The sequence below is a fragment of the Drosophila gunungcola genome, unplaced genomic scaffold (assembly GCF_025200985.1).
Source record: "Drosophila gunungcola strain Sukarami unplaced genomic scaffold, Dgunungcola_SK_2 000045F, whole genome shotgun sequence".
In the NCBI taxonomy this organism is placed as follows: domain Eukaryota; kingdom Metazoa; phylum Arthropoda; class Insecta; order Diptera; family Drosophilidae; genus Drosophila; species Drosophila gunungcola.
The window spans coordinates 31,038-103,126 of record NW_026453213.1 but is presented as its reverse complement, the minus strand read 5'-3'; the positions used below and the strand labels follow the sequence as shown (position 1 = coordinate 103,126).

Below are 72,089 nucleotides of genomic sequence, written 5' to 3'. Positions count from 1 at the left end.
CCTATTAGGCCAAAGAATTTAACAATTTCTGCTTCGGTAATGGAGATGTGCAGGGTACAGTATACCGCGGCTAGGTTTATATAACCGTTTTGAGTATCGATATGTATTGACGTTGCTTGTATATAAGCTGTAGCAAACAATGGCAATTGTCAATTTTACAGCGTGTTAGGTAGTTATTGCAACATTCAGAATTATTTTTAATGTAGTCTGAATCTTCTAATGCATTTTAGGCAAAATTAAACTGTGTGTTTTTATTTATTATATATGTAAGCTGACGAGTAAACCACGGATGGGTATGTAGAGATGATTCACTCTATATTGTTTGACAAACGTTTGACATATGGTCGTTTTAGCTTTCCGTAGTGCATCTCGTTTGGTGTTTCAGGTGAGTTTCTCCATATAATTTTGTAGTATAATTTGATTTATAATAATAATTTGATTTATATAATTTTGTTATAGCTAAATCGATCAAGTCAGACTTCTTCTTAGAACATAAGGGTCAGAAGGTATGATTTTAATTTGGTGAATTAGCTTTTCAACATGAATGCCGTTACAATACATCGCATTATTCAGCAACGTGACGTATGCAAGGCGCAAATCGCGCACGCGCATAACGGTGCATTAAAGTTTGGAACATATCTACTTTTTACCACTAAATGGACCTTACGGAAGATTTTGTAGTAGTATATAATGAAGACAAGGAATATGAGGATCCTAATCAATATATTGCTGATAACGAAGCAAAGTTCTACAACGAAACATAAATCTTGTATTGCTCGATCGTTTGTTTAAAAGCTTCTTTCGTTGCCAGTATCTACTCGTGCACTAAATTGAAGGCCCTAGACGTACTGGATCGTCGGTCGTTTGCAAAGGATTGCAACTTATGCTTCAATTGCCTCAGTTCATCTCATCATTGAAGTTTGTCGAATACTTGTCGCTGGGAAGAAATCTGCCGTTTGGTTTGGTTTTTTATCAAAACTTATTATATTTTTCTAAAATAGTTTTTATATTTTTGTAAAGGTAAATGGAACAAATATAAAAAACATAATTCGTAAAAAAAAAATTCTAAAATAGTTTTATATTTTTGAAAAGGTTTGTTTTTATTTGTTTTATAACTATTATACAGCTATGTTCCTAAATCTGCTGAACAGCCGTCCAGCCCACAACGAGTGCCCTGCAGTGTACGCAAGCCGTATGGTGACGTCATTGACCACAAAATGGCGCAATATGAACGCCGAGGAAATAGCTGTATTCACGGTACTTGCGCATATGTCCAATTTTGGCAACCGTTTGCAGCGTATGGTGTTTTCGTCAAATGTACAAACTAGAAGTCAACTCCAGATGGAATTGAAAGCATTTGCTGGAAGTACTGATGGTAATAGCGGCGACTACAAGCAAGCCAAAATCGTGTGCCACTTATGCAAGAAACCAGGACATAAAATGGCGGATTGCAAATTAAAGCGGCCTGAATCGGAGAAAAACAGCATAGCGATTTGCAGAATGTGACCTGTTACCGGTGTGGACAACTTGGGCATCTTGCGAATCGAAATATGGAACAGTTACTGAGAAAAAATGTAATCAATGTTTTGTGGCTGAGCCAAAATGAGTTTTGGCATACCAGGGTGAGATCATTCCTATTTGTTTTGACTCTGGAGCAGAATGCTCGCTTATTCGAAGTAGTGTACCTGATAAATTTGATGGCAAACTTATTAAAAATATTGTCATAATACGAGGTATTGGCAACGCTGGCATTTCCAGTCAATAAGGAGAAGGAGATATTTCCGACCCTATACGGTATATATATTCTTAATTAACATCATTAGGATGTCCGTCTGTCCGTCCGTTTTAAAGCTAGTCTCTCAGTTTTAAAGCTATATTCTATTAGAGGTAGTATATAAGTCGGAAATAGTCGGATCGGACGACTATAGCATATAGCTTCCATAGGAACAATCGGAAAAATAAATAAAAAAATTTATAACTTTTCTGTTTTTAATTTTTTTTTAATTCTTTGACGTATAGTAATAGTTTAATATTTCAGAATTACGCTGTAAGTTTCATCAAATCGGAAGACTATATCATATAGCTCCCATAGGAACAATCGGAAAAATATACAAAAAAAAAATTATAACTTACTGTTTTTTAATTTTTTGTTTTGTTCTTCGACATATAGTAATGGTTAAATATTTCAGATTTACGATTTAAATTTCATCAAAATCGGACGACTATAACATAAAGCACCCATGGGAACAATACAAATATAAAAACAAATTTTTTTTAAATGTAACTTTTATATTATGTAATTTTTTTAAAAAATCCTTTTTGACTTATTAATAATTTGACAGTTCAGAATTACGTTCTTATTTTTATTTCAATCGGATAACGATATCATATAGCTGCCAAGGAACTATCGAATAATTGAGCTGCAAATCATCATACATAGTTTCAATGTTTTTAAACAGATACGCAAGTAAATCAAAATTTTAATGTTTTCAAGAATATTTAGTTCCTTAAAAAGCTTGCCGAAGTTTGCTTCCTTTCTTGTTTAAAGTTCTTTTCGACTTATTAATAATTTGACAGTTCAAACTACGCTTTTAATTTTATTGAAATCGGAATACGATATCATTTAGCTAGGAAAGTTCGAATAATTGAGCTGCAAATCATCACAGCTTCAATGATTTAAACATATACGCAAGTATATGTGAGTTGAGAAGATTAATCTCAACTTGCTTTTTATTATTATAATATAAAGTAAGTATGGAAAGATACAAAATATTTGACTGTCGGCTTTTTCGGCTTTTTTCCTACTGCGTCACTTTTTCTCTCTCTGCTTTAGCCTCTGCTTCTTCCTCTAGAAATCTCCATTCCTCGATCATCCAAAAAAATCCATAACGCGTTCTATACATTTCTGCTGCTGCTTTACTGCTCTACTGCTTTCTGCTTTTCGGCTGATCCTGATGCTTCTCTGCTGATATACTGCTTATCCTGCTACTTCTCTGCTTATGTTAACTTCACAATCTTACATATATGATAATTTTAATGTTTTCAAGAATGTTTAATTTTTGCAAAAGCTGCAAGGGTATATGAGCTTTGGCTTGCCGAAGTTTGCTTCCTTATTTGTTTTAATTGGTTTGTTGTCATATTATATGTTTGGACCCGAAATTGTATGCTTGTTTGCACTGACCGCATATGCTATAATTCACTGTTGCGCCAGCGATTGAAGCGGATAAGCTGATTGTTCGACTTTACATCGAAAAATTTTAAAATGTGTTGCAAAATTTGCATATATTAGTTAAATGTAATCGATTCCATAAAAAATATATGAAAAGAACTTATTTTAATTTATTTTATTATTTATTTATTTATTTATTTATTTATTTATTCATTTATTTATTTATTTATTTATTTATTTATTTATTTATTTATTTATTTATTTTTTTATTTATTGATTTATTGATTTATTGATTTATTGATTTATTGATTTATTGATTTATTGATTTATTGATTTATTGATTTATTGATTTATTGATTTATTGATTTATTGATTTATTGATTTATTGATTTATTGATTTATTTATTTATTTATTTATTTATTATTTTTTTATTTATGTATTTATTTATTTATTTATCTACTTACTTATTTATTTATTAATCAATTTATTTATTTATTTATTTATTAATTAATTAAAAAATTTATTTATATATCCTAGCGTGACAAGTTAGTACTTATATTTAGAGCGCTGGTCACAATGAATGGCATACAAAAATATAACATTTAACTTATAACTACTTATGTTAACTGTTAACCTCCAACATTTTTTAGGATTATTAAACATTATTAATATTATTAGTTTATAAATTTTTGTTATTTTGTTTTTATTTTATTTTTTAATTTTAATATTTTATTTCTATATATTTATACCCTTGTTGAGGGTATTATAATTTCAGCCAGAAGTTTGCAACGCACTTAAGGAGACATCTTCGACCCTATAAAGCATATATATTTTTGATCAGCATCACTAGGAGAGTCGACTTAGCCATGTCCGTCTGTCCGTCCGTTTCTACGCAAACTAGTTCCTCAGTTTTAAAGCTATCTGCATGAAACTCTCCCAAAAGTTGTCTTTATATTATAGGTAGTATATAAGTCGGAACGAGCCGGATCGGACGACTATAGCATATAGCTCCCATAGAAACAATCGGAAAAATAAATGATGGTTAAATATTTCAGAATTACGGTTTAAATTTCATCAAAATCGGACGACTATAGCATAAAGCTCCCATAGGAACAATCGAAAAAATAAATGACAACAAATTATAACTTTGCTGTTTTTTATTTTTTTTTTTAGTTCTTCGACATTTTTTAATGGTAAAATATTTCAGAATTACGATTTAAATTTCATCAAAATCGGACGACTATATCATAAAGCTCCTATGTGAACAATAAAAACATTAAACATTTTTTTTTTAATTTAAATTACGGAAAACGATATCAAATAGCTGCCATAGGAACTATAAAATAATTGAGCTGCAAATCATCAAGCTTCAATGTTTCAAGAATATTTAATTTTTGCAATAGCTGCAAGGGTATATGTACTTCGGTTTGCCGAAGTTTGCTTCCTTTCTTGTTTGTTTTTAATTTTTGTAGTGTGTCATTAAAGCATGTTTAAATTGTCGAACACTCTTAATTGTTTTGAGGCGATGTTCATTCCAAAAAAGCACAGCGTAAGCAAAGAACTGATTTTCAGAGACTACGACATATTACATTATTAGTCCTTCGGGAAGAATAAGAATCAATTCTTCATACAATTAGTTAGGCTCCTTGGTATTTATAATTTTATGAAGAAGCGATAATGCCCTAAGTTTAATCCAGTCGGACAGGTAGAGATCAAATATTTTTTGGGAGAAACGCGAGATGGAATGCCCTCTTTTTACATTAAACACACATGTAGCAACACTATTAAATACAACATTTAGTTTTTGTTTACATCACTTGTTACCAAATATTTCAACACCATAAAACAAAGTCGGAGTGACTATGGCCTTTGCAATAAAATGCTGGCATTTCTCTGGTATGAATGACTAGGTATAACTAAGAGCCCTAAGGCATTTATATATTTTTTTTCCTTGAGTGATATGGTCATTCCGTTTCCAACTTTTATTTAAAGTTACACCTTAAGTTTTTACCTTTTTCTCAAACTCAATGGCTTCATTCCCTATTTTAAGTGGTGCCAAAAAGTGTCTATGTAGGCTTTTTGGATTACAGCGCGTTTAGTTTTCCTGGGGTTAATCTGGAGACCATTTTTCGGAGACCAATTATTTAACACGGACGACATACATACATCTGAACATCGAAGATATAACATTAAGAATTTCATTAACATACAAGGTAAACAATTAATGACCTAACACTGACCCCTGTGGGATTCCCCTTGTCAACACCATAAAACGAAATCGGGGTGACTATGGCCTTTGCAATTAAAAGGCGGAATTTCTTTGGTATGAAGGACTGGGTACAAATAAGAGCCCTAAGGCATCCAGCCTAAGTGGTATGGTTATTCCGTTTTAAACCTTTTCCACAAACTTAATGGTTTTATTCCCTATTTTAAGGGTGCCATTTTGTTTTCCTAAGTGTAACGAACAACGTTGAGCTGATGGTATTGCAAACTGCACGCGTTTAAATCCGGCTCTAACTCGTCAGCGAATGTCGTGGTGTTCTCGAGAGGCTGCAGCTTACGGGTGCTCTTGAATATCTTTAACAATTAATATGTATCGCGTGCAAACAGGCAACGAGCCAATATCGGCCGGAAAAGAGATAGCATAACAAACTTCATTTACATTTAGATATTTTTGTACACAGGTATTGATTAATCCTTAATAAAACTGTAAATTTTCATAACTTCATATATCGTGCGATCTCAATTACAGTAACAAAAGGCTGATAAAATATATTTAAATTTAATATTACAGAAAATTTGTAAACCAATACAAGCCAAAGAAGTTCGGCAATTATAACTTTATCGGCTCATACGTCTGCACATCTTTAACGTGACCGAAATTTGCATACACATCTCTTGAATTTTACATGTCCCTACACTTTGCCTATATTCGCATCTTTTTACTCTATTTATAACCAAGGATAAAAACTTTCGAACTTCTTGTTCTCTCCTTATGTTCGACTAATTCTCATTTTTATTATATTCACATTTCGTTTAACATTTTAGCTTATTTGTATTTTTATTGATTTTTATTAGTAGAACTTAGCCTTATCTTATACGATTTTTATGTCTTCATTAGGTTTTATGTGTTTACTTGGCGATTTCAAATTTAGTACATTTTATTTGCGTAATCACCTGGGATTGCTTTTACTTTTGTGTTTACATTTAGGTTTGCGTTTACTTTTACATGCATTCAGCATTGCGCTCACTTTTACCCGTGTATTTTTTTGTTTACTTTTACTTGCGTTTACTTTTATATACGCATTTTGCTTTGCGTTTACTTAACTACTACTTTTGGACACTATTCTGACTATGGGAATTACTGGGATTGATCTACTGTAGGCCATAGCTGTTGGTTAGCAGAGCACAGACGAATTTATAAACACTTTTTGGTCTGAATTTGAATTACTTCGACAGACGTATGATACCAAAAAAAAAATGCACTGTACACTATTGCGGCATGCTGCTGGCGCTGGTTATGTTGAGCTCCTGATGGGGTTTCCCTATCCTCGTTGGACCGGGGTTTAGTTGAAGACGTTGGCGAACTGAACTGCCTTTTTGGGGCAGAAATGACTGATGATACGATCGCCGGAGGTACTCGGCTACGAAAGAGCATGTAAGAATGCCGTCCCCGTGAGGGTGTGGTAATTAACCGTTTTGGCCAGAATCTTGCCAAGAATTGGTTCACTGCCACTGTAGCACCTTATGCCGTGCAAAATTTGTGTTAGTGGTGAGCTGCGAAAGTCTCGATCGGCCACAACCTCTTTACTTTTAGTTGTATTATCGCTGTTCTTATGCGACCTATACAACCGCTCAGGTCGAGACTCAGATTAAAAAGAAATCATGAGGTATTCGAGGGCGGATATTACAAGATGGGTTACAACCGGGATTAGAGCTGGGTTTTCGCTAAAAACGTTAACACTAATGCAGTCCTACCTATTGACGATTAATATTCCACTCTTAAGGTTCCCATTTACCGCCTATACCGCCCGCTAGGTGGCGCAACTAAACATATGATATGTTAAGGTTAAGCTGGAAACCATTTTTCAGAGAACAATTATTTAACACAGCTAGCTCTTTATTGATAGCATATAGCTCCCATAGGAACAATCGGAAAAATAAATAAAAAAAATTTATAACTTTTCTGTTTTTTTAATTTTTTTTTTAATTCTTTAACGTATAGTAGAAGTTTAATATTTCAGAATTACGCTTTAAGTTTTATCAAAATCGGAAGACTATATCATATAGCTCCCATAGGAACAATCGGAAAAATAAACAACAAAAAATTATAACTTACTGTTTTTTATTTTTTTTTTAGTTCTTCGACATATAGTAATGGTTAAATATTTCAGAATTACGGTTTAAATTTCATCAAATCGAACGACTATAACATAAACCTCCCATGGGAACAATACAAACATAAAAACAAAATTTTTTTAAATGTAACTTTTTTATTTTGTAATTTTTTTAAAAAATCCTTTTTGACTTATTAATAATTTGACAGTTAAGAATTACGTTTTTATTTTTATTTCAATCGGATAACAATATCATATAGCTGCCAAAGGAACTATCGAATAATTGAGCTGCAAATCATCATACATAGTTGCAATGTTTTTAAACAGATACGCAAGTAAATCAAAATTTTAATGTTTTCAAGAATATTTAGTTCCTTAATAGCTTGCCGAAACTTGCTTCCTTTCTTGTTTAAAGTTATTTTCGACTTATTAATAATTTGACAGTTCAGAACTACGCAAGTATATGATAATTTTAATGTTTTCAAGAATGTTTATTTTTTGCAAAAGCTGCAAGGGTATATGAGCTTTGGCTTGCCGAAGTTTGTGTCCTTATTTGTTTTAATTGGTTTTTTGTCATAATATATGTATGGACCCAACATTGTATGCTTGTTTGCACTGACCGCATATGCTATAATTCACTGTTGCGGCAGCGATAGAAGCGGATAAGCTGATTGTTCGACTTTACATCGAAATATTTTAAAATGTGTTGAAAAATTGGCATGTATTAGTTAAATTTAATCGATTCCATAAAAATATGTGAAAAGAACTTTTTTAATTTAATTAAATTTTATTTTATTTATTTATTTATTTATTAATCAATTGATTAATTTATTTATTTATTAATTAATTAAATAATTTATTATTTATTTATAAGTTAGTTCTTATATTTAGAGCGCTGGTCACAATGAATGGCATACAAAAATATAACATTTAACTTATAACTACTTGTGTTAACTGTTAACCTCCAACATTGTTTAGGATTATTAAACATTATTAATATAATTATTATATAAATTTTTGTTATTTTTATTTTATTTTTTAATTTTAATATTTTTATTTCTATATATTTATACCCTTGTTGCGGGTATTATAATTTCAGTCAGAAGTTTGCAACGCAGTTAAGGAGACATCTCCGACCCTATAAAGCATGTATATTTTTGATCAGCATCACTAGGAGAGTCGACCAATCCTTGTCCGTCTGTCCGTCCGTTTCTACGCACGGAATGTGTTGAAAAATTGGCATGTATTAGTTAAATTTAATCGATTCCATAAAAATATGTGAAAAGAACTTTTTTAATTTAATTAAATTTTATTTTATTTTAGTTATTTATTTATTAATCAATTGATTAATTTATTTATTTATTAATTAATTAAATAATTTATTATTTATTTATAAGTTAGTTCTTATATTTAGAGCGCTGGTCACAATGAATGGCATACAAAAATATAACATTTAACTTATAACTACTTGTGTTAACTGTTAACCTCCAACATTGTTTAGGATTATTAAACATTATTAATATAATTATTATATAAATTTTTGTTATTTTTATTTTATTTTTTAATTTTAATATTTTTATTTCTATATATTTATACCCTTGTTGCGGGTATTATAATTTCAGTCAGAAGTTTGCAACGCAGTTAAGGAGACATCTCCGACCCTATAAAGCATGTATATTTTTGATCAGCATCACTAGGAGAGTCGACCAATCCTTGTCCGTCTGTCCGTCCGTTTCTACGCAAACTAGTTCCTCAGTTTTAAAGCTATCTGCATGAAAGTCTCCCAAAAGTTGTCTATATATTATAGGTAGTATATAAGTCGGAACGAGCCGGATGGACGACTATAGCATATAGCTCCCATAGAAACAATCGGAAAAATAAATGATGGTTAAATATTTCAGAATTACGGTTTAAATTTCATCAAAATCGGACGACTATAGCATAAAGCTTCCATAGGAACAATCGAAAAAATAAATGACAACAAATTATAACTTTGCTGTTTTTTATTTTTTTTTTTTAGATCTTCGACATTTTGTAATGGTAAAATATTTCAGAATTACGATTTAAATTTCATCAAAATCGGACGACTATATCAAAAAGCTCCTATGTAAACAATAAAAACATTAAAATTTTTTTTTTTTAATTTAAATTACTGAAAACGATATCAAATAGCTGCCATAGGAACTATAAAATAATTGAGCTGCAAATCATCATAGCTTCAATGTTTCAAGAATATTTAATTTTTGCAATAGCTGCAAGGGTATATGTACTTCGGTTTGCCGAAGTTTGCTTCCTTTCTTGTTTGTTTTTAATTTTTGTAGTGTGTCATTAAAGCATGTTTAAATTGTCGAACACTCTTAATTGTTTTGAGGCGATGTTCATTCCAAAAAAGCACAGCGTAAGCAAAGAACTGATTTTCAGAGACTACGACATATTACATTATTAGTCCTTCGGGAAGAATAAGAATCAATTCTTCATACAATTAGTTAGGCTCCTTGGTATTTATAATTTTATGAAGAAGCGATAATGCCCTAAGTTTAATCCAGTCGGACAGGTAGAGATCAAATATTTTTTGGGAGAAACGCGAGATGGAATGCCCTCTTTTTACATTAAACACACATGTAGCAACACTATTAAATACAACATTTAGTTTTTGTTTACATCACTTGTTACCAAATATTTCAACACCATAAAACAAAGTCGGAGTGACTATGGCCTTTGCAATAAAATGCCGGCATTTCTCTGGTATGAATGACTAGGTATAACTAAGAGCCCTAAGGCATTTATATATTTTTTTTCCTTGAGTGATATGGTCATTCCATTTCCAACTTTTATTTAAAGTTACACCTTAAGTTTTTACCTTTTTCTCAAACTCAATGGCTTCATTCCCTATTTTAAGTGGTGCCAAAAAGTGTCTATGTAGGCTTTTTGGATAACAGCGCGTTTAGTTTTCCTGGGGTAAATCTGGAGACCATTTTTCGGAGACCAATTATTTAACACGGACGACATACATACATCTGAACATCGAAGATATAACATTAAGAATTTCATTAACATACAAGGTAAACAATTAATGACCTAACACTGACCCCTGTGGGATTCCCCTTGTCAACACCATAAAACGAAATCGGGGTGACTATGGCCTTTGCAATTAAAAGGCGGAATTTCTTTGGTATGAAGGACTGGGTACAAATAAGAGCCCTAAGGCATCCAGCCTAAGTGGTATGGTTATTCCGTTTTAAACCTTTTCCACAAACTCAATGGTTTTATTCCCTATTTTAAGGGTGCCATTTTGTTTTCCTAAGTGTAACGAACAACGTTGAGCTGATGGTATTGCAAACTGCACGCGTTTAAATCCGGCTCTAACTCGTCAGCGAATGTCGTGGTGTTCTCGAGAGGCTGCAGCTTACGGGTGCTCTGGAATATCTTTAACAATTAATATGTATCGCGTGCAAACAGGCAACGAGCCAATATCGGCCGGAAAAGAGATAGCATAACAAACTTCATTTGCATTTAGATATTTTTGTACACAGGTATTGATTAATCCTTAATAAAACTGTAAATTTTCATAACTTCATATATCGTGCGATCTCAATTACAGTAACAAAAGGCTGATAAAATATATTTAAATTTAATATTACAGATTTACTCTTTTTTGTTTCATAAGAAATATTATAGTTAGCATTTAGACATTTTATTTAGTATTTATTTACTTTACATTTTATTTAGTATTAATTTACACTCGATCACTTAATTGCGTAATAAAATTTCGGATAACTCTCAAGACTTTTAAATTTGCCGCAGGATATAAAATTGTCAAACTTGGCTCACCTGAGATATCCCACTGATGAAAGCGCTTCCATATGTTGGTGGTGTTGCTGAAAATTTGTAAACCAATACAAGCCAAAGAAGTTCGGCAATTATAACTTTATCGGCTCATACGTCTGCACATCTCTAACGTGACCGAAATTTGCATACACATCTCTTGAATTTTACATGTCCCTACTCTTTGCCTATATTCGCATCTTTTTACTCTATTTATAACTAAGGATAAAAACTTTCGAACTTCTTGTTCTCTCCTTATGTTCGACTAATTCTCATTTTTATTATATTCACATTTCGTTTAACATTTTAGCTTATTTGTATTTTTATTGATTTTTATTAGTAGAACTTAGCCTTATCTTATACGATTTTTATGTCTTCATTAGGTTTTATGTGTTTACTTGGCGATTTCAAATTTAGTACATTTTATTTGCGTAATCACCTGGGATTGCTTTTACTTTTGTGTTTACATTTAGGTTTGCGTTTACTTTTACATGCATTCAGCATTGCGCTCACTTTTACCCGTGTATTTTTTTGTTTACTTTTACTTGCGTTTACTTTTATATACGCATTTTGCTTTGCGTTTACTTAACTACTACTTTTGGACACTATTCTGACTATGGGAATTACTGGGATTGATCTACTGTAGGCCATAGCTGTTGGTTAGCAAAGCACAGACGAATTTATAAACACTTTTTGGTACGAATTTGAATTACTTCGACAGACGTATGATACCAAAAAAAAATGCACTGTACACTATTGCGGCATGCTGCTGGCGCTGGTTATGTTGAGCTCCTGATGGGGTTTCGCTATCCTCGTTGGACCGGGGTTTAGTTGAAGACGTTGGCGAACTGAACTGCCTTTTTGGGGCAGAAATGACTGATGATACGATCGCCGGAGGTACTCGGCTACGAAAGAGCATGTAAGAATGCCGCCCCCGTGAGGGTGTGGTAATTAACCGTTTTGGCCAGAATCTTGCCAAGAATTGGTTCACTGCCACTGTAGCACCTTATGCCGTGAGCTGCGAAAGTCTTGATCGGCCACAACCTCTTTACTTTTAGTTGTATTATTGCTGTTCTTATGCGACCTATACAACCGCTCAGGTCGAGACTCAGATTAAAAAGAAATCATGAGGTATTCGAGGGCGGACATTACAAGATGGGTTACAACCGGGATTAGAGCTGGGTTTTCGCTAAAAACGTTAACACTAATGCAGTCCTACCTATTGACGATTAATATTCCACTCTTAAGGTTCCCATTTACCGCCTATACCGCCCGCTAGGTGGTGCACTAACATATGATATGTTAAGGTTAAGCTGGAAACCATTTTTCAGAGAACAATTATTTAACACAGCTAGCTCTTTATTGATAGCATATAGCTCCCATAGGAACAATCGGAAAAATAAATAAAAAAAATTTATAACTTTTCGGTTTTTAAAATTTTTTTTTTTAATTCTTTAACGTATAATAGAAGTTTAATATTTCAGAATTACGCTTTAAGTTTTATCAAAATCGGAAGACTATATCATATAGCTCCCATAGGAACCATCGGAAAAATAAATATTTTAAAATGTGTTGAAAAATTGGCATGTATTAGTTAAATTTAATCGATTCCATAAAAATATGTGAAAAGAACTTATTTAATTTAATTAAATTTTATTTTATTTATTTATTTATTTATTAATCAATTTATTAATTAATTTATTTATTAATTAATTAAATAATTTATTATTTATTTATATTTCCTAGCGTGATAAGTTAGTACTTATATTTAGAGCGCTGGTCACAATGAATGGCATACAAAAATATAACATTTAACTTATAACTACTTGTGTTAACTGTTAACCTCCAACATTGTTTAGGATTATTAAACATTATTAATATAATTATTATATAAATTTTTGTTATTTTTATTTTATTTTTTAATTTTAATATTTTTATTTCTATATATTTATACCCTTGTTGCGGGTATTATAATTTCAGTCAGAAGTTTGCAACGCAGTTAAGGAGACATCTCCGACCCTATAAAGCATGTATATTTTTGATCAGCATCACTAGGAGAGTCGACCAATCCTTGTCCGTCTGTCCGTCCGTTTCTACGCAAACTAGTTCCTCAGTTTTAAAGCTATCTGCATGAAAGTCTCCCAAAAGTTGTCTTTATATTGCAGGTAGTATATAAGTCGGAACGAGACGGATCGGCCGACTATAGCATATAGCTCCCATAGAAACAATCGGAAAAATAAATGATGGTTAAATATTTCAGAATTACGGTTTAAATTTCATCATTTTTTTTAGTTTTTCGAATTTTAGTAATGGTAAAATATTTCAGAATTACGATTTAAATTTCATCAAAATCGGACGACTATTACATAAAGCTTCTATGTAAACAAATAAAACATTAAAAAAAAATTTTTTTTAAATTTATCTTTTATATTTTGTAATTTTTGTAGAAATTTTTGTTGGTTAATTAATAATTTGACAGTTCAGAATTACGCTTTTAATTTTATTAAAATCGGAAAACGATATCAAATAGCTGCCATAGGAACTATAAAATAATTGAGCTGCAAATCATCATAGCTTCAATGTTTCAGGAATATTTAATTTTTGCAATAGCTGCAAGGGTATATAGACTTCGGTTTGTCGAAGTTTGCTTCCTTTCTTGTTTGTTTTTAATTTTTGTAGTGTGTCATTAAGCATGTTTATATTGCCGAACACTCTTAATTGTTTTGAGGCGATGTCCATTCCAAAAAAAGCACAGCGTAGACAAAGATTTGATTTTCAGAGACTGCGACATTAGTCCTTATTATTATTATTATTATTAGTCCTTCGGGAAGAAGTAAGAATCAATTCTTCATACAATTAGTTAGGCTCCTTGGTATTTATAATTTAATGAAGAAGCGATAATGCCCTAAGTTTAATCCAGTCGGACAGGTAGAGATCAAATATTTTTTGGGAGAAATGCGAGATGGAATTCCCCCTTTTTACATTAAACACACATGTAGCAACACTATTAAATACAACATTTACCTTTTTTTACATCACTGTTACCAAATATTTCAACACCATAAAACAAAGTCGGGGTGACTATGGCCTTTGCAATAAAATGCCGGCATTTCTCTGGTATGAAGGACTAGATATAACTAAGAGCCCTAAGGCATTTATCCATTTTTTTTCCTTGAGTGATATGGTCATACCATTTCCAACTTTTATTAAAAGTTATACCTTAAGTTTTTACCTTTTTCACAAACTCAATGGCTTCATTCCCTATTTTAAGTGGTGCCAAAAAGTGTCTATTTAGGTTTTATAGATTACAACGCGTTTAGTGTTCCTGGGGTTAGGTTGGAGACCATTTTTCATAGACCAATTATTTAACACATACATCTGAACATCGAAGAAATAACATTAGGAATTTCATTAACATACAAGGTAAACAACAAATGACCTTACTCTGACTCCTGTGGTATACCCCTTGTCGGCACCATAAAACGAAATCGGGTGACTATGGCCTTTGCAATTAAAAGGCGGAATTTCTTTGGTATGAAGGACTGGGTACAAATAAGAGCCCTAAGGCATTCATCCAGCCTAAGTGGTATGGTAATTCCATTTTAAACTTTTATTAAAAGTTGTATTCCCCATTTTAAGTGGTGCCAAAAGGATAGTGTCTATTTCGGTATTATGGATTACAACTCATTTAGTTTTCCTAAGGTTAAGCTGGAAACCATTTTTCAGAGAACAATTATTTAAGACAGCTAGCTCTTTATTGACTACAGAAACACATTCATAAACTTTACACAACGGACGAGATAAATACATCTGAACATCGTCTGCATAAATATGGACGTAACACGAAGATATAACATTAGGAATTACATTAATTTTATTAATTATATTAATTATATTATATTAATTATATTTATTATATTAATTATATTAATTATATTAATCATATTAATTATATTAATTATATCAATTATAATAATTATATTAATTATATTAACTATATTACCTATATTAATTATATTTATTATATTATTCATTAACATACATGGTAAACAACAAAGAAACTAACACGGACCTCTGTGGGGCACCCCTTGTCAGCAAACGGATGGATGAGATTTCAGTTGGTGTTACCACTGCCTGCCTTCTACGAGTCAAATAGGAACGAAGCAAGTTTTGTACCGTGTTAGAAAAGCTTTGGTATAATCCAGCAGTGTCATTAGTGTAACGTTACCCACGTCTAGTTTTTTGTCGAATGTCTTCTACAATTTTAGATAAAGCTGTACCACAGCTCCTCTATTTCCTTAAACCCGACTGAACCTTATTTAAACAAGAAAGGAAGCAAACTTCGGCGTGCCGAAGTTCATATACCCTTGCAGCTATTTCGAAAACTAAATACTCTTGAAAACGTTAAAACTATGATTTACTTGCGTGTATGTTTAAAAACACTGAAGCAATAGTTCCTATGCCAGCTATACGATTGTTCCTATGGGAGCTAAATGCTATAGTCGTCCGATTTTGATGAAATTTAAACCGTAATTCTGAAATATTTAACCATTACTATATCTCGAAGCACTAAAAAAAAAAAAACACCAAAGTTGTAATTTTTTTTATTTATTTTTATGATTGTTCCCATGGGAGCTATATGCTATAGTCGTCCGATTTTAATGAAATTTAAATCGTAATTCTGAAATATTTAACCATTACTATATCTCGAAGCATTAAAAAAAAATTAAAAAACACCAAAGTTATAATTTTTTTTATTTATTCTTATGATTGTTCCTATGGGAGCTATATGCTATAGTCGTCCCATTTTGATGAAATTTAAATCGTAATTCTGAAAAAATTAACCATTACTATGTGTCGAAGAACTAAAAAAAAAATTAAAAAATAGAAAAGTTATAATTTTTTTTTATTTATTTTTCCGATTGTTCCTATGGGAGCTATATGCTATAGTCGTCCGATCCGGCTTGATCCGACTTATATACTACCTGCAATAGAAAGACAACTTTTGGGAAAGTTTCATGCAGATAGCTTTAAAACTGAGAGACTAGTTTGCATATAAACGGACGGACAGACGGACAGACTGACAGACGGACAGACGGACGGACAGACGGACATGGCTAGATCGACTCTCCTAGTGATGCTGATCAAGAATATATATTATAGGGTCGGAGATGTCTCCTTCACTGCGTTGCAAACTTCTGACTGAAATTATAATACCCTCTGCAAGGGTATAAAAATCCTGTACACCAATTAGCCAAGGGAAATGTGACATTAGTGAACATGGTGTTTATTATGAACGTTACGTGGGGTTAAATTTTCGGTACAATAATTTTTATTTATTTTGGGTCTATTCCATCGAGTCCGACAGCATTCGATTGAATTTTTAAACAGGACATCACATTCATAAACACAAGGAAAATTAAATCTACTATCACAGAATATATTATAGTAATCATAATTTTCAGTATGTTCAGACAAGTCAGTTAGGAAAACCTCAGGTACTTCACATTGCACGAATTTCTTGTTTAGCTCATTAACGTTACGAACACGTAAACACAAAGTCTAGGCCAACTGAAATACGATCACCCAAACGCGCCTCAGAGCCAGACATAAGGAAAGAGCAAGTGTCAGCATATGCCCACGGCCTGACAGCATAAGCAGCCGATGTATGCATGTACAACTTCTCTCGCGCTCTCGCTGTTACCAGCCTTATGTGTGAGCATTAACATTCCTAAGAATAAGTCCGCTGCTAGCCGCTAGCCCTCAAGCGACACTCTTTAATATACGCGCAATAAAAAATAAACATTATCTGACCTGCTGGTCAATGACTAAAACCTCTTGTAATTATTTTTGATGGAATTTATCAACTTTGGAGAAGCTATCGATGGGTATCTTTGGTGTTCTCCATACAGCGGAGCTGATTCCATGATCAAATAGCATGAAAGTTAGTGATTAAAATCTTATAAAGCTAGATTGTTTGCATTGCAGTTTTTCGAACAGATACGAAGATTCTTTTTCGTAAATAATGTTTTGTAGAAAAATTAATATTTGCATCATTATCTATTCTTTTAGTGCGACATCGAATGTTTTCTGAGAAAGATAGAATACATGATTTCTATGTGGTAGTTTGAATATATATCTGGCTATGCAATTAAAAATTACTTTAATTTGTTTGTTTGCTGATCGTGTCACAATTTTAAAAACTTCTGTTCCATAAAATAGCGCGGTCACAATGCAGGTTTTAGCTTTAAGTAAACGTATGTGAATGGGCAGGCAGTTTTTATTAACAAAAAATGTCCTTATTATGCCATATGTTTTCCCTACAGACTTTGTCACTCCAGGTAAGAGTTCTCTTAAATGTGAAACCTAAGATTACACCAGTTGCCGGGCCACTAACTTACTCGTGCAAGTTCTCTGTTAAATACATCTATACCCTCACTTATTCTGTTTAAGGGACGACTCGCATACATTTGGACATCATCAGCATACAAGTGAAAATTATTTGGACTATGGTCAGTAAAAACAAGTTGCCTTTACGACACCAAGCAGTGCGCTTTATGCACGAGCACCAAGATCGCGAGAGGTGAAAAAAGGGACAACAAAGGAACGGACGGAATAATTCAAAATATATCCGAAACAAAACACTACATACTAATTTCGTGCTAACTAAGATAAGATTAACGCTTTCAAAATCGGTCATGATTCGGTAGTAGAACTGATATGAGAGAGTTTATTATAGTAATTACATAATACTCTTAAATGATCATACATATTATATGTTAATCGGCAATTGTTTAATATAAGAGTAATATAGTTCTGCACTTCTCCGTGCATAAGTTTACGAAAAAAATAAATAACAAGCATTGTTCTACTGATAGCTAAAGCTGGAAAATTAATTACAATAAGTATACTAGGGTAAGATGGTAAGATTAGGCTTGCATCAATTAAGGCCCCGTAGAGCATATAGCAAAAAGTTTTTTTTTGCACAGACTCTATCCGGTCTATATGAACACTGTGTTGGGGACTCCAAACTGGAGAGCAATACTCCAGGATTGGTCGAACTAATGAAATGAACAAAGTCTTTATGACATAAGGATCATTAAATTCCTTAGACCATCCTTTTATAAATCCAAGCACTTCCCTGACCTTATTTACCATGGAAGTAATATGGTCAGAAAACTTAAGTTTTGAGTATACACGGCAAATTGTGGGTTGACCCGATAAAATGTCATTACTTTGCATTTAGTGCTATTTAGGTCTAATAGATTAGCAGAACACCATGTTTGAAAAGCATTAAGGTCCGTTTGTGTATCTGAACAGAGAGTCATGTCGCAACATCGCGATAAGGCATAACTTAACGTAATCTGCGTACATAAGAACACGCGACTTTGTCAAAACTAGAGGGAGATCGTAAGTAAATAAGGTAAACAGAAGTGGGCCAAGTTGGCTCCATTGTCGGACGGCTGAAGTAACTTGTATAGAGACAGAGCTTTCAAAAAGGATTCGTTGGGTCCTACCACTCAGATAACTCAAATTCCATGTTAGAAGATAATTTGAAAACCCTAATAAGTCTAACTTCCGTACAAAAAGGGAGTGATTTACAGAATCAAACGCTTTACTAAAATCAGTATAAACAGCGTCAGTCTGAAGGTTATTTCTGAAGCCTTGTATAACGAAAGACGTTAGTTCTAACAGGTTTGTCGTCGTAGACCTGCGTCTTATAAGCCCGTGCTGGCACGGGATATAATCAACCTACAGAGATGTTGCAATAATGATTTTAAAAAAGCTTGGGGATAGCGGAAAACTTGGAAATACCTCTATAATTGATTGTATTGGATTTATTTCACTCTGTATGAAATAGGTAAGAAGTTATAGGTTTCCAGGGGTAGGGTAATCAATTTATGTAGTGGTCTGCACAGGGTCTTTGCGCAGTATCTAAGCACACAGCCTGGAACACCGCAGTCAGGAACCTGAGTTATCATAACTGTTTGCAGATCAACGATAACGAAGTTTTTACATAAATTTGGACAAAAGGTTAAGTTAGACTTTGACATGGCATATGAATAAAACTGATGTGTCCTGGACGAAGCTGAATATGTCATTTGGAAAAACTGCGCAAAAAGATCGGCAATTGCCTGATCAGAGATGCTGGGTAAGAGGCGGATTTACCCTTAATGCTAACAAAATTATATAATTGTTGTGGATCTTGTGAAAACTTGTTAAATAGCTATTATAACACTGGGCGTTAAGCACGGTAAAACTAGACCGAGCACTTAAGTATCTGGAAAAGGCGGCTTGCAAACCACATGTTTTATATTTATTATAAAGTCTGAACTTAACATTTTTTAGATGTGACAACTCTTTATTAAACCATGGAGGTTAAATGGAGTTAGACGGAGAGTGTAATGGATAAAGATATTAATGGCCCTAGCCGTGTCATTGCATGAATAAAGTTGGGACCAGTGAAAGCCAGATATACAAGTATTTAAGCGACCAGTTTTAACAGTCTTTTCAATATGTTCCCTTAACTCTGATCCTGTACCAATAGTCAGCTCTAAGGCTGTGTGATAGGGATCTTCAGGTTGCGTAAGTGGCAAAGTTCTCAAAACACAAACGCCTTCAGAATTTGACACAAAACACAAATCCAGAAAACGTCCTAAAGAATTCTGTTTTACTTGAGATAGCGCAGTGTCAAGTAAGCCGTCAATAAAGTCATGCTGTGCTAATTTAAAATTCTTTTAACATATGCAGCTTGGCTCAAACCAATTTTATCTTCATACATTTCTATTATAATACCAATAAAATGCCTTATTACTTTAAGGTCGGTCATCCTAAATTTTAACTTTAAAAATTATTCATTGCTATCATGTTCCCCGTAGCTATTACCACATCATCAACGTATAATAACATTAATATTTTCCTTGATATCACCTTAATCGTGAATATAAATACAGCAATCTACTGAAGAGTTCACAAATTCACAATCTTTTAATGCTTGTTCAAAAACTTCAAACCAGCATCTAGCGGCTTGTTTGAATCCGTAAATTGCCTTATCCATTTAATGAACCTTCAAGTTATATTGAACTGCTAACGATAACATTAATCGAAAACTAGAAATTCTACCTGCAGAAGCAAAAGTCTCTTCATAATCGACTTGGTATTTTTGAGTTAACCCTCGTGCATTTTCTAGTTCGTTGTATTTAACGGAATATACCAAATTGCTATCTACAATGTTATTATGTTTATGCCTTTCTGTTATTGTCCATGTATTATTTAATGTATGAGCACTTAATTCTGTTTTTATAGTTTCCTCCCAAAACAATTTATCATTCCTATACCGAATTTCATAAAATAAATTTGGAACATTGTTAAAAACAGTGTGAGCATTTAATAAGAATTTGTTGAAACTATTATCATCTTCATTATATGATATATATGGCTTTGTTTTTAATCTCTCACTACTTCTACTCGTTATTTCAATGTCATCAGTATTTAATTGATTTCCAATTTCCTCTAAATGTTATGATGTTTCATTTTTCTCACTCTCACTCGAGTTGTTCGATTTCCTATCATTCAGAAAATCATCTCGCTTTCTTTTCCTACTCTCATTCAAAAATTGTTCATCAATTTCCTCACTATCAATTAACAATTTTGTTTTGTTGCTTTCCTTACTTTCATTCGGGAATTTTGTTTCATAAACTTTCTTACTATCATTCGGGAATTTAGTTTCTTTAATTTTCCTACTATCATTTATGAACACTGCTTCAAAGCTAACAGCTCTATAATCATCGAAAACCACATTTCTTGCAACGAGAAATTTTTCATTAACAGCATCCCACAATTTAAAACCATTTGGTTCGTAGCTCACAAAAATAGCTTTGAAATGATTTTTCATCAAACTTTCCTTTTTTTGGTTTTATTGTGCACATAAAGAGTTGAGTTAAGAGTTACTCTTAAGTGTTTTAAATTGGGCTTTTTATTATGCCACATCTCATACAAGTTTTGCACCACTTACCGTGTCACGAGCATTTTCTGTAATGGTTCTAATCAATATCCTAATACAAAACTGACGCATTTCATTTGAGAGGTATTCTATACCATTGTCTATGTACAAATTAACAATTTTCAAATTAAAATTAGCTTCACTTTTCGCTACAAAGTATTCAAACATTTTAAATAAAGCAGATTTGTGTTTTAGTAAGAAAGTTAAACAGTAGTGTGTAAACTGATCAACAAAAATACTATTGGCGTATAGCGACTCATCATTTAATAGATGATCGCTTGCACCGGAATCGAGGATAAATACACAAAAATCTATCCCCGGTTTGTCTTTCACTTCTTTTACCATGAATGCAATGCCTTGAGATGTATTAGCTTGCTTATCATTGTTTTTATTATTTCTTTAATTCCTGATTTTTTTATTTTGGTAGCAATCTTTTTTAATGTGGCCCTCTTTGTCACAGTAGTGACACCTAACCTTTTTTTTAGAATTTCCCTTAAATGTTTTCTTATGCTTCGATAAGCGATTTTTAAATGAATTGTTTTTAAAGCTGTAATTTTATGTTGAACCGTCGTATTTAAAGTTATCCGGCTTGTGTCATTATGGTAATTTTTAATTTTAATTTCCTGATATAGCAACCTATTTTTAAGAAACGTTAAAATCAAATTTTCTTCTGATAACGTCTCTATTGCCGTGATGACACCGTCGTAAGACGAGGGAAATGTGATCAGTAAATGAGACACCTTATCCATCTCTTCCATTTTTGCACCTGCTTCATTCACTTATTAAATCATGAAAAATTTTAAAATGGGACAAAAGCGACATCTCACTCGATAGCTTAAGAGAAAGCAAATTTTTGCGAACTCCCAACTGTGTCGGCAGCCTATTTTGTTCATATAACGCGTCTAAATTCTTTAGAATTTAAAGATCCCTTATGTCGCTTCTAGCAAAGTTAAGAAATAAATCGCAAAGGTACTCTATGAGCGTACTTTTTGCACAACATTCTGCCTTTTTCCATTTTTCAGTCACAGTCAATAGCAACAGCGAAGGAGGCGAGAATGCCGGAGAAGTCAAGGACAACAAGGACAAACGTTGAACAACGGACCTTGTTCCCGGGCAAAGCGGAGACACCGTGAATTAACGGTACCACGCTGGACATTGGACCCTCACACTGCAAGGGCAACAAGGTCGAACGGTGAATTGGCGGAAATCAGACTTTCACAAAGAGGACGCACCGTGAACTAACGGTGGGGCAGTGGACCTTAGACCCGACCACGCGAGCTGGAGGAGAGGAATAACGGGACCATTACAGGCTATATAAGGGCGGCGCAAGCGCAGCTCACCCCGAAGTAACAGTGCTAGAATCAAAGCGAGTGCGTGTACGCGAGACCATTAGCAAGTTAATCAAGTGCCGAGTACAAGGATCAAGATCGCAAAGTCGAGACGCCGATCGACTGTAAGTCTACAAGGCTGAGACTACAATGCTGAGACTACAACGCTGAGATCCAACGGGTGCTAGGTCGTGGTTAAATCGAGCTCAGGGAGTCCTTGCGTGGAGTCTGCAATAAAGGTGGCTGGGCGAAGAGGTCGAACCTAGTTCTACCTGCTAGGCGATACACCTTGCCGACACAATTCAGACCAAGCTTGGGGAGCCTGCGATAAAGGTGGCTGGGTGAAAAGGCAGAACCTAGTTCTACCAGAGTCATGGAGGAGCCGCCACGAGTCAGACACCAAAAAGCAGTCGACGACGAGGAGCGACGCCGCAGAAGACAGCGACGAGGAGCGACGCCGCAGAGGACAACGACGAGGAGCAGCGGTAGCGGAAGAGCCGCGAGTCTATATCTAAGGAGACGAATAAAAACCTTTACGATCCCAACACAACCCTTGCGTTATTTTTGGTCAAAGGCCATCACCCAAAATAAATTTGGTGGAACGATCCCACAACCTCTCTGATTTAGCCGCCCGTTTACGTAGCGAGCGAGGTATTTAAGAAATCAGGTCGGTACAACGTTAAGTACATCCAGTTCAGTTATTAAAGCCCTAATTCTCAATTTCCAAATCGTTTGGCTTTTTCCATATTTTTTTTATATATGTATATAAAAACTGCTTTTCAAATATAACTCGATGCAATTTCACAAGAACTTCAAATTGAAACCTCCTTTTTTTTCACTAGAAATTTAATCGGATCTTTTTCAAAGGGAATTGAAAAATCATAAAACTGTTTCGCAAATTAAATACTTATGCATGGACTGGGCCCATAACCTGTTGTAGTTTATATTCTGTTTATAGATTAAAAACACAGGATCGGATTTAAGTTTTTAGATTTATATATTATACCGCAAGACCAGCACACGTAGTTTACTCGCAGAAAGTTGTGAAGGAAAAGGAAAGAGCCAACCAGTGTGGCCATAGGATATGTTTCTTATTAATACCTTAAAATGTTAACATATATACCGTATTTGGAAAATAGCAATAAATACTAGAAAAGACATTTTTGTATAGGGATTGTATAAGGATAATTTGTCTTGGCGGTATCAGTAAGTTGGGTCACTTTTGCCTCAATGACTTTAACTCCGCGAATGCTTGGGGTGTCCTGTACCTTTTCCACTTATTTTGCGCCCGGGCATTCTGTTAAATTGGGTCTTTAACGTTTTTATGAAATCAGAAGAATAATTAACTTTACAACGGATACGTACAAGACAGTTGTATAAATAACAAATGTTATGTTGTTAAAGGTTTACTTGTTACTCAACTTTGGAAAGGGAATATATGTTTTTCCAATTGCTCGAATTAAAGGCTGAGTCCAAAAGGTCTTGGTTGATATTTCTAAAGTCCATAAACACATTTGTGTGTTCAAGGTATTGTAGTGTATTTGTATCAAGTGCATAAGCTAAGAATATGAGGTCATGTCTTGAAAAGGATGGGACAATAAGATGGTCATATATAGCAACTCTGTCTGTATCAGACACAAAAAATAAATCAAAAAGCGAGTTTCGGGTTTTGATAAAATGTAAAGCGAACAATTAATTTCATTACCAGCGATTTTAAGTCATCTGCGAGGTGGGACCCCCTTAAAATATCTCTACTAAAATCTGCTGTTATAATGATATCTGAATAACTTAATGACACGTCAGGGAGAATATTTAAAAATTGGTCATTATTAATCCTACAATTAGGCCGGTATATGCCAATAAGCAGTTTATCTTAATTTCTTTGGAATTTTATTTCTACAAATAAGAATTGTACCGCTCTACTACTATGCTGAATATTTACATACAAACGTCGAACGTAAATTTTTACTAACTTGACTGTCACGATCAGAGCGATGCTAATTATAACTTTCACATTCAACTTAAACATCACATAAATTTGGGGCAAAACAGGCTTCAGACACTCATATAATATCGACGCTTGAATTGATAAAAAGGTATCTAAATTCTCGAATTTTCGGTGTGAGGCTTTGGGCATTTATATGGCACACGTTAAGGGGGGTAAGGTTTTAGGCGATAGAAAAGCATATTTTGTGATTTTTTTGCGGAAATATTCTTCTCAAAACCTATTCGTACAAAATCGAAAATAATCGCTAAACAGTCGACGAATGAGAGAGTTTTTGAAAACAACCAAACTGATTGGGGCCATTCGTAAAAGGAATAAAAGGCCGTATGCGGAAGTAAATCTTCTTGAAAAATTAAGATAAGGGTTATTAGGCACTGGTGCTGCTATGAAGCTATCAGAAGATTGTAGGTAAATTTAGTACCAAAATAGAATATAAGGGAATTAGCTGAACCGGCGCACCAGGTGGTAGCTGAACCGGAGCACCACATTCTCAGTTACAAAGTGGCGAATTAAACAAAGTAATCATTTCATTTCCATCGTACCCTGCCTTGGGATTGGGAATAACTGACGTATTGTCGCACATCATCGACACATTTTCCGGTTTCCCCGCCCGTGGAAAAGCTGCTGTACGCAGAAGTCGATAGAATGCTTGAACTGGGGGTTATAGAAGAGTCGGAAAGTTGCTGGGCATCGTCAGTCGTACGTGTCCAGAAGCCAGGAAAAGTGAGACTGTGCCTGGATAGTCGCAATGTAAACGCTGTCACAGAAATGACGCTTATCCACTACCGCAGATAGACGCATTCTTAGCCAGTTGGCTAAGCAGTGTTTATAAACAGCTTGGATGTCAAGAATATCTTCTGGCAGATTCCTTTGAATCCAGCCTCAAGATGCAATATAGCCTTTACAGTCCCAGGGCGATCCGCCACAAACAATGTCAGGGCTCATGGATAAAGTAATTTCAGCGTCTCTCAGAAACGAGGTATTTGTATACCACTGGGGGTTATAGAAGAGTCGGAAAGTTTCGGGCATCGCCATTCGTACTAGTCCAGAAGCCAGGAAAGGTGAGACTGCGCCTGGATAGCATCGATGATTTATTGGTAATTTCGAGTAGCTTTGAAAACCATATAACTGTCCAACGAACGGTTGCAGACCACATTTTGAAAGCTGGATTGACAGTTAACATAGCGAAAAGCCATTTCTGGAAGCGTTCGGATAAGTATCTGGGTCATATTATAGGAGAAGGAGGATTTTGAACTGACCCCGAAAAAATCTCGGCAATACCTAGTTTACCCTTGTCGACAACCTTAAAATCGTTAATAAGTTTTTTGGGCTTAGCAGGATGGTATTGGAAGTATATTGATAACTTTGCTGCCGAGTCATCACCATTGACCGACCTGTTAAAACCAAAACAAAAATTTGTAATGATTGCATAGGGAAAAAAGTCTTTCGAAGATTTGAAAACAAAAATGCCCATTGCTTTTGTTTCTAAAAAGTTAAATCGCTCACAACAGCCCTACACGGTGACTGAACAAGAATGTATGGCTGCTTTAGTTTGTATAAAAAGGTTTAGGTCTTATGTCGAGGGACTAGATTTTACAGTGATCACAGATCATGCTTCTCTCAAGTGGCTTATGTCTAGACTAGCCAGGTGGGCGTTAAAACTTTAGGTTCCATATTGAGCACCGGAAAGGCAAGCCTGATGCGCTATCGCGAGCTTCAGAACATTACGTAGCAGCAGTGGATTTGCAGAATGGATTGTTAGTCGGCCTAGAGTCACCTCATTTTTAATTCCAGAAATATAAGGACTTGAAAGAGCATGTGGCGGCCAATATCGATAAGCTTCCTGATTTAAAAATTGTGGACGAATTTCTCTATCGGCGATCCGAGCACACCAATGGCGAACTCGTGCACGACATGTTTGCATGGCAATTTTGGGTCTCTAAAGAATTAATACAGGACGTTCTTCGCAAAGGACACGATGACCCATTAGCCTCACAAAGGCGCAATGCATAAAACGTTGGAGCGGGTCAGAAAAGTTTTTTACTGGCCAGGACTAGTTGTAGTCAATGCAAAGTGAACAAAGCTCCGAACGTCACGTTAAGTCCACTCATAGGGAAATCAGAGGAGATTTTCCAACGCCTTTATGTTGATTTTTTGGGTCCCTATTCGCTATCCTTACTAGACCATTACTTGAAATTTGTTTTTCTCTAAGCAGTAAGAAAATTAACGGCAGACGTCGTTATTAAGTATTTGCGAGATAATGTATTTCACTTTTGGAATGTCGGAAACGATTTTCTCAGATAACGGGTCATAGGTTCGAGCTTATAGTTTCCAGAATCTGCTACGGTGCAATTAAATTACCCATAGCTTTACCGCGGTGCATGTTCCGCAAGTTAATGCGTCGCTCGGTTATAGCTGCTATTCGTTCTTATATACGGCCAGATCAGAAGGACTGGGATAAAACCCTGAGCCCTAAGCAAAATTTGTTGCGCGTTAAGGTCTTCTGTGCATTCTGGCCTGGGTTCAACAGCCTACTATTTGGTATTTGGGCAACAGATGGTAACGTCAGGTGGTACTTATCCATTGTTTAGATCGCTAGGATTATTAGAGGATCGAACATTAATTTTCAATCGGGAGGATTAATTGGTATTTGGGCAGGAGATGGTAACGTCAGGTGGTACTTATCTATTGTTTAGATCGCTAGGATCGACCATTCATTTTCAATCGGGAGGATTCCTTGGAACTGGTCGGCATTATAACTTGCGAGCCACAGAAGTTCATTATAAAGTTGGCCAAGAAGTGTTGTAACGAACTGATTTGGTTGGTTATCTGCTCGCTACGAATATCGTGTTCGTCCCACCAAATTTATATAATCGTGACCACCCTTTTGATCAGTGAAAACGCACAGAAAGATTAGTAGTATTCAAGGATCTTCTTCAGTGTAGAAATATGCTCAGCTGTCGGTTCCTTCCCACATTGAACGGCTTGATTGGTTATGACTCCTCCTGAATGATGTCTCCGTCGCCTGCTATGCTCGTAGTGCCTTCTGCTGCCTTTGGCTCGGCTGGCTAACAGTGCTTAGGGATGCGTCACTGTTCCCAGACTTGGGTGAACAGGCACTGTGCTCTCAAGCGGTACGCCTTTCACAGCCGCAGCCTCCTGTTCCTGTTCCCGGGCGGTCGCACCGGACGACGGCTCAGTTTCTACCTGACGGTTCAAGCGTACGCCGGAAGCCGCCAACACAGTCTCTAGGTCGAACGCCAGGTTCTAGACGAACGCTTTCACCATCTCTGCCGCAGACTTTAGAATTCGACGTATCTGCTGCTCGCACGGCGCTTGTCGTTCATCTTCCTTGGTATCCTCTTTTTCTTAGCTCTGCCTCCGGATATGTTGACTGGCTCCGCTTCTTGCTAACGTAGCGCTTGCGATTCTGTAAGCTGCCGTTCTCTCAACGCATACGACTTTCATAACACTACACACTGGTCCCAAAGTCCAAAATTTGTGCAAGAATCCAATTTTTTTTTTTAAGAGTTGGGCAAAAACAATATTTTATTGCGATAGAGTAATATTCAGGGCAATTGAAAATAATAGAATTTCAATTGAAATTGCATCCCTGCGATCGCTGGCATCCCTGGAAATCAGCTGATCGTTTACCGCAAACTTTGGCATTGCTTTCTCGTGAAATTAATGCAAAGTTTGAAAACAAATTGTGTAAAATCTAATATCTCGATTGCAATAATTCAAAATGGATGATAATTGTGCAGGTATGTGAAATATTATGTAATATTGCGATATTTGTTATATGTGTAATTTCTTTATTAATATGTGTTTTTGTGATGTTATGTGTTTTAGCAATTCTAACCTAACTTTTGTCGTGTTCCGTGGAATAAAGGTATATAGTATTTAATCGTATTTAAGAAACTATTGATACAGATGTTATCTTTAACATATATATTTTTTGATTACACTAATTTTTTTTGCCCGTTTTTGCCCGATTCCATGAAATATTGTTTTTTGACAGACAACATCGATTTGAGCTATGCTGAAATGGTAGAGGTTTGGCTGGCAAATGGTCGTGAAAATAAAAGTATTTATGATTTTGTGCCGCAGCATATTATTAAAACATTAAAGGAACATATAAAGAACTCAATAGACAAGAAAATAGCAAACTTTGTTGCTGCATTAAAAACACGGTTAAACAATTGTAACCGGGATGTTTCAAGACTTAAGAAGAAGCATGAAAATTGGCTCGCATTACGTTTCAAAATCAAATTATTACCATCTGATTTTATGGAAGAGGCCCCCAAAAATGCAGGACGCCCACGACTAAACTATGATACAGGAAGTTGCCGATTAAAGCAAAGATTAGCTGCCGATCTTTCATCTAAAAATAATAACGACGTTAATCTTCTTGCTCATGCAGCAAACTTGGCTGCAAAAAAGGCGCGATTGACCGTTGAGGAAGTATCTTCCAAAGCAGAGCCTGTACCTTTCACTCCAGAAGAAGCCTTAGACTTTTTAATTGAAAACGGCTTTACAAAAAAACAGTATATGAGCATAAGGCTGCAAAGTAAATGCAGGAATTGCGACATTTATCCGAGCTACAAAAAAATTATCGCTGCAAAAGATAAGTGCAGGCCTAAAGGAATAAATAAATAAAACGTTCGCATGCAAGGCAAAATAGTCGACTGAATACCATGACAGATGTTTTTTGTAGAGCACTCGATTCGTCGGATCCATTTGTTTCCAGCATTTACATCAACGATAGACTACTTGCCAACAAAAAATACAACAGTTATCCAATAGCGGTTATTCACCTGTTAAGACAACCAAATGTCAATTTCTTAAATAATAATATTAATACAGATGATGCACATGATGATGGAGATGACTTGGACACAACTGAATTTACTAATGACTAGTCTTTTGATTTAGATGTAGAAAATGATTAATTTAATAAATATATGTGATAAAAAAAATAAATAAAATTAGCCGAAAACTATCCTCATTTTCTATTTTAGTTATTTTTTCATTTAAAATATTTATTTTCTGATAAGAAACTAAAATCTAAGCCATGTAAAACTGAAAGCAATATCAATTGACAAACGGACGTATGAGTAATTTTGTTGTTTATAAGGGGAGGTAAGGAAGGCGTGGCCCGATCGCAAACAATTTTTGCACAGGCTTTTAATATCCAACAACCATTAACTGTACCAAGTTTCAAGCGTATATCTCCATTTTTCTAATTACTGCACAAATTTTGGACTTTGGGACCAGTGTGCACTAGCTGAACAAAGACGCCTCCTTGCGGGCTAGTCGCACCAGGACCGGTTCAATTCTTACAGTTGCAATTGCTCCTTGCTGACATTGATTCACTCGCGTTTGTACTCGTATTAACTTTCACTGATGATAACTGCTCGATGATTGACTGATGACTGATCTTGCTTCCAGCTTCCGGCCTGCATATATAGGCCTCTGTTTACCGTTAAATATCGGTGTCTCCTTGCCTCCTGATTCAAAGTCCACGGTTTTCCGTTCGGCCTTTTGCCCTCTGTGCACGGCAGCAATATCATGGTCCGAAGTCCGGTGCTGTCCCGTTATTTCCTTTTGCACGAGGCCCTTAGCTTCTGCCTTATATTGCTGTCTCTCTCTGACTCTCCCTTTGCTTGCCTGGTGCTCAGGACAACACTCTCTCCCGCCGCACTACCTTCACTACGGGTACTACTACGCGTAACTGGTAACTGGTAGGCCACTGCTTGCATGCATTTATGCTACTTGCTTTTTAATTTGCCTCGCAGTATATAGGCGTAAATATAAACAAAGTAATTTTCAGACTGGCTATAATGCTATATAAGGCCCGATGTTTATTAAGGCCAGAGTAAGATCGAAGATAGGAAATTCTTTTTGTGTTAGAGTTCTGTAAAATCATAAACCCCAAGCCTGATTTTAGCAGGGAGGAATTAAAAATGTAACTAGTAGTTGCAGTTTGAAAGCCTTTGGCAAATCAAAAATTTACGTAGGCTTAGGCGTGTAGATACTTTTTAGCAATTTTACCTCCAAAAATGTTAACAGGATGGTAGGAGCTAAAAGAATGCTCAGAGGCAGAAGTGGGAATTAGGCAAGACGGAGAAGTTTACAGGGAAAATTGTCAACGACATGCAAAAAAAGAATCGGAAAACTTAAGGTCTAATAGCTGTCTGCCGCCGCTTAACCCTTAGAAGGATAGGCAATGGCAGAATAGGGAGACAGTGCAGTGAGCGAAAAGGCTTTAGAAAAGTGAATTGTGTCTCAGTGGTAGGCCCTAACCCCAGATCTGCACTGGTCATCGAGGCATCCAAGATGAGTTGGTAGACACCGCAGCATCCCATCCCCTATCTTCCAAAGCAATAAGCTGCCTACGCACCTCCACCTTTATATCGTGCGCGCCAATATTTGGATCGTTTTGGATCGCGTGCGCAGCGAAAAGAGATAGCGGACAATAAGAGAAGCAAAGACTTCATCCCGTGAGAGTGATTGCACATTTTTCGTTTAACGAGAAAATATGTAAGTGTAAAAGTTTGTCTCTCTTCTATATTATTTTTTGGCGATATTAATAGTATTCTGAGAACCCATTTTAACAGCTCCGTAAAACACAGCTTAGCTGTTAACGTTTTGATTACCTTTTTATTTTAGCTAAAACTGTTATTTAACAGAGACGTATTTAATTGGTACAAAAGGTAACTTTTTTTGAAAACAAACTCAAGATCCACTGATATGGAATTATGTTATAATTTTTGTTATTTAGTTTTAATGAACCTGAACATGAAGTATTTTAGTATTAATATAATTTAATACCGGCGAAAACAGTAAACCTAATTTGGATCCTAATAGAAACCCACTTTTTATCTATCATGGGATCCACAACCTCGAAGGCATCCGACAATACGGCGACGAGGTAAACAACAAGGAGGACATCACTAAATCACAATGTTTTGTGCCTCATTAGTGGACTCTTGATGTACAAGCGATCTGTGCAGATTCGTCGGGACCACTGAATGACTGGTGAAAATCCTAGCTGTCACTCTTCTCTTAAAGCGAATACCTTTTTTTTCTGTTTGTGATGAATGACCAACATTGCCCAATTCCAAGAAATGTCATATAGCATAATTTTTTTATATAAAGTAATTAAAAAATGTATCAATAGTGTGAATTTTCACTGATATTTGTTTCAGCATATGTGTATAATTAATTTTCCGAACCCAGAATTCCACAATGAGAGCTCTAGTCGATGGGAATAAAAAGGGGTAGGTGCGTTGCGTTCGACTTACTGCGTTCGACTTACTGTCAAGCGCCCTTTTATAAAATATATATGTGGGATTTAAGTTTATTATTGTTTATTGATTATTTATTAAGTATTAGAAATGGAAATACACTTAAGCAAAATTTAAATTGAATAAGATCTCTCGTCTCTTGGAACTACTCTCGTCAAAGGCTCGAACTCAACCCTCCGTCTTCTCGTCGTCTGCCTCAAGCCAACTCTCGCTTTTTGCTCATCCTCGTCGTTCGTCTTTAATCTTCATTTGAAGTCTTCTCGTCTTTCGTCTTTACTTTTTGGATCTCACATCATTCGTAGTTCTCGTTCAGCTTAATGGTTGTTGTCAAGGGTAAACGTATGGCATGCTGGCTCCTTAAAACAGATACAATTTAAACATTTATATATATAAAATCATGTAGTATGCATTTTATTATTTTTATAAATTAACTCCAAATATTATTCTTAAATTGATGTTCATGTGGGAGTGAGATTGCATTATTCCCCGAATCCCTCCCATAAAACCCCAGCATTCGTATGGCATGACGCCCTAGACAACGACATAAGCAGCTAAAACTAAGAAGACGAGTAGATGGTCAAAAGACGTATTCCAAAGGAAGACGAGCCGATGGAAAAGAAGACGACGATCACTACAAGATGTGACGACGAGAAGACGAGCAGAGCAACATATCGAGAGGACGAACGTTAGTTGCTGACGGGATCGAGTTGAGTAAAGACGTGCTCAAGCGAAAGACGTGTGACGATGAGACGACGGTTAAATCAAACACAAAAATTCAGATTTCTTACTATGTTAATTAATATTAATAATCAAACTTTTAAATAATAACCTTCTAAATGAATAAAAACCCCACATTTGTGAGCTCGTAGGGACGTATCCGAGGAAAGCTGAAGGTGAAAGTGAAAAGTGCAAAAGACGACTGTGAAAATAACATTTTTTTTTTAAACTATGGCTTGCCTAAACGATCTGATTTCCAATACGCTGAAAAGTGCATCGAAAGAAAGCATTTGTGCACTTCACAAATTCATATTCGACGGAGAAGGGGACAGAAACAATCGCAAACGCTTACGTGAATTTGCTGGCTTTCAGTATGACGAAAATGACGCAATTTATAAATCCAAAAGTGTATACATACACGCGAAATTGAAAGACAAAGATTTGATATCAATATGCGTAGTTTTGGGAATTAACTTCTCTTTTTCAACGAAGTGGACGATTCAGAGAACGAGGAAACCGACGAAGAGAAGGAAAATGACGAAGACAGCCAAAATCATGATGAAATTAGAAGTGTAATTTCAACAGGAGTAGAAATACCATCTACAGGCGAACGGAAGAGAAAGTCGAATTCGCAAGGAATCAAGGAAGTTGATATGCCACGTTTCGCGGGCATAGAAGAGTCATAGAAGAGTCATTTAAACATTTTGATGGGAGGGATGAAATTCTAGTTGAGGTATGGATAAGCGACTTTGAAGATCAAGCCTTACTTATGGGTTGGAAAACGCTACAATAGCTTATCTTGGCCAAAAAGTCACTTAAAGGTGTCGCTAAGATGTTTATATTGAGCGAAAAGGGATTAAATACGTGGAATGTATTAAAGGAGTCTTTGCTAAATGAGTTCAAGTCGAGAGTAAGCAGCAAACAAATACGAAAAACAAACGAAAATGTGCAAGAATACTTTTATCGCATGAAAGATATTGCATCCCGAGGAAATGTTGAGGAAGAAGCTCTTATTCAATATGTGATCGACGGTATCGACGAACTTTCTTTAAATAAATCAATTCTGTACGGTGCTAAAAACATGACCGAATTCAAGTGCAAATTGAAGGACTACCAAACAATAAGTGCAAAATCGAAATAAAATAAGTTATTTGCTACAACTGTGGTGAAAAGGGACATATTTCTGGTGGCTGCAGCAACAAAGAAAAAGGAAGAAAGTGTTTCAAGTGCAACAAATTTGGACACATTTCCAAGAATTGTCCACAAAGCGAAAAGACAGTCGCAGAAAGCAAGCCCCACGCGCGAGTTTTAAGTGAGCATAGTGACACACACACTTTGCGCGAAGACTTAAACAAGCAGTTAGCTTTGCCAAGGTTGAAAGAGTGCAGTGTATAAGATCAAGCCGATTGGACAGTGTAAGCAAGCAGTATCGATTGACAACAATGTTTATGACTTGAACTTCTTCATAGTTCCGTGTGATTGTATGGACACTCGTTTGATTATAGGGGAAGAACTGTGCTTGCAAGCAGAAGTTTCGTTCAGTCCAAGTGGTTTGCGTGTGCGAAAGTTGAACAATCTTGACGAAGATGAATTGGAATCCAATTTAATGCAAATCGAAGCAGTGATTGACAACGAAGAACTCGATATTTATCAATCAGCCAGTGAGTATGCAAAGAAAGAGGTGCGTGAACTAATAACGAAGTACATTCCTAAACCAACGGAGTCAACAAACATTGAAATGAAAATCATTTTAAACGACGAAACCCCAATCTTTTCGCGTCCGCGTAGATTTGCATTCGCTGAAACGAAAGTAATTGACGATCAGATCGAGCAGTGGCTCTCAAACGGCGTAATCGAAGAGTCCGACTCTGAATTTACAAGCACGGTACTGCTAGCTAAGAAAAACGACGGTTCCCAACGACTTTGCGTGGATTATAGGCGTATCAACAAGGTAATAATAAAAGACCACTTTCCGTTGCCCCTGATTAACGACCAGTTTGATCGCTTACAAGAAGCTTTGATGTTCAGAACGATTGACTTGAGGAATGGCTTTTTTCATGTGCCAGTAGCCGATTCCAGCAAGAAGTACACCTCATTCGTGACCCAAAGCGGGCAGTACCAGTTCCTTAAGGTGCCTTTTGGTTTTTCAAACTCACCTGGAGTGTTTCAGAGACATATTAATGCGATTTTCCGAACGCTGAATCGCAGAGGAATCGCTCGCTGATATCATAATACCAGTAAAGGACGAAAAGGAGGCTGTATCGAACCTCAAAAAAGTTATTGGAACTTGCAGCAACTATGGCCTAGAACTCAACCTAATGAAATGTCATTTCCTGCAGACCCGTATTCAGTTTTTAGGTCACATCATCGAGAATAAAACAATTTCCCCGACGCCTTAGAAGATCGATGCCGTTTCGAAATTCAAGACTCCACAGAATCTCAATCAGCTAGAGAGTTTTCTGGGTCTTACCGGATATTTTAGAAAGTTTATCTACAACTATGCTCTTATTTCGAAACCCTTGACTGATCTGACTAAAAATAAAGCAAATTTCGTAATTGGTTCAGAAGAAGAGAATGCGATTGAATCCTTAAAAAGTACTTGACTTCCACCCCTGTTTTGGCAATTTACAACCGCGAAGTATGACACCGAGGTACATACTGATGCATCAATCGATGGTTTTGGCGCCGTACTTTTGCAAAAATCACCAGATGACGGCCAATTTCACCCTGTCTACTTCATGAGTAGGAAAACAACGGATGCTCAGCGAAAATATTCAAGCTACGAATTAGAGGTATTAGCGATTATCGATGCCATAACAAAGTTCAGAGTGTATCTCCTTGGCATTCCATTTAAGATAATCACAGATTGTAATGCATTCGCGAAGACGCTAGACAAGCAAAGCTCCAGGAGTACGACTACAAAGATGAACACCGTTCAGGTTCACGTATGAAGCACGTTGATGCCCTTTCTAGGTACCCGAGAATGACGATCGTTGACGACTCCATTGACATTGGTTTCAAGCAAGCGCAAGAAAAATATGAACACCTGAAAGCTATTATTAAAATCCTAGAAGACTCCAACTCACCATATGAAGACTATTTTCTGAAGGCCGGTGTCCCGTACAAACTTTTCAAGGACTTAGAACTAATTGTATTTCCGAAGGACATGCAGAAGCAGAGCATGGGTAGAGCACATGACCGAGGACACTTTGCTATTAAAAAAACGAAGGCGCTGATTTGCAACGAGTACTTTATCGAAAACATTGACGAAAAAATACAGAAGTACATCGACTTCTGCATTCCGTGCATTTTGACCAACCGCAAGCGTGGAAAACAGGAGGGTTTCCCGCTGCATACCTATCACATTGATTTCTTAGGTCCACTAGACTCCACAAGCAAAAATTATAAGCACATACTCGCCGTAATCGACTCCTTTAGGAAATTCTGTTGGCTTTACCCTACCAAGTCAACCACTGCCAGCGAAGTCATAGCCAAAATACGAGGCCAAAGTTATATATTTGGTAACCCAGCTTGCATTATATCGGACCGAGGCTCAGCTTTTACCGCGCAAGACTATCTTCAGTATTGCGAAGACGAAGGCATAAAGGTGGTGAAAACAACGATAGGCCTACCACGTGTTAACGGACAAGTGGAAAGACTGAATGCCATCATTATTTCAGTTCTATCCAAACTGAGTGTGGATGATCCCACAAGGTGGTACAGACACGTCGATCGAGTTCAACAAGCCATCAACTCCACTTTTTCGAGAAGCATCCTTTTGAGGTTCTAGTCGGAGTCTAAATGAAAAACAAAGATGACCAGAAGCTTCAAGAACTTATCAACAACGAATCCATAGCCTTGTTTCGGAACACGCATAACGACCTTCGACTCAAGGCAAGAAGTCAAAATTTTAAAATATCAAACCGAAAACAAGAAGACCTACAACTTACGACGTAAACCGGCAAAGACTTATAAGATTGATGAACTAGTAGCCATTAAACGAACGCAGTTTGGCGGCGGTCTCAAACTAAAACCGAAGTATTTGGGTCCTTACGAAATAACCAAAGTGAAGCACAATAATGCCTATGATGTCCAAGAAGTCGGCAACTCAGATGGACCAAAAAAGAAAGACGAAACATTCGAGGCGAATGTTTAATCAGAATGGCCTAATGTGGGAGTGAGATTGCATTATTCCCCGAATCCCTCCCATAAAACCCCAGCATTCGTATGGCATGACGCCCTAGACAACGACATAAGCAGCTAAAACTAAGAAGACGAGTAGATGGTCAAAAGACGTATTCCAAAGGAAGACGAGCCGATGGAAAAGAAGACGACGATCACTACAAGATGTGACGACGAGGAGACGAGCAGAGCAACATATCGAGAGGACGAGCGTTAGTTGCTGACGAGATCGAGTTGAGTAAAGAAGTGCTCAAGCGAACGACGTGTGACGACGAAACGACGGTTAAATCAAACACAAAGATTTCTTACTATGTTAATTAATATTAATAATCAAACTTTTAAATTATAACCTACTTAATAAATAAAAACCCCACATTTGGGGGCTCGTCCGGGAAGTATTCGAGGAAAGCTGAAGGTGAAAGTGAAAAGTGACTAAAGACGACTGTGAAAATAACATTTTTTTTCTAAACTATGGCTTGCCTAAACGATCTGATTTCCAATACCCTGAGAAGTGCATCGAAAGAAAGCATTTGTGCACTTCACAAATTCATATTTGAAGGAGAAGGAGACAGAAACAATCGCAAACGTTTACGTGAATTTGCTCGCTTTCAGTATGACGAAAATGACGCAGTTTATAAATCCAAATGTGTATACATACACGCAAAATTGAAAGACAAAGACTTGATATCAATATGCGCAGTTTGGGAATTAACTACGACGTAGAAAATTAGCAGCTGCACATTTTTCGCAATCTGCAGCTTGGCAAACTTCTCTTTTTCAACGAAGTGGACGATTCAGAGATCGAGGAAACCGACGAATAGAAGGAAAATGAGGAAGACAGCCAAAATGATGATGAAATTAGAAGTGTTTTTTCAACAGGAGTAGAAATACCTTCTACAGGCGAAAGGAAGAGAAAGTCGAATTCGCAACGAATCAAGGAAGTTGATATGCCGCGTTTTGCTCTAAGTTTTCTAGACATAGAAGAGTCAATTAAACATTTTGATGGGAGTGATGAAATTCCAGTTGAGGTATGGATAAGCGACTTTGAAGATCAAGCCTTACTTATGGGTTGGAATGCGCTACAAAAGCTTATCTTCGCCAAAAAGTCACTTAAAGGTGTCGCTAAAATGTTTATATTGAGCGAAAAGGGATTAAATTCGTGGAATGCATTAAATGAGTCTTTGCTAAATGAGTTCAAGTCGAGAGTAAGCAGCAAACAAATACATACGCAACTCGGAGAGAGCAAACGACGTGCAAACGAAAATGTGCAAGAATACTTTTATCGCATGAAAGATATTGCATCCCGAGGATTTGTTGAGGAAGAAGCTCTTATTCAATACGTGATCGACGGTATCGACGAACTTTCTTTCAATAAATCAATTCTGTACGGTGCTAAAAACATGAACGAATTCAAATACAAATTGAAGGACTACCAAACAATAAGTGCAAAATCGAAAGTTCTGGAAGGAAGTGTGAAAGACAAAAGCGCTTTTGCAGCAAAAAGTGGTTCAAAAGGTGGCAAAAAAGAAGTCGTTTGCTACAACTGTGGTGAAAAGGGACATATTTCTGGTGGCTGCAGCAACAAAGAAAAAGGAAGAAAATGTTTCATGTGCAACAAATTTGGACACATTTCCAAGAATTGTTCACAAAGATAAAAGGCAGTTGAAGAAAGCAAGCCTAACGCGCGAGTTTTAAGTGAGCACAGTGACATGACGAGCAAAGCAGTTTAAATCCAAAATCAGAATTGCAAGTTCAACAAGTTCAACATTTTGCGCGAAGACTTATACAAGCAGTTAGCTTTGCCAAGGTTGAAAGAGTGCAGTGTATATCTAATTGGATTTGGAAAAGATCGCAATGCCAATAAGATCAAGCCGATTGGACAGTGTAAGCAAGCAGTATCGATTGACAACAGTGTTTATGACTTGAACTTCTTCATAGTTCCGTGTGATTGTATGGACACTCGTTTAATAATAGGGGAAGAACTGTGCTTGCAAGCAGAAGTTTCGTTCAGTCCAAGTGGTTTGCGTGTGCGAAAGTTGAACAATCTTGACGAAGATGAATTGGAATCCAATTTAATGCAAATCGAAGCAGTGCTTGACAACGAAGAACTCGATATTAATCAATCAGCCAGTGAGTATGCAAAGAAAGAGGTGCGTGAACTAATAACGAAGTACATTCCTAAACCATCAAAGTCAACAAACATTGAAATGAAAACCATTTTAAACGACGAAACCCCAATCTTTTCGCGTCCGCGTAGATTTGCATTCGCTGAAACGAAAGTAATTGACGATCAGATCGAGCAGTGGCTCTCAAACGGCGTAATCGAAGAGTGCGACTCTGAATTTACAAGCCCAGTAGTGCTTGCTTAGAAAAACGACGGTTCCCAACGACTTTGTGTGGATTTCAGGCGTATCAACAAGGTAATAATAAAAGACCATTTTCCGTTGCCCCTGATTGACGACCAGCTTGATCGCTTAAAAGAAGCTATGAAGTTCAGCACGATTGACTTGAGGAATGGCTTTTTTCATGTGCCAGTAGCCGATTCCAGCAAGAAGTACACCTCATTCGTGACCCAAAGCGGGCAGTACCAGTTCCTTAAGGTGCCTTTTGGTTTGTCAAACTCACCTGGAGTGTTTCAGAGACACATTAATGCGATTTTCCGAACGCTGACTCGCAGAGGAATCGCTCTCCCTTACGTTGACGATATCATTATACCAGCAAAGGACGAAAAGGAGGCTGTATCGAACCTCAAAGAAGTTATTGGAACTTGCAGCAACTATGGGCTAGAACTCAACCTAAAGAAATGTCATTTCCTGCAGACCCGTATTCAGTTTTTAGGTCACATCATCGAGAATAAAACAATTTCCCCGACGCCACAGAAGATCGATGCCGTTTCGAAATTCAAGACTCCACAGAATCTCAAGCAGCTAGAGAGTTTTCTGGGTCTTACCAGATACTTTAGAAAGTTTATCTACAACTATGCTCTTATTTCGAAACCCCTGACTGATCTGACTAAAAATAAAGCAAATTTCGTAATTGGTCCAGAAGAAGAGAATGCGATTGAATCCTTAAAAAAGTACTTGACTTCCACCCCTGGTTTGGCAATTTACAACCCGAAGTATGACACCGAGGTACATACTGATGCATCAATCGATGGTTTTGGCGCCGTACTTTTGCAAAAATCACCAGATGACGGCCAATTTCACCCTGTCTACTTCATGAGTAGGAAAACAACGGATGCTCAGCGAAAATATTCAAGCTACGAATTAGAGGTATTAGCGATTATCGATGCCATAACAAAGTTCAGAGTGTATCTCCTTGGCATTCCATTTAAGATAATCACAGCTTGTAATGCATTCGCGAAGACGCTAGACAAGCAAAGCTCCAGGAGTACGACTACAAAGATGAACACCGTTCAGGTTCACGTATGAAGCACGTTGATGCCCTTTCTAGGTACCCGATAATGACGATCGTTGACGACTCCATTGACATTGGTTTCAAGCAAGCGCAAGAAAAATATGAACACCTGAAAGCTATTATTAAAATCCTAGAAGACTCCAACTCACCATATGAAGACTATTTTCTGAAGGCCGGTGTCCCGTACAAACTTTTCAAGGACTTAGAACTAATTGTATTTCCGAAGGACATGCAGAAGCAGAGCATTGGTAGAGCACATGACCGAGGACACTTTGCTATTAAAAAAACGAAGGCGCTGATTTGCAACGAGTACTTTATCGAAAACATTGAAGAAAAAATACAGAAGTACATCGACTTCTGCATTCCGTGCATTTTGACCAACCGCATGCGTGGCAAACAGGAGGGTTTCCCGCTGCATACCTATCACATTGATTTCTTAGGTCCACTAGACTCCACAAGCAAAAATTATAAGCACATACTCGCCGTAATCGACTCCTTTAGGAAATTCTGTTGGCTTTACCCTACCAAGTCAACCACTGCCAGCGAAGTCATAGCCAAAATACGAGGCCAAAGTTATATATTTGGTAACCCAGCTTGCATTATATCGGACCGAGGCTCAGCTTTTACCGCGCAAGACTATCTTCAGTATTGCGAAGACGAAGGCATAAAGGTGGTGAAATCAACGACAGGCCTACCACGTGTTAACGGACAAGTGGAAAGACTGAATGCCATCATTATTTCAGTTCTATCCAAACTGAGTGTGGATAATCCCACAAGGTGGTACAGAACGTCGATCGAGTTCAACAAGCCATCAACTCCACTTTTTCGAGAAGCATCGACGCCACTCCTTTTGAGGTTCTAGTCGGAGTCTAAATGAAAAACAAAGATGACCAGAAGCTTCAAGAACTTATCAACAACGAGTCCATAGCCTTGTTTCGGAACACGCGTACGACCTTCGACTCAAGGCAAGAAGTCAAAATTTTAAAATTTCAAACCGAAAACAAGAAGACCTACAACTTACGACGTAAACCGGCAAAGACTTATAAGATTGGTGAACTAGTAGCCATTAAACGAACGCAGTTTGGCGGCGGTCTCAAACTAAAACCGAAGTATTTGGGTCCTTACGAAATAACCAAAGTGAAGCGACAATAATGCCTATGATGTCCAAGAAGTCGGCAACTCAGATGGACCAAAAAAGAAAGACGAAACATTCGAGGCGAATGTTTAATCAGAATGGCCTAATGTGGGAGTGAGATTGCATTATTCCCCGAATCCCTCCCATAAAACCCCAGCATTCGTATGGCATGACGCCCTAGACAACGACATAAGCAGCTAAAACTAAGAAGACGAGTAGATGGTCAAAAGACGTATTCCAAAGGAAGACGAGCCGATGGAAAAGAAGACGACGATCACTACAAGATGTGACGACGAGGAGACGAGCAGAGCAACATATCGAGAGGACGAGCGTTAGTTGCTGACGAGATCGAGTTGAGTAAAGAAGTGCTCAAGCGAACGACGTGTGACGACGAAACGACGGTTAAATCAAACACAAAGATTTCTTACTATGTTAATTAATATTAATAATCAAACTTTTAAATTATAACCTACTTAATAAATAAAAACCCCAAATATATATATACTTTATAGGGTCGAAGATGTCTCCTTCACTGCGTTGCAAACTTCTGACTGAAATTATAATACCCTCTGCAAGGGTATAAACACCAAAGTTGTAATTGCTGTTAATTATTTTTTTGTTGTTCTTATGGGAGCTATATGATACAGTCGTCCGATCTAAATAAAATAAAACCGTTATTCAGAATTATTAAATCAATACTATACCTTAAAGAATTAAGCTTCCCCGAGGGTGCCGACTGGTAATGAAGTTACATTGCCAGAATTCAAGCTTTCGGCTTTACTTTTTCAATACCAAAGTCATATGGCGCCGTCTCCGGGACATGGTATTGGGTTACCATAACAGTGTTAAAAAAAACTTCGTATATCCAAAAAAAATATTTCTTAACCATGTAAAACAATTATGACGTTCGCACTTTCAACCCGCAAAATTTATTATTTCAAATTTGTGATATCAAAAATTGTGAAGAAAAATTATTAAGTATTCGACCAAATAAGAACATTTTTTTAAATTTTCTTTTTCGTCGCGCTGCAAGAAAATGACCGTGTTGATATAAAAATTAAAGGTTTTTTTTATTTCCTGGAAATAATATTGGGATAGTTGGACTTTATTTAAAACTAAAACTTAATATCAAACGAAATTAACTCTTAGCGGAGAACAACCATGTTAGAACAACCATGTTGATAATCTCACCTTCAAAATACAAAATTTCTGAGTTTAACTTTATTAAGAATAAAACTTAATGGATACACCTTAAAACTCGGCACGCTGCGATAGGCAAAAATTCAAATACTTGGATAAAGCGGGCCGAATGTGAACATTTTATATGTGAATAAATTAAGTCGAATGCTTAATTAATTTACGTCACGAAAATTGATATACATAAGAAATTTTGTATGTTGAAGGTTCGATCTTCACGGCTTTTTTACCTCGTCAAGAGGTGTTTTTTTTATATATATAATTAAATAATATTTATTTACATTAATAAACTTACATTAACAAACTAAAGTTAATAAAATATATAAAGGATCGCCACAGAATAAACTTTACAATATATTGATAATGGCGAAAAAATTACATTTTTATGTTTTTTATTATGTTTTTTGCGGTATAACATTTTTTTTATATTTTAATTACGTAAAATTATACAACTTTTAAAGAATGTAAGAAAAAATTTGCGGAGAACATCAAAAATAGTGACCAGATTATCAAAAAAAAATGTTACATGCATCTTAAAGCCGATGAATATTTCGAGGTAATCTAATTTCTAATTTCTAATTCTAAATTCTAATTTTATTTTTTCAATTTTTTTGAAACAACGCAATTTAAGAAAAAAAAAAAGCTCTTTGTGATTACTTGCTGACTTATGTGAAAAACTATTGTTCAAAATTTCAAAAGAACCGGTTCGGAAGATTTTGAGTTCTTTTGTTTACGAACATCATAATATACGATTTCGGGAAAATCGATTTACAGTTTTTTATACGTGAACAATCTTGTAGCACGGCCGGTCGTTTGAATCGCTGTAACTCCGTTAGTTTTACTCGGATTGACTTGAAATTATAATATTCTCAACATATTGTTCATTCAGAAAAAGTTTAAGACCCTACCGCGCCCTTAAATGTAAAATATACTTTCCTTGGCAAAGGAACTCTGTAATGAATTTGTTCTACATATACTAACTTCATTTATGAGATTGCTTTTGTTATTCTGTCAGAAATTTCCATTTAATTGACTAATAGAGTATGGCAGAACTGGTGTTGTTCATATTAATACGCTTTCTTTTGCCTTTGACATTAATCTTTGGTAAGAATTAAATAATTAAATTTATAAGCAATTCGTAATAATTATTTATGTCCTTCTTTTAACCATTAGTTTCATTGGTGCGCCCTGTTGGTATATCTTGTATATATCTCATAATGTTTTTTTTATCACCGTGGCTTCTACGAACCAAGAATTTAAGACAGCGAAGCTTTTTAAACGTATTTATTATAATTCTTTGTGTCTTAAGTACAATTTGCCTTATCGGCCACCTTTTAATTAATCTGATTGGCTTATTTTTTATTGACTTAAGCTCTAAAAAATCTTTAGCTTTTATCTTACGCCAAATTGGTTTTCTGTACTTTAAAGGACTGAGGTAATACTTTAAAGCAGAGGTGCTCAAAACTTCCTTAGTGCAGTGCATATACTAACACACAATTAAAAAAACGAAAATTTGTTATTGTTTAGCAATTTTTGCCCAGCCAGCTTATCTATTGTGCCGGCCCTTAAATATCCCTTAGCATTGTGCATTTGTGCTTAGAAGTGAGCACCCCTGATTTAAAGCATATTTTGTTTAAAAACTAACTGTTTATTTTAGTTTTGGTTCCATTGCGCACTGGACTCTTCCAGATTTCTTTATTTTTCTAGAAACAATTGTCTATTTAATTTTTTCCAAAATCTTCCATAAACGGCATAAGAAACTTATTCGAAATGACGATGACGGAATTATAAAAGTAAATAAAGAAATACCAGATACTGTAAAAATAGCGGAGATGAATCGACTGTTGATAATAATTTATATACGAACAGTTCTAAAGACATGTAAGTATTATAATATTATTATAAAGCAATAAGTACGAATTTTTATTAAATATATTCCTCCAGCTCCTATATTTTCTCTCATCGTGCTTTACTTTGCTGCTTCTTTAAGGCCATCCTTACCAGGAAGCCTATATTTTTTAATGTTTATCATAGCTGGCACATACTGGGCACTTTATCGCCAACTAAACCGGTGAATATACTGCATTTAAATGTATCAGTTCTGAATATAATAAGTATTTAATAACAGGCGAATGTACTATCCTCTGATATTTATGGTTGTTGCACTTTTGATACATATTACATGTATATTTGCTTATCAATTGCCAGTTTTGCAAAGATCAATTAACATTAACACAATTTGGAGCAGGTGAGTACATAAGACAAATAATATTAAAGCAGTCGTATATCCGAGATACTATGTGGATAAGGAAAAGGTGTCCCAATTAGAACTACCGAATTTTCAGAACTTAAGCCGTAAAATATATTATTTAAAGATCGCGTATATCTCTTATTTATTTTACTTTTAAATAGAGTTATGGGAATGGAAATCTTACTTAGTCTTTTTAAAGAAAATAAAAATGGAAAAATACTGGAGTTAAACAAACAACTAAATTTGGATTCGTATCTAAACCCTATTGCTGTTATGTTAGCATATTTTGCATCAACGCTAAGCCTTATAAACCGCTCAAAATACGAGCTAACGTTCAATACGATTCGTATGAATTTAGAGCCTAAGCCCCATGGTATATTTTTAAACACCCAACCTGTGAAAGGGAAAACCGATGACTTATCGGTTGATGCGGAGCCCTCAATGCTGGAACAGTTTTTTATATGATTTATGATATTACTACATTCATTTATAAGAACAGCTATATATTACTTAATATTATTATGATGGTAAATATTTTTATAGTGAACCATATTTGTAGTTTTTCTAGTCCCGCTAGTGAATTCCCAATTTTTTTTAATAAAAAGAAGACAACAATTACGGGTATATACTCCCACAACAATTTAAAAACTATAAAAACAAAATAAAACAAGAATGTACGCTATGGTTGAGTTCCCCGACTATCAGATACCTGTTACTCAGCTAACAATCATTCAACTTTAAAATGAGCACAATTGTTTTTGTAAATGAAAATTCTTTGGGAGATAGGTAAGCTTGCTACGAACAAATTGCTATACACTAACAATTTTTCATTTCTTCCTTGGTGTCCAATTCGTTACTGATAAGACTGAGGCAAGGCAACAACAATTTCATTTGGTCTTTTTTTTGGATTGGCAATTAGTTTTGTTTTTTCCTTGACTCTTTACTGACTCCAAGACTTGTGTGCCAATATTTTCTACCCTTGCAGAGGGTATTATAATTTCAATCAGAAGTTACAACGCAGTGAAGGAGACATTTCCGACCCTATAAAGTATATATATTCTTGATCAGCATCACTAGGAGAGACGATCTAGCCATGTCCGTCTGTCCGTTCGTTTGTAGTCTGTCCGTCTATCCGTCCGTTTCTACGCAAACAAGTCTCTCAGTGTTTAAGCTATCTGCATGAAAATTACCCAGAAATTGTCTTTCTATTGCAGGTAGTATATAAGTCGGAACGAGCCGGATCGGACAACTATAGCATATAGCTACCATAGGAACAATCGGAAAAATAAATACAAAAAAATTATAACTTTGCTGTTTTTTAATTTTGTTTTAGTTCTTCGACATATTGTAATGGTTAAATATTTCAGAATTACGGTTTAAATTTCATCAAAATCGGACGACTTTAGCATATAGCTCCCATAGGAACAATCGGAAAAATAAATGAAAAAATTATAACTTTGCTGTTTTTTAATTTTTTTTTTTAGTTCTTCGACATATTGTAATAGTTAAATATTTCACAATTACGGTTTAAATTTCATCAAAATCGTACGACTATATCATATAGCTCCCATAAAAACAAATAAAATATTAAAAAATTTTTTTTTTTTAATGTAACTTTTTATTTTATTATTATTATTATTTTTTTATAAATTCTTTTTGATTGTTTAATTATTTGACAGTTTAGAACTACGCTTTAAATTTTATTAAAATCGGAAAACGGTATCATATAGCTGCTATAGGAACTCAAATAATTGAGCTGCAAATCATCATAGATTCAATGCTTTTAAACATACACGCAAGTAAATCATAATTTTAATGTCTTCAAGAATATTTAATTTTTGCAATAGCTGCAAGGGTATATGAACTTCGGCTTGCCGAAGTTTGCTTCCTTTCTGGTTTTGTTTGTTTTTATTTTTGTTATTTCTACTGCTACTCCGACATTTGAGTGGAGCGAACAGCTTATTTGGGTTTGTTTACTTTTAAATTTTGGCCGATCCAAAAGAAATTAATTAAAATTAATGAACATGAGTGAGTTTACTAAATCCTGTAATGCGAGGCATTTCCCAACTTGGACGACAAGGAACAGAAGCTGATTGCGTTATGACGGGTTTGCAATGGAGACCACCACAGTTTCTAAAAAGGGCAAGGATCCCCGTATATGTGGGAGTTATTTTATGCCAGAGATCCAGCAGTAATGCATTATGGTACTGAGTGCGCTCTAGGTTTCAGTCATTTTTATACAAAATGGATTTTATATTCAAAAGACATGAAAAATTGCGCCAACCTTGCATATAGAAAACATCTGTTCCAGTGGTGGCACGAACAAAATATCGTTAAACATCGGTATTTTCCGGTATTTATTCTAAAAACGTTCGGGGCGAATGGTTTTTAATCGCATTTATTTTAAATGCGGCACTTATAGCCTGATTCCATTGCCGCATTAGTGGACTTTTTAAATGTGCCTGATTCCATTGGCGCATTAGCATTTAGCTAATGCTACTCCGACATGTGAGTGGCACAAGCAGCTGATCTGGGTTTGTTTACTTTTGCATTTTGGCAAATCCAAAAGAAATTAATCAAAATTAATGAACATGAGTGAGTTTACTAAACTCTGTAATGCTCAGCAGGACATCTATAATGCGACCGAGGCATTTGCCAACTTGGACGATAAGGAAGAGAAGCTGATTACGTTGTTACGACGGGTTTGCAATGGAGACCACCACAGTTTCCAAAAAGGGCTAGGATCTCCGTATATGTGGGAGTTATTTCCTGCCAGAGATCCAGCAGTAATGCATTGTGGTACTGCTAGCAGAATGTGCAGCGTGCGCTCAAGCTTTCAGTCATTTTTATACAAAATAGATTTTATATTCAAAAGACATCAAAAATTGCGCCAACCTAGCATATAGAAAACAGCTGTTTTAGTGGTGGCACGAACAAAATATCGTTCAACATCGGTATTTTCCGGTATTTTTTCTAAAAATGTTCGGGGCGAATGGTTTTTAATCGCATTTATTTTAAATGCGGCATTTAGCCTTATGGGATTTCCTGTGTAAATAAATGCGCATTCGGCTAAATGCGTTTTAATGCGCCAATGGAATCAGGCTATTAGTCTTATGGGATTCCCTGTGTAAATAAATGCGCATTAGGCTAAATGCGTTTTAATGCGCCAATGGAATCAGGCTATTAAGAAATATAAGTCGTGCCACAAAAACTATACTACACCACGTAATTTCATTCTTACATCAAAAGTGCCTAATTTTTAATAAATAAACAAAATAAGGATTTATAACATTTTGTTTGATCATTTATCTTAACACTTTATTAAAAACAAACTAAAATATTTTTTATAGTTTACTCACAAATTAGAAAAAACTTAATTATTAATAAGAGTATTATTATTTTGATATACTTGAGTTAAAGTGTTGACTTATGTGAACTGTATTCCCATTTGTAACGGGACTTTTTTTTATGCTTTGTACTATCATTTGTTGCATGGCTGCAGTTTTCTGAGTGACAAAGTTTATTGCTCAGTTAAATAAATGCTTTGAGTTTACTCTAAAAGGACGAATATCAATTTGAAGTTTACACCTTTAAGAAAGGAAATCTTTTGCCGAAATTGCAAAAATTATGTTCGTTCAGGTGTGTTTGGCGTTTTTAAAATGAGTACCAACAAAAAAGACGTCCGACACAATTTAATGATAGGGAAAATGCACCTTTAAACATGTTAGTAAACTTTTTTCAAACTTTAAATTTAAAGTTCTTTTAAAATTAGTGCATTTGATGCACATCTCTTAACAAGGATGCTTACTGGAGACAACAAAAATATTAAAAAAAATAAATGTTAAGAAAATATAACTTTTTTTTTTTAATTCTTAAATTTAACAGCTCAGAACTATGCTTTTAATTTTATTAGGAGCGGAAAACGCTATCATATATGTGGGAGTGAGATTGCATTATTCCCCGAATCCCTCCCATAAAACCCCAGCATTCGTATGACATGACGCCCTAGACAACGAGAGAAGCAGCTAAAACTAAGAAGACGAGTAGATGGTCAAAAGACACATTCCAAAGGAAGAAGAGCCGATGGAAAAGAAGACGACGATCACTAAAACGAGATGTGACGACGAGGAGACGAGCAGAGCAACATATCAAGAGGACGAGCGTTAGTTGCTGACGGGATCGAGTTGAGTAAAGAAGTGCTCAAGCGAACGACGTGTGACGACGTGACGACGGTTAAATCAAACACAAAGATTCAGATTTCTTACTATGATTATTAATATTAATAATCAAACATTTAAATAATAACCTATTTAATAAATAAAAACACCACATTTGGGAGCTCGCCGGGACGTATCCGAGGAAAGCTGAAGGTGAAAGTGAAAAGTGCAATTTGTGCACTTCACAAATTCATATTCCAAGGAGAAGGGAACAGAAACAATCGCAAACGTTTACGTGAATTTGCTGGCTTTCAGTATGACGAAAATGACGCAATTTATATAAAAACAATTGAAAGACAAAGATTTGATATCAATATGCGCAGTTTTGGGAATTAACTTCTCTTTTTCAACGAAGTGGACGATTTCAATCATGATGAACAGGAGTAGAAATACCTTCTACAGGCGAAAGGAAGAGAAAGTCGAATTCGCAACGTATCAAGGAATTTGATATGCCGCGATTTGCTCTAAGTTTTCGAGACATAGAAGATTCAATTAAACATTTTGATGGGAGTGATGAAATTCCAGTTGAGGTATGGATAAGCGACTTTGAAGATCAAACCATACTTATGGGTTGGAGAGCGCTACAATAGCTTATCTTCGCCAAAAAGTCACTTAAAGGTGTCGCTAAGATGTTTATATTGAGCGAAAAGGGATTAAATTCGTGGAATGTATTAAAGGACTCTTTGCTAAATGAGTTCAAGTCGAGAGTAAGCAGCAAACAAATACATATGCAACTAGGAGAGAGCAAACGACGTGTAAACGAAAATGTGCAAGAATACTTTTATCGCATGAAAGATATTGCATCCCGAGGAAATGTTAAGGAAGAAGCTCTTATTCAATATGTGATCGACGGTATCGACGAACTTTCTTTAAATAGATCAATTCTGTACGGTGCTAAAAACATGACCGAATTCAAGTGCAAATTGAAGGACTACCAAACAATAAGTGCAAAATCGAAATAAAAGAAGTTATTTGCTACAACTGTGGTGAAAAGGGACATATTTCTGGTGGCTGCAGCAACAAAGAAAAAGGAAGAAAGTGTTTCAAGTGCAACAAATTTGGACACATTTCCAAGAATTGTCCACAAAGCGAAAAGACAGTCGCAGAAAGCAAGCCCAACGCGCGAGTTTTAAGTGAGCACAGTGACAAGACGAGCAAACCAGTTTCAATTCAAAATCAAAATTGCGTGGGCTGTTTGATACGGGCAACAAGTTCAACATTTTGCGCGAAGACTTAAACAAGCAGTTAGCTTTGCCAAGGTTGTAATAGTGCAGTGTATAAGTTCAAGCCGATTGGACAGTGTAAGCAAGCAGTATCGATTGACAGCAATGTTAATGACTTGAACTTCTTCATAGTTCCGTGTGATTGTATGGACACTCGTTTGATTATAGGGAAAGAACTGTGCTTGCAAGCAGAAGTTTCGTTCTGTCCAAGTGGTTTGCGTGTGCGAAAGTTGAACAATCTTGACGAAGATGAATTGGAATCCAATTTAATGCACATCGAAGCAGTGCTTGACAACGAAGAACTCGATATTTATCAATCAGCCAGTGAGTATGCAAAGAAAGAGGTTCCTGAACTAATAACGAAGTACATTCCTAAACCAACGGAGTCAATAAACATTGAAACGAAAATCATTTTAAACGACGAAACCCCAATCTTTTCGCGTCCGCGTAGATTTGCATTCGCTGAAACGAAAGTAATTGACGATCAGATCGAGCAGTGGCTCTCAAACGGCGTAATCGAAGAGTCCGACTCTGAAATTACAAGCCCGGTAGTGCTTGCTAAGAAAAACGACGGTTCCCAACGACTTTGCGTGGATTATACGCTTATTAACAAGGTAGCAATGAATCGCTTTAGCGCACCGAGAAACGAGCTAGTTGCTAGGTCTTGAACAAGCTCTAAATGCCATCCTTTCTTGGAATAAGTTTGACCACTCAGGCCAGGGGCCAACGCATTGGTGGAAGATTCTCATCCTCGACGAGGACCAGATCATCCGACTGAAGAGATCTGGTTGCGAGGCGCCTTTTGGAGCGTTGTAGCATCAGGGTCAGATACTCCTTACGCCAACGAGCCCAAGAGATTTTCTGAAGATGAGTCACACGTTGCCAGCCGTCCAAACGATTATAGTTTTAAGCAGTTTAATCAGGATCTAACAGAGCCTCAGCAGGTCCACCAAGATGAAAGTAAGAAAGTCCGCAGTTCCTCAAATCAGAGCAGCTTTGATGCTTGTTCGATTTTACTGCTGCCTCCCACACACCTCCCAAATGGGGCAATCGAGGAGGAATGAAGTGCCAGTAAATATTTTCAGCCAGACGAAATTGGCTAACTGAAGCAAAATGAGTGTCACTCAAAACAAATCAAATTAGCTCCCCCAATTCAGCCTACAAAGTTAGTGGCGTTATCACTCCAAATTTGATTGGGCTAGCCTCGCCTAACAATGAATTGCTTTAACGCACCGAGAAACGATCTGGTTGTTAGGTCTTGAATAAGCTCTACATGCACAGCCTTGGTTTAAAAGCAAATAAAAACTGAAATGTAGCACTTAACTGAAGGCCTGCTGCGAACAGTGGACCTGTAGTGAAAGGGACCGCATTTGTCGACTCCACTAGCTTCAAATGCTCGGGAGTCTACCCATACATGTTCATTCAATTTTGGCTTAGCCTGGAAGCATTTAATGCATTTACTGAAAACTCTTGCGACGCTCTCCAACCGTCCAATGGGTAAATATTGCAAGCGCAAATTGGAAAGCAATGCACGGGGTCTGGCGTGCAGCTTATGAAAGCTTCGAATGATAGCCATTGTGATAGGATAATTCTTAGGCAAAATTATTGGGTGTTGTGCGTCGTATTAAAGTGTAGAATTTTGAAGTCCGCCGCCAACCCGCAAAGCGCCATGATCATCCAGAAACGTTAATAGCGACTCGATTAGGCTGGCCTTTTTAAAACTCCTTTTGCCTGTAGCTCCTTTATATCATCCCACATGTGGGCACGCTGAACAAGTCGAATAAGAATTTCATGTTTAACATCCGTAACGCAAAGCCCATAATGACGACGACGGCAAATAAATTTTGAGACGTATTCAAAAACACGTTGCATGACAGGAAATAAATTTACATACTTGCAGTTGTGTAATCAAAATTAGCTGAATTGACCAGCAGTACGTTCCTTCGAAGCTCATTGGATGGAGGAAATAAGGGGAAGGCCAATTATCTTAACTTTGACTAGCAAATGTTGGACCATGGAAACTGATCAGGAGTTGCTCCCCTACAAAGAATGTCAGCAAGATTGTGATCTGTGGTAAAATACCGCCGTTCCATGTTGCCTGTTCAATAGATGTCACACGGTTGGCGACAAATACATTAAACAACAAAACTACCTTACATCGAAACATCCAATCTGCTCAACTGAACTCATTAGTTAAGACAACAATAACGCTCCAGACAATTCCAGCTTTGGTACGGTAATCGTTTTCAATGGGGCTACTCTTTACTTCGAGCACAACAAGTGACTAATTTCCTCAACTGACTTGGAGACAATGTACACGCAACCTCCATAGGCCTTAATGCTGGCATCACAAAATCCATGAACTTCTGTTGTACTTTTTGGATCTAATACTAGTCTAGGAAATGTAAACCGCCGAACATGCCCGAATGTCAATCCAAGTTGATTGCAAGATTTAAGAAAGACTCTCATCCCAAGTCACCTCAGCCTTCCATGGATTCTGCAAAAAGATCTCGCAATTTAAACAAGTAATAAATAATAAAATACTTTAATATTTTTGAAAAGGTAAATGGAACAAATATAAAAATCCACATTTTTTTAATGATAATAATTTATTTTAATGATAATAATTTTAGATTTTAATTGTACCAATATCTTGAATTATAACGAATTGTTTAAAGACAATTAAAATAACACTGCGAATCATTAAAAATAAATCAACCAAAGATCACTAACATTTAAAACAAGTGTCCTAAAAGCCCGCTCCCCTTAAAAGCAATCGTCGGTAGGGTATGCAGGCACCAACCGCTCGCAAAAAATCGACAAGAACTGATTTAGTTTGAAGTTTTCTCAACCACTGAAGAGCAGTCGGTGTTTCAAGTGACACGACTGCGATATGCTCTGTTCCCATCTCAGTGGACTGATTTCTATAAATTCGAATACATACATATATGTAAAACATTTTACTGCTACCACTTATTTGAATTTGTAAATAAAAATAAAATGTATGCTGAAATATTTTAAAAATATATTACAACAAATAATATTCATATTTATATCATAACCCAATAGTAAATACGCCCATATTCTTAGGGTACCAAGTTTGAAAAGTGGCAAAAGACAAAATATTCTTGATGCGCCGAAATGAAATAAACGCACACATGCTCCCGTGTATGAGAATGCATGATCACGCATACATACAAAGACGAATTCAAGCGCAGGGCAGCCTTCATCAAAAAGCGCCTCTCTGCGACTGAACGACTGAACTCGTGCAATGAGTGCGCGAGCATAAAAATGAGAATAAGAATGAGAGAGCAAAAAAGCCGAACGCAGACGAAGTGCATGGACCTGCTGCTGTGAACACGGGGGACCTCCCGCGATCCGTTTTTTTGTGTCCAAATGCGTCGTATGAAATGACCAGTCTATATGTTGTATGGTTAGTGCCTGAATCAAGCAATGCTCTATTGAATGAATAAACCGGAACGTCTTTTTACGAGTACAACAGCAGTGGCCAATAGCGTAATATCAGAAGCTGGGCCTTAAACAACTAGAGAGGTAGTTGGCTAAGAACTGGAGGCATTAACCTCAGAAATAATGGCAGAATCAGTTTCAATTTCTAGCTGCGAAAAAATTTGTATAAAAATGCAATTATGTGTGGTGCCTATTTCCACAAACGCGGCAATTTCCGACAGTGGTGCCCACATTTTAAGCATAGAGACAGCTTCTTGATCTCAGCATGCCGCAAGGAGGCATGGGATGCTCGGACGCATTGAAAAATTTACATGCTAGATTGGTACTCTGGTAGGCAACAAACGATCTCCTGCTATTAATAGATTCTCCGATTCTCCAAAAATTCATAGAATTCCTTCGCCGAGAGTATTTTGTCCATGGAGGTGGCCTCTTCTCAACCAGTTTGCGAGGAAAAATCCCATTTTTGCAACAGTATGTAAATGATTAAGGAATCAGCAATCTCCTGAGCTGATCTCAACGAATCCAAAGCCTTGCGGGTTTGAGTTGATTTTATCCGAAAACTCCCGAAGTTTTTGTCGCTAAAGAATCCACCCTTCCAAAACCAAATATCTCCTTGATGTGAGACTGGAAAGCAAGACAATTATTAGAATACCGTTTATTAGGCAGATCTAAAGCCACTGGTTAGTTGGCTGACGATATATCTAACGACTTTATGGCATCCAGCGGTGGGCTAAGTAAACAGGAACGTAAGTGCTGCAGCTTTTCAATGTTGGTTAACTCGGGGCCTTTATCAATGATTGTGTAGAACATCGACATGAAATCTGCGTACTCAGTATATCCTCCAGAAAAAGATGGCAACTTTAGTTCGGGAAAACGAAACCGATTACACACCATAAAGGATTATAAATCATCCAAATCGATAACACTGATTAATCCAATTTTGTCACTGATTGATCCAATTTTGTCAGGAGTTAGTTCTCTGCCGAAGACCATAAGTCGATCAAAAGAAACGTCAGTTTTTCAATCTTTTCAGGAACCGATGGCAGCAGAGGCAAATCAGGATTCGACCTTTTTTTTGTATTTTGTTAAATTAAATCTTCGTCAAAGAGGAATTTAAAGTTGTCTGAACGAAAACTTCTTCAGCAGGCGCCAACAAACGCATTGAAGTTTGTTCGTATGTATGTATGTGTTTGTAGTTGAACTGTTTCAAAACAGCGTTAAAGGCGACGTGCGAAATAACGGAGTCTCCGTTTGATGAAAAACTTTGATCCAATTATTTGCAAATCACTAGCTGTTATCAACTTTATTGCATAACACTTTAAGCATGGGCTCCAAAATTATTTTCAAATAAAACTTTTCAACGCACTCAAGAACCACTATCACGTTGGGGTCACCAATGTTGACACCACAAGCTTTTTGTCAGCTTTATTTATTTAAATAATAACTCGTTAATTTAATAGTTACAATATATATTTAGTTTGGGCTTACAAATTGCGGGGGAAAGACAACGACAAAAACACATTGTGTTCACATCCAGCGAGCAAAAAATCGGAAAGCCACAATCGGTATATATATGCGAAAAAGGGAGAAACGACAAGAGCAAGGTAGCGATGGAGAAATGTTAATGCCGGCAGCTGGAGTTTACAGTGATCTCATTAAAATAGATAACGATCGAATGTAACAACACTGTCTCTGTTGTTAATTTTGCTGCCGTTGCTGTAGTTGTTGCTATTTCTTTTGGTGCAATTGCAGACGTTTTACCGCTGCATATTGTTGGTGCGCCAGTGGTCGAGTCAGATGGGGGTTTTACACTGAGAACTCCTCTCCGAAAAAGAAAATGTAAGAGTAGGTAGAGAGGGGGAGCAAGACCGTGCTCTCTGGCTAACGACCTTCAGTAGGGCCGAGTAGACATTTTATGCACATAGCTATCGCGAGTTGAAATATACGAAAAGTACCCGTCTCTTCGGATCGCGCAGATTCGACGTCTTTATTTGGTTTATCGCTCATTGAGCTTTTTTTTGGCGTCGCGCTTTTATAAAATAATTATGCATTTGTTTTAATCATATCATTGATTTTTTTTGAGTTGAATACTTTTCTTTCTGTTTAATCGTCTTTTCAAAATTAAAGTTTTTTTGTTTTGTTTGTATATTTTTATACCCTTGCCGAGGGTATTGTAATTTCAGTCAGAAGTTTGCATCGCAGTGAAAGAGACATTTCCGACCCTATAAAGTATATATATTTTTGATCAGTATCTCTAGGAGAGTCGATCTAGCCACGTCCGTCTGTCCGTCCGTTTCTATGCAAACTAGTCTCTCAGTTTTGAAGCTATCTGCATGAAACTTTCAGAAAAGTTGTCTTTGTATTGCAGGTAGTAAGTAAGTCGGAACGAGCCGGATCGGACGACTATAGCATATAGCTCCCATTGGAACAATCGAAAAAAATAAAGGAAAAAAAAAATATAGCTTTGCTATTTCTTAACTTTTTTTTTGGATCTTCTGTATATAGTAATGGTTAAATAATTCAGAACTACGGTTTAAATTTTATCAAAATCGGACGACAATATCATAAAGATGCCATTGGAACAATCGGAAAAATAAATACAAAAAATTATAACTTTGCTGTTTCTTATTTCATTAAAATCGGACGACTATATCATATAGCTCCCATAGAAACAATAATATATAAAAACATTTTGTTTAAAAATGAAACTTTTCTTTTTTGTATTTTTTTTTTTAATTCTTTTGGATTTTGTAATAATTTGATAGTTTAGAATAATTAAATTAATTTTATTAAAATCGGAAAACGATATTATATAGTTGCCATAGGAATTATCGATTTATTAAGCTGCAAATCATCATAGCTTCAAAGTTTCTGAACATATACGCAAGTTAATCATAATTTTAATGTTTCAAGAAACATTGAGAGAAACTTGCGAGAGTTGAGCGGCTTAACACTACGCTATGCTGGTAATCATGTCTATATTAAAGACTGTTTCATGACCAGTAATACAAGGCAATGCGTAGAAAATCAAACTATATGCCACAAATATCCATGGATTTTTAACATTATCTTAAGAATAATTCTTTCAGTTAAATCTTATTCAAAAAACAAAAAGGGAAGCAAACTTCGACAAGCCGAAGTTCATATACCCTTGCAGCTATTGCAAAAATTAAATATTCTTGAAGTTACCTGCGTGTATGTTTAAAAGCATTGAAGCCATGATGATTTTCAGCTCAATTATTTGAGTTCCTATGACAGCTATATGATATTGTTTTCTTATTTCAATAAAATTAAAAGCGTAATTCTGAACTGTCAAATAATTAAATAATCAAAAAGAATTTCTAAAAAAAATTACAAAATAAAAAGGTTAGATTTTTTAAAATTTTTATACCCTTGCAGAGGGTATTATAATTTCAGTCAGAAGTTTGCAACGCAGTGAAGGAGACATCTCCGACCCTATAATATATATTCTTGATCAGCATCACTAGGAGAGTCGATCTAGCCATGTCCGTCCGTCTGTCCGTCTGTCAGTCTGTCCGTCTGTCCGTCTGTCCGTCCGTTTATATGCAAACTAGTCTCTCAGTTTTAAAGCTATCTGCATGAAACTTTCCCAAAAGTTGTCCTTCTATTGCAGGTAGTATATAAGTCGGATCAAGCCGGATCGGACGACTATAGCATATAGCTCCCATAGGAACAATCGGAAAAATAAATAAAAAAAAATTATAACTTTGGTGTTTTTTAATTTTTTTCTTAGTTCTTCGAGATATAGTAATGGTTACATATTTCAGTATTACGGTTTAAATTTCATCTAAATCGGTCGACTATAGCTTATAGCTGCCATAGAAACAATCATAAAAATAAATAAAAAAAATTATACTTTTGCTGTTTTTTTTATTTTTTTTTAGTTCTTTGAGATATAGTAATGGTTAAATATTTCAGTATTACGGTTTAAATTTCATCTAAATCGGACGATACATACATGGTTACATATTTCAGTATTACGGTTTAAATTTCATCTAAATCGGACGACTATAGCTTATAGCTGCCATAGAAACAATCATAAAAATAAATAAAAAAAATTATATTTTTGTTGTTTTTTAATTTTTTTTTAGTTCTTCGAGATATAGTAATGGTTAAATATTTCAGAATTACGGTTTAAATTTCAACAAAATCGGACGACTATAGCATATAGCTCCCATAGGAACAATCGAGTAGCTGCCATAGGAACTATCAAAATTAAGCTGCAAATCATAATAGCTTCAATGTTTTTCAACATACACGCAAAATTTTAACGTTTTCAAGAGTATTTAGTTTTTGAAATAACTGCAAGGGTATATGAACTTCGGCTTGCCGAAGTTTGCTTCCTTTCTTGTTTTTTAAATATTTTTGTTTTTTTTTGTTGTTGATTAAATTTAAACCGTAATTCTGAAATATTTAACTATTACTATATGTCGAAGAACAAAAAAAAAAATTTAAAAACAGCAAAGTTATAATTTTTTTTCATTTATTTTTCCGATCCGGCTCGTTCCGAATTATATACTAACTAGCTTACTTACTAAACATTCCTGGCTTGGAATTATCTCCACATTTCTGAATTGGATCTCATCGTATTTGTTAAATCGAATCTATTATGTGGAAGTCACTGAGTTCGCTTCTTACTCCTATAAAGCAACTTCCGGACTTCCTCAATGTAAAATGAAAAAAACGCACACATGCTCCCGTGTATGAGAATGCATGATCACGCATACATACAAAGACCAATTCAAACACAAGGCAACCTTCTTCAAAAAGAGCCTCTCTGCGACTGAGCGACTGAACTCGTGCAATGAGTGCGCGAGCATAAAAATGAGAATACGAATGAGAGAGCAAAAAACCCGAATGCACACGAAGTGCCGGGGCCTGCTGCTGAGAGCACCGGGGGTCTATATGTTGTATGGTTACTGGTAATACTAATGTTTTAACTAGTAAGAATATTTTTTTATACTGAGCATTATTTTTTTTTTATATTTAATTCAATTTGTCGTCATTATGTTCCTATTAAAGTTTCTCTACATCTGTTCTACCGTGGGACACAATACTGCTTTGCAAAATAATTTTATTAAGGTTGCTTGCGTCTTGGTTGGATTATTTTATTATATTTATTAGTAAGAGTCTCACATAAAGCTATGTCAACGTGTGTATAGCAATTGTGGGTGAAAAAAGATGAAGGCTGTCCGTTGTGTTTTGGATGTGTTGAGCTAATACCCTTACTCTCTTGTTAAATGAGAGTGATCCCCAAAGTGAATTCCGTCCATTAAAGTCCCCTGTGATAAGGGTGGGTGTTGCAGTGGGTGTTCTTGATGTTTCTAAGTCTGTGACGGGCAATTTTGAATTATATTAATGATTGGATTTCGATCGCAGTTGCGTCGAAATCACGGCCTACTGAGATAGGTTTTGCTCAACTGACTTGTGAATCAGTAAAGTGGCACCCGCCGAGGCAGATGTGGAAGTTGTGTTGATAATTTTGTAATTTACTGGGGTAGGGAATCTTTGGGATATTTTTTTATCTGCTTATGAAGTCTTAGAAGTATTATTCATTATAATTATTGATATAGCCATTTATATTTCATTGTAATATAGCGTGGGTCATTTCCTAATCCTAAATATTCTAATTGTATTTAGTTTTTTTGTGTTGGTAAGTTTTTAAGATCTGGTTAAGATTGAGAGATGGTGTTTGGTAGTGGACTTATCGTTGGTTATTTGCAGTTCGCTTGAGCTCGTTGATAATTCATCGTCTTCGTCTTTGTTATCGTAAGCTATGATCTTCCGGTGGTTTGAGGATAGAATTAATTAACACTTGATGTAGAAGGCTGAGGTTGCTGTTGCTGGACCTTTTGCCGATTAGCATTCGCTACAGATGAGTACATGAATCTGTCGTGTTAGTGTGTTTTCTGTTCTGAGGGGTCTCGCATACTCTTCTTGGATGCCTGTTGGTTGTTTTGCTGTTACAGGTGTACGTAATTATGGGTTCCGAATAGATAAGAAATCTATTTTTAGGTTGTGGTCACCGCTATTGGTGTAAGCAACTCTGTTTGGTAAGCTTAGCGAAGAAACACGACCGATCGTATTAATTTTTTTGTTGTTTTAGTTTCGATATTTTGACAAATTTGTGTGAAAAAACTTATATAAAGTTGTGTGGTAGATAATTCCATAATTTAGCAGCGCACAAAAAAAGATGTTAGTGGACCACTATAGAACATTACTTGGAGGCACAAGTCTATTTTTTATATTTGAGTCGACAAAGTGCAAAAGGCTTAACTGGTAATTTGGCCCTGTTGTTTTTATAGTTTTGTTAAGCATTAACAAAATGTTAGCCTTAAACCAACTAATAGGTTTTTACGCACTGAGTAGCATTTTCCAAATATCATAATACCATCAAAAACAGCTGGAATAATAATTAATTTAACTTGTGGAAGCTTTGTGTATATGGAAAAGAGGTATTGAACATATCTGAGTTGCCTTGCGATTTTCCTGCCGCAATAATTATTTGATCATTCTATGATAAGGTACTGGTTATTGTTAAAGCTTATAAAAATTACAATGCATTTTGACGTTCTGGGCACAGTTACTCTCGGCCTACTGGGTGACCAGCCTAAATTCCTGTTAAATCCATGATTAAATATCCAGATCGTCGGCATACATTTGGTCCATACACTTTGATAGGACATCAGAAAGACCATTTACATAAATTGTGAAGAGTAATGGACCCGAGACATAGCCTTGCCAAGCTCCAAGAGGACTTTAACAACTGACTGACGTCGGCTAGTGAGGAAAGACTGGATGTTTCTCTGCAATCGTAGGTTTTCGCAACACAAAGTGATCTATCGGATTAAAGAACTCACTATATTGCTTAAAGCTCTGTAAAGTTATTTGTGCATCTTTCTGTGTATATCCTCCGTGATTTTAAGAATTGCAGATGTACAACTACGACATTTTTTTACCCATGCTATTTTGACTAAAAAATAGTATTATTTGTAACTACTGTAGCGTGTAACGTTCGACTAAAGTGCAAAGTACTTTTAATGTTTTCAAGGATCTGTATTGGCTGGGCACGCTAAATATTCCGGCTCTAGCTCGTCGGCTTGGGGGGTGGAGGTCTTGCTCGTACAGATCTTGACACGGTCTACGTATTACTATTAATAAAATCAGAATTGAGCGTGCATGCGAGAATATCAAAAGTTAGTTACTTAACCGGAAAGAAAAGATGCATAATTAAAAAAAAAAGTTTTGAGAAATTATTGAAAGGGAACAGTGTAAAAGAAAGAAAGAGAAATTTGTTGTTTGCGACGCCTTAGTAATTTGGCTCGCATATTGCCCACCCTACCTATGACCACCTGCCGCTAGAGCATAACTCTGGTGATCCCTTGTATACTCTAAGACCGCAGAGACATTAGCTGAGTTCAGTTAGTTAGTTCATTAAGCTTCCAATTTAATAATTATTTCAATCGCAAGTAACATATTTAATCTTTCTTAGATAATTTACGACAGGGTGAAACAATTTCGGCGAGAAAAGATAAAATATAATAAGTATTAAACCTCATGGGTAAATACTGGGCTTCACAGGTGTATATAATTATTAATGTAGAATACATATGTATGGTGACAGTATAAACTAGTGCATAAATATAGTAAATATAAGAAATGGGTATATTAGACAATATAAATTTTCAAAATAAATAGTTTATGTTCAAAGGAATTTCAATAATTTGTTCTTTTATTATTATAAATATTCATTCTCATTTCATCATTCATCAGTGGTTCGCTAGTTAATTAATTTTAATTTTATTAAATTATTATTTTTTTTTCAGAGGAAATATTCTCAGTGTAAATTTAAAGAATTCATTTTTTTGGTTTAATTAATTTTTTTTTTTTGCAAGGTTAAATTTATAAGTAATGATTTTCTTACATTTTCGGCATTGATATATATATATATTTTTTTTGTTTATTTGAATTTAATAGGCACAAATATGTTCATTTTTTCTTTAGTAATTTGAAATAATGGTAAAACAGCTGGTTCCTCGGCGGACGATCGATCTTCCGACGCAGGCAGGCTGGAAAAGAAATCAAGGCATTCCTGCTTTGACATGGGTTATATTTATATATAAATATAATATAATATAATGTATATTATATGTGTATATTGTATATTATATTATATGTGCACTTATAAACGTTTCATAATTATTATTTTTTTTTTTTTGTTCTTTTTCCAATCAAAACGAATTTAAGAAAACTTTTGGCAGGGAGATAGAAACCGTAAGCTAACCGCGCACTAGATGAATCATAACTTAGTTTAGATCTTATAATTATTTAATTAATTTACATTTTTTTTTCATAACATAATTATTCAATTTTCAATCACTTAATCTTTAAATACATTTTTCTTGATTTACGTTAACACATGTTTAGGAATTTCTTCCAGTGTAGGCCGTTCGCTGATATGCACGTGAAAATTTTCTTGCAAGCTTGATTTTTTTTTTTTTTTGCTTATAAATAATGTTAAAATCGAGCCCAAGCGTAGATTTTAAATTTTTTTAGATTCGGGTTAGGGCCGATCTAATTGAACATTTTTTTTTTCCTAGCTTATATGATTATTTGGCCGAGGTAATTCCTCGTTGAATTAAACGAGAGAGTTCACTGTTTCAACTGCTGATCGCTGAGAAATTTGGGGTGCTCCCTAAGGCACTGTGGTTCGCTGCCAAATGCGGGTGCTCCACAGGGCGACTGCAGATCGCCGGTCAATGGGGTGCTCTTCCGGGCGGATCCGAATCGCTGGGCAGCGTGGGTGCTCCACAGGGCAGATCCAAATTCCCGGCCGATGTGGGTGCTCCCCTGGACAACGGCGAAAGTTTACCGGGCACCTTGCACATGCACTCGGGCTGGCTTGCCGCGGCGGATGTATCGGCCTTTAAAAAAAAACCGAAAATACAGCACTTGAAAAATACTTAGCGAAAAAACCCCCACAACTCACTTCTTTGCTTGAATTATTCGCGGGAAAAATCACTTTGCGAGAACTTTGAAATACTACGTGTATATTTTTTTTCACCACTTTGCCGAATGGGAACGAATAAAATTTAACACGTCTAATTGCCACGCCGGTTTAATTAAGAAGGAAGTTCAAAAATCATGCGGCGTCGGTTTCGGCCTTTTCCAGAAATTTCTGCCAGCTGAGCAATCCGCCATTTCGGTTTATGACAAGCTTCTCAGCAACAGCTGATTGTAGAACTATCTGGCATCACCCGCAAAAATACTAACTAGTATTTTTTTTGCTAAACACTATTTTCCGACACTAAATTTGGCTATGCATCTGGCTAGTCTCCAAAGGTCACTAAATACTAAAATAATTGCCAGTTTTCAAGCCAAAACAAACAAACGTTCTTCAGGCGCCGCTACACTACACTGGTTCAAAAATAAATCTATGCGCTTATGATTCTGCAAGGATTTTATTTTCAGATAATTTCTCCGAAACCGAAAGATTTTCATCACGTGCCCGTTTTGAGGAAACAGTGGCCAACGTATAGAATATATTGAATGCGCCCTTTTTAATATAAATACAAAAAATAACTAAAGTACCTTAGTTAAATATTTATTTTAAACTGCGGGCACACGTGAAATTTTCTGGTTCAAAATTTAAGTAGAAAGTTTGATGTTAAAACTTACCTACAGCTCTGGGCCAAGTAAGATTCGTTGTTATTAGGCTCTACAAAATAGCCTTAAAGTCAAATATTTGATACAATATCTTCAAAACTGGCATGCGATCGAAAGTTTTTGATTTCTGATTAGTAATCTGCAGCTAAAATAATTTCAGAATCACAAGCGCTTAGTCTTGAGCCAAACAAGTTTAGATTTAGTCTACCTGTGTAATCGGGGCCCTCGACTCTAGCGTTTCTTCTTGTTTTTCCTTAAAATTATTTTTTTTTCGTTAATTTGTAATCGCAGATTTGGTCAATTGTTTATCATAGTTGGCTTACTTTTGTTTTACTAATTTGGGCAAATATTTTATGGATGATACCAAATCAACGTCGTTCAATGATGCGATCCAGTTTTTTTGTGGTTCTCTATGCCCAGTTCCTACTGATAGCCCAATACATTTATGGCATGAATATTTATGAAAATGAGTTGCCAACGAAAGTAACGGTAAGTGGAAAATAAGCAAGAGTTTTCTATTTTCGTTATATGAAAATTTGAATTATGTATCAGTAAAAGGCGATTTTATAATGTGAACTACAAAATTAATTAGTAGCTAAGTATTTATATTTCTTTTTGTTGAACTTTAAGCATATGTAAGCGTTACACATTCACGAAGTCAAAACAAAATTTTGGGAAAACAAAAAATTCTGAGTGCTTTAAAATTTTATGGGAGCATACAGTGTGGGATTTATGGGATAAGGTGGTTTATAATGTTTTGTACAAATAAGTTAGCATGGAACTCAAAGGTGTTGCAAGAACGGATGCAATTCTGCAAGCCAGCGGTCTGTAAGTATGAAGTACAAAACCCGAGTCGCTGAGTGGTTGGGGAATGCACCGGGCACGAGGCGCTAGTCCCACGCTAGTCCCAGCTGGCCAAGGCGGAAAAGCAATGCAGCGGGCTATGCAGCTGATGCGAAGTACAAAGCTAGCACTGTGCCCATAGCGCTGCCGACGTCGGGCCTTCTGCCCGGCTTTCTTGGAGAACATTTAAGTTAGCATTAATTAGTTCTTAACAGCCTCGAAAAAAAATGCAAAGTAAGTGATTCCAATAAATAAAGATTATAAATTCTTGTAGAAGGGCTTGTTCGCGCGCTCTTAAAAAAAAAACCCAAAAAGTAGGCAGTGTAGATTAGGTCTTAGATTCAGAATGCTAGCCTATAGACGGGAAGCTGAAGTGCAGCCCATCAAGATCAGGTGACGCCCTCTAACGTGGGAACCCGAGCTCTGCCGTACTGGCAACGCAACAATTATAATCAGCTGAGTATAAATCAGTGGACTGTGCTCAATATCAATTTTGACAGGGCGATATTTCCGTTTTGGGGTAACCTGCTAAGCTCACGGCTTTAGCTTTTTCATTCCTATTTCCACCGCCAACGATACCAGTAGTCTGTTCTTACTTGGTTAAGAAATAAACTGTGAGTAACCATTATCCAAAAGAAAAAAAAGCAACGAAAGCTTATTAGTGCTTCTATTTAATTTTTTTTTTTTAATTAATTCGTATAATGCAACCATATTCCTTCTGAGACCGCACCTTCAACACTGCCTAGTGGCCATACCAAGTAGCGCTGCCTAACAGATATTGTAGAGTAAAATTGAAGAGTAAATTAAAGGCAAAGATATCAATGTTTCTGCTGAGAGACGGTGAAAACTTACAGTGAACTTAAAAAAAAAAGAATTTAGCGAAATATATAATGTGTGAATGTGCTCAGTAAATGTCTAGTCCCGCAGTTTAAACGCGCAAATACTGTCAATAAAATTCATACCTAAAATGTAAACAAAAAATAAACAAAAGTAAAAGTAAACAATGTTGCCGAATCAAAACTATATGCTTCAAATAAATCCGAGGAACATATATCGTCGCCGCTGCCAAAGATCTTTCGCCGACGGAGTTAAGTTACCTTTATCATACCTTGTTTCATTATTTCCGTTATTTAGTTTTTTCGTCACTGGACAAACCGAATAAAATGCACTGTGTTTTGTTTTGAATATACATATTTGAGCGTTTACGCTGTATTGCTGACCCTTGCTTGCAAGTTCTAAAGCTATGTTTTAATAAACAAGGGCCGATACAAAAGTTCCCTCAAGATTTACACGCGCAGTCACTTATAAATTTTAAAACCTGAAATCTTTACCATGATCATATACTACATACTTACATTATTTTTATGTATTTAAATATATAGTAATCATCATTTGTATATATTAATCCCGTTCTCTTTCAGCAACATTAAACTCTTTGCCATTTTCGACAAGAAAAAAAATGAAATTGATTAGTTAGACAGTTTTTGTACATATGTAAATAAAACTGAAATTTTGTGAAGCGCTAATTTTCAAATTATTTTTTTTTTGTAACACTCAAGAATAAAGAAAAAAAGAAATAAATGAAATCGAAATGATAGAGAACTTTTACTAGGAATAAAACCAATCTATATTTTAAAATTCTTTATAGTATTGTTCAACAAATATGAAATTATTTATGAATACCGTTTATTTTTCTAATGTTGAAATAATATAAAAATAAACAAGGTTAATAGAGAATAAGAGTAACGAAACAAAAAAAAATATCTCAGCCCATATGAAAGGGTAAGGGTATTTATGATTTGTAATAAAAGAAATGCATTTTAACTAAGTTCCTCATTATCCGGGGATCATATCATTTAAAAAGGTGATTAGTAGTCATTCCAAGGGATCTTGAAGAGGAATTGCTGACCAATTGGGATTATGGTAGTAAAAGGAGTGCTGTTTTGGCAAATGTATCTCTCACGCCTTGTTTTGTTTTCGTATTATTTTTTCTAATTTTTCTACCAGCTCTTCCTTAATAGATCGTTATATGCTACAGAAATAATTATGGCGCCCAACCGCGTGAAGCCTGACCTTGGCTTTTTTATTTATTTATTTATTACTTTTCTTTACCTTTTCTAACACAAAAAAACAAAAAACTATTGGCACCTTGACTTTGATTTAACATGTATCTGGATTAGCAAATTATTAATATAGAAACGTTCCGAATACTTTTAATTTCGATGCGTCATTAAAGAGAAAACTGCTAAATCAAGTAGGAACCGGCGATTGGATGTGGATATTTTAGAAGATTTCTATCACCTGCCACGCAGCAAACTAAAAACTCTGATAGTCTCTTTGAGAACAAAAGGATTAGATACACTTTCAAAAAAAGGATTCTACTGTTACTTACAATATTCTCGAAAGGTTAGGGTTTCCAAAACGCTGCTTTAAGATATTAACTGATCTCTTGCCAGGACTATAAACTTGGATCTATATGGATAGTTAAACCTAATTTTGTGTTGTTTACTCTTGATACACAATGCTTAAGCAATTATGATTACTAGACACGAAGATTGTTCTGATTCCCGGAAATTATTTTTAATTTAAAAGAAAAAAAAAAGCGTTCAAATAAATCAGGGTACTGGACCATTGCAGTGGGTCGAACTTCTGTATGAGAAAGTGACTAGCACAACACACCTTCGTCACTTAGTTAGAACTCGTGAGGTATTTATGCTGAGCTTGACAAAGAATAAACCTATATCGCAAATACCACAACCTCCTGTACGACATATGGAGGCAGCAGAAATTAATTTGACTTGCTGGAACTGTCGAGCGAAAGACCATCGATACCAAGATTGTCTTTCCGAACAGCTGGTATTTTGTTACGGCTGTGGTCAGTCTAATACTTGTAAACCGTCCTGTACGAAATGTACTGGCTCAAAAAACTTAGTAGATCGTGCACCAGTGGCAAGTGCACGGAAGAAACAAACATCATGCAAGAAGTTGCCCCCAAGACACGCGTTATACGCTGCTAACATATGGTCCTTCGAGCATAAGATTTCTTTGCTCATGTAGACTGCCAAACCGATCGGTATACTTGACGGTATTCACGGTAGAAAAGTCCGCAAGGGGCACTACAGCAAGATTAGGGAAACAAAAATAAATAAATCGACGATTGCAACCTAAGACTGCTGCGAGGGACGAAAAGGCGGTGGACGTAAGAAAGATCAGGATCAAGCGACAGAGTGCGACCTTTTAAGGAGGCAGCTGCGGACGCTTGAATACAGAGTTGCAACGGCGTGGGAAATCCACTCAACGATGAGCAAGTGCAGGACCGCGCCTAAAATTGTAGCGACAGCGGATGCTTGTGACTGCAGCGCAGCTACAACGGAGTGGGAGATCCACAAATATACGGAAATCAAGTGTCGGACCGCGGCATACACATCGGCAAGCGACAGCGGAGGCTTGAGAGTTAGCTACAACGTCGTGGGAGGTCCACGAACCAAGTAACAGACCGTGGGTTACACATCGGCAAGCGACAGCGGAGGCTTGAAAATAAATTTATAACGGCGCGGGAGGTCCACGAAATAATACGAATCAAGCGTCTGACCACGGCTAATAGGATAGCGTCAGTGGAGGCTTGGTGCAAAGAAAAAATCACCACATCGGCGAGGCGACAGCGGACACGTAAGAAGCGTAATATACGGCAGAGTCACCATTAGATGGGAGAGTATTATCAGAAATTTAATCGAGTATTGGAAAAGGCGCAGGATTTCTGGGAAGCAGCGGAAGGACCACAACCATTGACGATCGAGGAGTACAAGGCCGACAAAAGAAGTCCGACTAACTCAGGAGAAGAAGAAAAAATCCAAAAGATCTGGAAAGAAGAAGCAGAAAAGGCGGAAAATAAAAGAAAAAAAACTTATCAACCTCTCAACAGGGGAATATAAGAAACAATTGTTCAAAGAATTAGAATTGTTAAGAAATAAATCAACTAATAAATAAATAGTAAAATGGTACACAAAAAAGAAACACTTAATGCTCTGTCGGCTAGTCAATCAGCCATATATAGCCAGATGAAAAAATGGGAAGTAGATGTCATGCAAAAAAAAAAGGTCCGATTTGAAATTCCTATCTGAAGTACAGATTCAATGGGAACTACTCAAAAGTCAGCATCAGGAGCTGTTGGCAAACGCATCAGCGTTCACAGGAGACTACTTCTCAAAAGATGGGTATGGAAAAACAGAAGCCCTAAAAAACAACATTTTGGCGGAATTTAATAAGAAACAATGAACTACTCGATGTAATCATGCAAGACAAGTGCTTCATGGAATTTTGGAAACTGGAACCTTGGAAACCCGAAACTACAACTAATATATATGAAATACATTGAGGAAGATTTTCAGCGGCTTACTGATTCTTTTAGAATTAAAAATAAATGGACAAATTACCCCAACGATTTTAGAGGGGTATGAGAAGATAAAAATGGAAAAAAGAAATAAAGACATTTGGATGCAACAGAATAAATTCAAAGAATTCGAGTTTCTGTTAGGGAGATGGAGATTCCCGCATTTTTTGGAGACATTTCCGCATGGTCAGGATTTTTTGACATGTTTAAGGAAATGGTTGACAGCGATGAAATGATGAAGCCTAAGATAATACTAATGCGACTGAAGGAAGTTGTAAAGGGTGAAGCATCATATTTGATAAAGCATCTGCTGATATGTGATGAAAATTATGAAATAGCTTTGAATGTTTTGAAAAATAGATACGAGAACAGACGTCAGTTGTTTATGAAAAATTTTCATCAAATTCTTGATATGCCTATGATGAACAGCGAATCAGAAAGAATCATGCCATCAAGGGCATGGGTATCGCATTAGATGACACCGATGTTTTCATCGCTGGAATATTACTGAGGAAATTTGATCGACAAGGACAACAACAATACGAACATTCTTCGAAAACAACAAAAGAGGTTCAGAAGTTTAAGATGTGTTGGAATTTTTGGAGAAACATCTGCAAGCCATAAAAAGCAGTAAGGCAGCCCAGACACATGACTCGAGAAACTTCGAGAGTATTGGCTGCGGTTATCAGTGGCAACTGCCCATACCGTAAAACTCCAGGGCATAATTACAAAATTGCGTTAAATTTTTTTCAACTGGCTATTACGGAGAAGTGGAATTTTGTTCGTCGAGAAAGGGTTTGTTTCAAGTGCTTGGCCACAAAAAAAACGCTTTACAAGGTCTGTCAAGTGGAACAAGGTTGTTCGCAGCGTGGTAGACTCCATCGCGAGTTGTTACATGGGCAAGAAAAAGCTAAAGCCACTCTTATATCAAAAACGGGAAAAACAACCTTGTTGGCCACAGCGCGAGGTCCAAGATGCGAGTGGAGCATGGATAACCCTTCGAGCATTAAAGGACCAAGGATCTTAAATTACTTTCGTTTCTGAAGAAGCAGTTCAAATGTTAAGAATACCAAAATATATGGACTAGGAGAAAGTTTGGTTGGGTTATCAAAAGCGTTGATCCTGTATAAAATTTGTCCAAGATGTTTCAGCAATAATCGATTTGAGACCGAAGCAGTGGGGTTAACGAAGCTATTAAACACATTAGCATATATAAGCGTTACACATTCACGAAGTCAAAACAAAATTTTGGGAAAACAAAAAATTCTGAGTGCTTTAAAATTTTATGGGAACATACAGTGTGGGATATATGGGATAAGGTGGTTTATAATGTTTTGTATATATAAGTTAGCATGGAACTCAAAGGTGTTGCAGACCGGATGCAATTCTGCAAACCAGCGGACTGTAAGTATGAAGTACAAAACCCGAGTCGCTGAGTGGTTGGGGAATGCACCGTGCACGAGGCGCTAAGTCCCACGCTAGTCCCGCTGGCCAAGGCGGAAAAGCAATGCAGCGGGCTATGCAGCTGATGCGAAGTACAAAGCTAGCACTCTGCCCTTTCTCCCGGCTTTCTTGGAGAACATTTAAGTTAGCATTAATTAATTCTTAACAGACTCGAAAAAAAATGCAAAGTAAGTGATTCCAATAAATAAAGATTATAAATTCTTGTAGAAGGGCTTGTTCGAGCGCTCTTAAAAAAAAAAAAAAACCCAAAAAGTAGGCAGTGTAGATTAGGTCTTAGATTCAGAATGCTAGCCATAGACGGGAAGCTGAAGTGCAGCCCATCAAGATCAGGTGACGCCCTCTAACGCGGGATCCCGAACTCTGCCGTACTGGCAACGCAACAATTATAATCAGCTGAGTATAAGTCAATATCAATTTTACAGGGTGATATTTCCGTTTTGGGGTAACCTGCTAAGCTCACGGCTTTAGCTTATTCATTCCTATTTCCACCGCCAACGATACCAGTTGTCTGTTCTTACTTGGCTAAGAAATAAACTGTGAGTAACCACCATCCAAAAGAAAAAAAAAGCAACGAAAGCTTATTAGTGCTTCTATTTAATTTTTTTTTTTAAATCTATTCGTATAATGCAACTATATTCCTTCTGAGACCGCACCTAACCACACTGGCTTACAACACTGCCTAGTGGCCATACCTAGTAGCGCTGCCTAACAGATATTGTAGAGTAAAATTGAAGAGTAAATTAAAGACAAAGATATCAATGTTTCTGCTGAGAGACGGTGAAAACTTACAGTGAACTTAAAAAAAAAAGAATTTAGCGAAATATATAATGTGCAAATGTGCTCAGTAAATGTCTAGTCCCGCAGTTTAAACGCGCAAATACTGTCAATAAAATTCATACCTAAAATGTAAACAAAAAATAAACAAAAGTAAAAGTAAACAATGTTGCCGAATCAAAACTATATGCTTCAAATAAATCCGAGGAACATATATAGTCGCCGCTGCCAAAGATCTTTCGCCGACGGAGTTAAGTTACCTTTATCATACCTTGTTTCATTATTTCCGTTATTTAGTTTTTTCGTCACTGGACAAACCGAATAAAATGCACTGTGTTTTGTTTTGAATATACATATTTGAGCGTTTACGCTGTATTGCTGACCCTTGCTTGCAAGTTTTAAAGCTATGTTTTAATAAACAAGGGCCGATACAAAAGTTCCCTCAAGATTTACACGCGCAGTCACTTATAAATTTTAAAACCTGAAATCTTTACCATGATCATATACTACATACTTACATTATTTTTATGTATTTAAATATATAGTAATCATCATTTGTATATATTAATCCCGTTCTCTTTCAGCAACATTAAACTCTTTGCCATTTTCGACAAGAAAAAAAATGAAATTGATTAGTTAGACAGTTTTTGTACATATGTAAATAAAACTGAAATTTTGTGAAGCGCTAATTTTCAAATTATTTTTTTTTTTGTAACACTCAAGAATAAAGAAAAAAAGAAATAAATGAAATCGAAATGATAGAGAACTTTTACTAGGAATAAAACCAATCTAAATTTTAAAATTCTTTATAGTATTGTTCAACAAATATGAAATTATTTATGAATACCGTTTATTTTTCTAATGTTGAAATAATATAAAAATAAACAAGGTTAATAGAGAATAAGAGTAACGAAACAAAAAAAAATATCTCAGCCCATATGAAAGGGTAAGGGTATTTATGATTTGTAATAAAAGAAATGCATTTTAACTAAGTTCCTCATTATCCGGGGATCATATCATTTAAAAAGGTGATTAGTAGTCATTCCAAGGGATCTTGAAGAGGAATTGCTGACCAATTGGGATTATGGTAGTAAAAGGAGTGATGTTTTGGCAAATGTATCTCTCACGTTTTGTTTTGTTTTCGTA

At 36.0% G+C, this 72,089-nt stretch overlaps 1 protein-coding gene and 1 long non-coding RNA gene across 3 annotated transcripts; both read left to right on the top strand.

Moving 5' to 3' along the window:
* Nucleotides 1-28,351: 28,351 nt before the first annotated feature.
* On the top strand, nucleotides 28,352-28,770 carry LOC128264018 (uncharacterized). Its single transcript, XR_008268634.1, has 3 exons — nucleotides 28,352-28,432; nucleotides 28,521-28,560; nucleotides 28,690-28,770. It is a non-coding gene; the product is annotated as an uncharacterized LOC128264018 (long non-coding RNA).
* A 14,868-nt stretch (nucleotides 28,771-43,638) lies between these two features.
* On the top strand, nucleotides 43,639-63,893 carry LOC128264014 (piezo-type mechanosensitive ion channel component-like). 2 transcript variants are annotated; one of them, XM_052999300.1, is made up of 7 exons: nucleotides 43,639-43,730; nucleotides 43,800-44,061; nucleotides 44,284-44,507; nucleotides 44,571-44,697; nucleotides 44,755-44,874; nucleotides 45,039-45,404; nucleotides 63,764-63,893. In XM_052999300.1, exons 1-6 carry the CDS (start codon nucleotides 43,670-43,672, stop codon nucleotides 45,340-45,342), a joined length of 1,098 nt encoding a protein of 365 aa, XP_052855260.1. In that variant the 5' UTR covers nucleotides 43,639-43,669; the 3' UTR covers nucleotides 45,343-45,404; nucleotides 63,764-63,893. The 2 variants fall into 2 exon arrangements, with proteins under 2 accessions (XP_052855260.1, XP_052855261.1); XM_052999301.1 differs by having other exon boundaries at nucleotides 63,787-63,855.
* The last annotated feature ends 8,196 nt before the right edge of the window (nucleotides 63,894-72,089 follow it).

Coding starts and splice junctions, on each gene's coding strand:
- LOC128264014 (XM_052999300.1), top strand. CDS start 43,670: ATGGCAGAACTGGTGTTGTTCATATTAATACGCTTTCTTTTGCCTTTG. Junction 43,731..43,799: donor GCCTTTGACATTAATCTTTG/GTAAGAATTAAA, acceptor TTTAACCATTAG/TTTCATTGGTGCGCCCTGTT. Junction 44,508..44,570: donor ACGAACAGTTCTAAAGACAT/GTAAGTATTATA, acceptor ATATTCCTCCAG/CTCCTATATTTTCTCTCATC.